The 72,089-nt window shown below is 35.3% G+C and overlaps 1 protein-coding gene across 3 annotated transcripts; it reads left to right on the top strand.

Annotated features, from left to right (window-relative positions):
• The first annotated feature begins 34,374 nt into the window (after nt 1–34,374).
• LOC149839560 (uncharacterized) lies at nt 34,375–71,785 on the top strand. 3 transcript variants are annotated; one of them, XR_016431333.1, is made up of 7 exons: nt 34,394–34,643; nt 46,870–47,121; nt 66,775–66,918; nt 67,008–67,694; nt 67,776–68,040; nt 68,271–68,326; nt 71,298–71,461. XR_016431333.1 is itself a non-coding variant. In XM_090002629.1 (6 exons), the coding sequence occupies exons 1-5, from the start codon at nt 34,545–34,547 to the stop codon at nt 68,022–68,024; spliced, it is 1,431 nt and encodes a 476-aa protein (XP_089858755.1). In that variant the 5' UTR covers nt 34,375–34,544; the 3' UTR covers nt 68,025–68,040; nt 71,298–71,461. The 3 variants fall into 3 exon arrangements, 2 of the variants coding, with proteins under 2 accessions (XP_089858755.1, XP_089858756.1); XM_090002629.1 differs by lacking the exon at nt 68,271–68,326 and having other exon boundaries at nt 34,375–34,643; XM_090002630.1 differs by lacking the exons at nt 68,271–68,326; nt 71,298–71,461 and adding an exon at nt 71,474–71,785.
• The last annotated feature ends 304 nt before the right edge of the window (nt 71,786–72,089 follow it).

The raw sequence follows: 72,089 nt of genomic DNA, 5'->3' as shown, positions 1-72,089 counted from the left end.
GTCGTGTTTTAAACGTGATATTTATGTTTTCATCAGCTATATATTGTGAATAAAACATATGTTTTTATTTTTGAATATTTTGTATTTATATTTCCTTTTAAAAAAATATTTTTTTATTTTTAATTTATTTTTTATTGCTGAGATTTTGATGAAAACATTTGATATTTAAAAAAAAAAATTCTTGCGAGTCTTTAGCTGCCTATATTTTGTCATTTTTAACTTTTGTCACTATACTTAGAACCACACCAATTTTGAATGTCAACAACGTCACAAAAAAAAAAACGAAAAAACGGAGAGGAAAGAAAAAGGGTACCATCCAAAAAAGCACTTTCTCATGATAAGGGCATTTACTATGTAAACCCACAAAAATTCTTCGATACAAACTGCTTTGATTAACCATGTGTTGAATAAGATCTTTTTAATGGCCCGCCTTCCTGCGAGGTAAAATTCCAGATTGAAGACGCAACCAACCAAACGGTAATAAAGCAACTGCAAATAAGATATATAATTACATCGATTCGCTCATACGGAAGAGGAGCAAAAACACAATGTACACAAAATCGTCCAATTAAATTATTGAACCCTTGTACAACTGAATAATAAACCAGCTTTCTTTATTAGGAAATGTTGAATACAATTAAAAATATTTGTCGAACATAAAAAAACAAAAAACAAAGAGAAGAGAATTAGACGATGGTGGAATGACCTTCATGTGTGGATGGATACAAATACATTCTATAAACTTCACTATTAACATCCACCTCACCGTAGTATGCCTCGGTGAATTGAAGCAACCAACACTTGGAAGTTCGGTAGAGAAGACTGATACACATAATTCACTATAACTATTAAAGTAACGGAATGTGCTGCTGGTTTGGTCTTTGTATGCCACCAACTCTCTTGCTTGGTTCGGCTTAGAATTTACACAATATACAGCAGGGTCGTTCGCCCAAAATTTTTATCGGAATCGAGAGAAATATACGACCCATGAGGCAGCTAGTGGCTACAAGCTCAATGGAAGACATGAGGGGATGCATAAAACTCACTCTCATTGAATACTGGTCTTAGATCTTCTTGACACATGAAATCCAAGGGATAACAAACAAGGAACCCTTTCACTGACTGTAGCCTCTCCATGGGTCTGTTGCTCCGACATCACCGTTTTGACAAGATTCCAGCCTCTCTAGAGCTATTCCCAATTTTCTCCTTCAAATAGGCCATGGCTTGCCTTAATGAAGTTCTGCACTCACATGCGCATCTCGAGGGGAATAGAGATCATGCATAGGAAAGAATCACTTCCATCATTTCAAGATTACCAGGTAAACTATAAATTTAGGGTTTACCATGCAGCAATTTAGGGTTTAGGTCCTAGGGTTTAGGATTTAGGGTTTAGGCTTTAGGGTTTAGATAACAATCGATTTGTAGTTATAATAATATTTTTGGTAAATGAATGTGGTTGCAAATAACGTCTATTTGTATTTAAGAAGCTACTGTGACAATGATATATCTTTGTTTGTCTTTGTAAACGATATCAATATATAATATCGTGATTGACGAGCTTTGTGTTTTAGGTTTATGGGTTTTTGGTTTAGGGATTGGGGTTTAGGGTGACTAACTTTGTCTATGTGAACGATATATCCTATTGCAATTTACACAATGGCCGATTAATAAAAGGCGAAAAAACTCAAACAATAAAAAATCGAGACGATGTTTAGAATAGATAAAATAAAAATCGAGGTTACTTCTTAAATACAAATCGATTTACAACTTGATACCGATTTAAGTCACAGTTATAGATCAATTTCGGTGCAATGATTTGTCCTATCGCGATTTTCTTTGATGAGCTTTGACTAAGTTAATGATTTTCCTATCCCGATTTACACAATGACTGCTAAAAGATGAAAAATAGGATGAAAAAATAAATCGACACGATACATGCTATCACGATTTGATTGATACATCCTATCACATTGACTAGTTTTGTAAAAGGCAGATGAAATAACATTTTTAATTTAATTAATGTGCAATGCAATTTATTTGCTCGCGCTTTTTAAAAACTGACGGGATTTTTTTAAAACTGACGGTATGTGAAACAACGTTTCCTTTATATATGAATGACACATCGCACAAGTTCAGGACGGTGTTGCTTCGCTTTGCTTCATGAACAAGGAACAAACAAACCGATAGTTTCTTTATAAATGACGTCTTCATGAATCAAACATATAACCTGCTTCATCGCAAAAGAGGTATCAATGTCGAGGAAGTTGACGAGAAAGGAGAAAATGATAGCTACACGACCAACGATGACGAATCAGATGTATATTGTTTAAACCTTGAGGTTAAATAGATCAGGGTTTTAGACCTGGACAACGAGTCAGGTAGGGTCGAGTAAGGTTTTATATATAGATCTATATTAGGGTTTTACATTTTGCAGGGTTTTATGCACGTGTGCACAAATTGACACAATGTTTAGACTTAGTAAAGTACAAATCGATTTAAGTAACAGTTGCAAAACATTATGAGTAAATCATGATATTACATATCGATATCGTTCACAAAGACAAACAAAGACATATCGTTGTTGTAGTTATTTCATAAATACAATTAGACGTCCCGATAATTACCTATTGGGGATGATATATGTTTTTTTTATTATGATGGTCATGTATTTTACCTAAACCAAACCATTGTGGTCAGGTAAAAAAGTCTAGTTTTTTCATAAATGATTGCGGTTGTAAATCATATTGATTTGTAGTTTTAAAGTTACCACGATAATGATATGTCTTTGTTAGTCTTTGTGAACGAAATCGATTTGTATTTATGAAGTTATTGCGACAATGATATGTCTTGGTTAGTCTTTGTAAACGAAATCGATTTGTATTTATAAAGTTACCTCGATTTATATCGTTGAATTATTCTTGATTTGTTCTTTACTAAATCTATACATCATGTGGCTTTGTTTATTGTTTTTCTTTTTGGCCATTTATTAATCAGTCATTTCGGCCATTGGTCATGATGTATTGTAAATAAATACTAGTATTTTTGGTAAATGAATATGTTCGTAAATAACGTCGATTTGTATTTAAGAAGCTACCACGATAACGATATATCTTTGTTTGTCTTTGTGAACGATATCGATATATAATATCGCGATTTAGTCATCAATTTATAACTGTTACTAAAATATTGTTTCTGTATAAAACGTAAATCAATATCATGCTGTAAATCACTTTGAATTTACCTTAATTTTTTTGTTGAATTTCAAATCGATTTGTAGATGAGACAACGATTTGTCTGTGCACTTTATCGCGATTTGTATTCATGCACATTGTGATTTCCATCCAGTTGTACAAATCAATATAACCATGGCAAAATATATTACAAATTGATACAGAAATGCAACATAATAACTTAAAAATCGATATTAGCAAACAAAAAAATATCTCACAAATCGGTATTATGTTACTACAACAATGATTTTCGATACATTGCATATACTGAGGGAATGGACAATACCGGATGAGGTAGAGGCCTTCCCATACAATATGAACGATACAATATATATATATATACAACGATTTATATATGTGAAGGCTAGATGAGAACGATTTTCACTAATTTTATAAGCACTAAGCAACGACGATTTACCTACGCTATCAAAATTGTAGCTCTGTAGGCTAGATGAGACAACGATTTATATATATGAATGATACGTATTACAATGATTTATATATGTGAAAGATACATTATTAATCAGAGTTGACAAGCGATTTCTTTGTTCCATAGTTTTTTGGATGAAGCCATTTTCATGAACGGTGATTCACAAAATATTAACAATTCTATTTTTGTGGCTCATGATTCATGAAAATGGCTTCATCCAAAAACTCTTTCTTAATAAGACCATTCAGTGTATAAGCATATTCACCTTCTGTTTTGTTAAACTCTTAACAAATCCGACAATGTGGAAATTGAGTCATGAAAAGAGGCATAACAACTAACTTTATGGTAAGACTTAAATAGAATTCACACGCAATTCCTGTGTTCCATAGCTCGCTTTCAAATTAATTTGAGTCTGTCATGAAAAAGAACAATATAAGATACTACATTAAGTTTCACAAGAAATGCAAACATCTTTCCAACATTGATTACATACCAAAAGACTTGTAAAACTGAAGCCATCATTCCAGAAAAACTGGTCGAAAGGATTGAAGGTTACAATATTGTAGTGCACGTTGATAGGGTATTGCTCCATGTTGAAAATTACACAAGTTAGATAATGATAAGCTGCACATAATGCAATTTATATGGGAAGCAATATAATGTATTACATAACTGTTCATGCGAATGACTGATTACTTTTGCTTAGAGGTTGGTTGTTTCTTAGACCTTTTCTTGCCAACCAATTCTAGTGCACCCTTTGTCCTCTGACGATTGCGATCAGAGACAAGTTTTTTTTTTGACACCCTTCACTAAGTGAATTTTTCCATCATAATCTACAACATTTACTCCTGACTTGTTGAAGATGATGTTTATATTTCAATGCAACTTCTCTTGAGTGTCAAGGGAAGCATGATTTTCACCTTTGCTGTTCACTCCCATTTTCTTGGACTAATCTTTATGACCTTCCTCATTATTAAAATGTGTTCCTTCTACAAGAACAGAGTCAAGTATACTATCTTGTTCATTCATAGTGCCTGCACCTTTATCAAGTGTATTGTCATGATCGTCTACCTCATTATCAAATTACATTTCTTCTGCTGGAACATTCAAGTCAAGAGTGAATCCAATGCCTGCACCCTTCTTATCATGTGTATCATTAGTGTACATGTTCACTTTTCCATAACTTTCCAATGATTGAGATAGATCATCTTCATTGCAACCAAATGATAAGATCACCGTTGTCATAAGCAAGATACCATTTTGCGTTAAATGGATACCGATAATGTTAAGTAAGTCAAAGAAACGATTGAATTAATTACAGTATAAAAGCAACATTAATTTCTTATTTGCTTATACTATGCATCGAGTTGTTACTTACCATGCCAATAAAAGAAACAATTTGTCGTATATGTGTGGACGATAGCGATTTAATTATATCTACGATGCTGTGAAGTGATTTGAATACGAAAATTGCCACCGCAAGCACGCAACAATGTATTTCTGCATGCACACGTTTTAAATTTTTTTCTATAAATATCTTACAAATCAATATTAAAAAACACATAATATCTTACAAATTGATATACATATCGCACAATATATTACAAATTGATACGACACTTCAACATAATAGCTTACAAATCGACACTATAAAACATATAATATCTTTCAAATCGAAATACATATCGCAAAAATATATTATAAATCGATACAAAAATTCAGCATAATAGCTTACAAATCGACACTACAAAACACATAATATCTTACAAATCGATATACATATCGCAAAATATATTTCAAACCGATACGAAAATTCAACATAATAGCTTACAAATCGATATTAACAAACAAAACAATATCTCACAAATCGGTAGTATGTTACTAAAATCGCGATTTACGATACATTGCATATACTGAGTGATTGGACGATACCGGATGGGGTAGAGGCCCTTCCTCGCATCTATAAACAAGCATTCTTGACAACAAGTCCCAGTGTCTTACAAATATCGTTAAGTTTCCAACCGTCGAAAGGACAAGATCCACCTGCAATAACGAAACAATGCTTTAATTGCACTCACGATGATATACGTTCTTTAACAATAGCATGATGACATGGAAAGGTACTCACGATGCCTTAATGACACTTGTTGGAATGTTTATGCGTCATTGCTTTCTTTCATACTGCCTAACGACAACAGAAAAGAAGAGAAGACTGCAAAAAGAGATGGCCGACAAATACCTCTATGATGCCCACCAATGATCGAACCAGTCGATCGCGAACCCGAGAATGTTTTGTAACACAAGGCAGAAATGAGAAAGCGGTAATGTGTTGTAACACAAGCTAAAAACCTAGACAGGAACCTGGATTCGAGACGACGACAAAGGCTGCTCTGGCGACAACAAACAACGGTAAAGGGTGCGTCGTCAAAGGGAGCTCCTGTTACAACAGATGGTGCAAAAGTTTGTTGCTTAGGGCAAAAATGAAACAGTTGGACTTTAAAGAGTTAACATCATCCTCGACTCTCTGGATGGAGGACATTTTTGTCCTTTTCTCGAGCTGTCGTTTCCCTTTTTTAGATGGAGGACATTTTTGTTATTTTCTTGAACCGTCATTTTATGGCAAAAATAGTAGGAAAGGGTACTTAAGTCTTTGCAACCACATCGGACTCTGATGCTAAGTGATGCCGACACACACGGGAATATGAGCCCCACGTGCTTATATATGTGGCGCTCATTCGGACCCCCGAACACACACTGTAGCAAACAATGCGTCTTCGGGGGAGAACACACTACACAGTCCCCCAACTTTTGAATCCGATCTATATTTTAGAATGTGTCAGTTTCGGTTTACTTCTTGGATCTGATTTAGGAGGAGCCAATTGCGCTTTTATTCCATTATCGAACCATTGAATTCATTAAATTTTCCTATTTTGCTTAACCATATTTGGATTAGATCATAAAAAACACTGACATATCGATAACGTAATTCCTTTTAGAACTATGAGCAGGTAGCCTGTGTGGCCAGTCGAGTCTATGTCAAGGTGCTGAGATGAAGGCACTGGATCAAATCATGCTGGTGCATGTGTGTTTTTAAGGGTGGTTGCAGGACATCACCTGATGTATTTCTCACTTAAGTGTTATAAAAAAATATAAAGAAGTATTTAAAAAAAACATTAAATGTTAATCAAACCAAACAAAATCTTCAGTAGTTACCATGACATACTTCTAAGGCATGTATAATCCTTTTTTTAATGACAAGGAGCCCTCGTTGAAGCAAGGAAAACCTAGGATGGTGCCCTACAACCACCGTGCCTTAAGTGGCCTACCTCTAAAAGTTATGGACACACCCATGCGCCACTAGGGTTTGGTCTGGTGCCTTCATCTCAGCACCATCATAACCACCTTGCTGGCCACCCGGGCAGCTAAGGCATGTACAATCGAGTTGCTTGACTTGTAAAATGGTACGTTTGCAAAACTTTCAGAGTATGGGATTTTGCATAAGTCTAGCTGGATTGTTAAGCTGGAGATTATGTGAAGGCCATAGGCTAAATCAACCACATAAAATCAAGTTGGGTTCTGGTCTAAATCAACTACATAAAATCAAGTTGGGTTCCAAGCACAACCCGCTTTCAACCTATTGAAGGTCGGACTTGTTAGCAAGCCCTTTTCTTGTGAAATAATTGTATTGTACTTATAATTAGACACATTTTCCGAAACACCCTATAATTTTTTATATTCTTAAGTAAAAAATAACCAATAACCAGTTTTAAAATTATCCTTTTTACCCTTCGCATGCACAAAACTCATGAAGTTTATGCAGAATATCGCTTCGTTAATCGGGTGTCTCATTCTTCCACTTAAAATGAGGTACATTTTTTTTCAGACTTCACAAAGTTCATGTAATAATATTTGTAAATATTCTATCAAACTCGAACATCGAATCTTTGCAAATGCCTGACTAAGTGTGCATATATATAGGAAGTGTGCATAAAAATATGTGTAAACATCCTGTTAAACTCAAACCTCGAAACTTCACAAATATAAGACTAAGTGTGCATATACCTCAGAAGTTTGCATAAAAATAAGTGTGAACATTATGTTAAATTGAGCCTCATAACCTTGCAAATTATAGGTGAGGATTAGGAAGTCCACTTAAGCTATTATCAAACTCTTTACCGGAAGACGTCCAATGTTGCCTATATTGTATGTGGACTTCTTCATCCTCACCTATATTATATGTGAACTTCCTCATTACATGCATGCATTCTCATCTTCACATATATTATATGCAGACTTCCTCACAATTTTATTTTTTAACTGTTGCAAACACAGAAAATTATCATTTACATAATCTATACAAAACATATCATTTACACGAACATCTCAACTCAAATTTATTCAAAGTTCAAATTCATACTAAACATCCAAAATTTAAATTCATATCATAATTTACAATGAATCTCATCCAACATTGAATTTATACAAATTTAGAATTACAGTTTTACATTGATAATTCAAACAAAACTCCCTAGAACTATCCACAGCTTAACAAACAAGAACTCGTTGTCTGATATCTCCTTAACCTTTGTCTTTTCAATGGCCTTCGTACCATCTGTGTTCTATTGTGGTTCATTTTTATTTTTTTTCCCTGTCAGCCTTCTTTTTGTCACCCTCCAAAGCATTTTTGTTTCTTCTTTATGTGTTCATATAATTTGATCATACACCTCTTATAATCTGTGACATATTTCTGAAAAAAGGGTTATTAGTAAACAACTAACTATAACTTATATCTCAAATGTCAGAACAAAATATGACATATAAACATATACCTATATAAAGTTCAAATCTCAATTTTTGTCCAAATATTGTATGTATGTAAAGACAAATATACCATAATCATGCATGTAACAATCATATACCAAGTCATCAGGAACATATACATCTACGAATTGAGTTAACATACATATGCAAAGAAATTACATATTTTCTTGTTAAAAAATATCATCTATGGTCTCAACTGACCAATCATTGTAATAGTTGTAGCCAAACTACACTGAAAAAAATGACTACAAAAAAATGAGTTAAAAATATATGAAAAATATGTAGTTAACAAACAAATGTAAAAAAGTGAGTACATTAAATTTGTGGACCCCACAGAATTGTACATCTTGAACACCTTCTTCTTCATGTCCATTTCTCAAAAAACTCAACAATAGTTGCACCGGTTGAGAAAAATTAAGAATTATACTATAAATCAAGTTTAAGGTCATTATGCACATAAAAATTTAAGTTTTGTAAGTATACAAAGTTGTTTAACAGATACCTTGTCAACTCTAAAGAATTGATACGACAACTCACTGCTCTTTAAGCACCTAGTTGTCACATCTCATTGTCCTTTAGTTGCGAGCATTCGCTGTGAACAAAAAAAGTTTACTATTTTGTTTTTATTAGCCAACAACAAAACAACAGAAACCTCGTAATTCAGATTCACAAAGAAATACAGGGTAAGGCAAAGAGTCTTTGGCAATTCTATTAATCTTTTCATGTCCTTGTTGTCGGTCATTTGGAGTCTTTCTATGCATCTTGTTAGATGCTACATAGTCAAAATATGTGATGCATTCATGTTACATTCAAATGAGTTTGCATACAAACGTAAAAAATAATAGTTATATAAATTAGCAAACCTAACACTTACGTAACTTGCCAATAGAGTTTCTTTACCAAATTTATAATCTTTCTGCTCTTTTGTCTTATGTTGCTCATCTTCTCCATCCTCAGGCACCATAATTGGATCTTTGCTTGAGGGTGGAGATGGAGGTTTGATTTTCTTTCTGCCATGTTTCTATTTATGTTTATACATAATACCTAACATATATATAGCAGACATGTGAAATTGGAGAAATTCATTTAAAAATACTAGATAAATACAAAAAATCAATTTATTAAATAATTATTAACAAATCCTATATTTTGCAAAGCATACATACTCTAAAAAACATTGGATAAATATAAATAATCAATTCATTAAACATTTCTTAACAAATCCTATATTTTATAAAACATATGTAATTTAACATACTAGATAAATATAAAAAAACAATTCATTTAACAACTTTTAACAAATCCTACATTCACTATAAGAAAAACCTCTTTAACTGGTGCATCCTCCTAGCGTGCCACTAAAAGTATCTTTTCATTGGTGCTATTTTGTTTAGTGCTAGTGAAAAACGAGTTATAATGGCACATGCTATTTGCACCAATATAATAAACTATTTTGGACACACATAAAAAGGGCACCACTATAAATGATTTTTTCTAGAGCAAAAAAGAAGTGCACCAATGAAAAAGGAATTTTTTTGGTGCAAAAAAATGTGCGCTAGTAAAAAAATATTTTTTTGATAGACATAACAAGTGCACCACTAAAAAGACCAGTCTTAAAAACAAAAAAAAAAGGTTTTCACTATGATGCAAGCTCTCTTTCTCTCTTTAAAAGAAAATCTCATCTCTCTTCTTTCTCTCTCTCCCTCCTTTTCTCTAATTTTTTAATAATTAAAGTTGATTTTTTATGTCTCAATTTGGGTTTAATTAGAATTAAATTTGAATTTTATTCTGGGATTTGATTTCAATTTGGAGTTAAATTTCATTTAATTCAAATTTGAATTTTAGTTTCAATTTGAATTGAATTACAATCTGTTTTTGATTTGGATTTGAGATTTAATTGAATTTGGATTTGAATTTTAATTTGAAATTTAATTTCATACATAGAGAATTTTTATTCGAATTTGGGTTGAATTCCAATTGGGATTTGATTTCAAAATTGAATTTTAATTTCAATTTCAATTTATAGTTAATTAAGGTAAATTGAACCATAGGGTGGGATTAGGGGTGGCAAAACCTGACACGACCCGCCTCTTAGGAGGGTTCGGGTTTGGCTTAAACTAACCCATTTAATAAACGGCTCGACCCGCCTAACCCGTTTATTAAACGGGTCGGGTTCATGTTAGGGGTATGCCAACCTGCCAACCCAGCTGACCCATTTAATAAATGGGTTAGGTAGGCGGGTAAACCCGGTTACCCGAACCCGACCCGCCAACCCGACCCGATTGCCACCCCTAGGTGGGATGTCCCTTAGGTGGGATCCACACTCAAACCAAGTTGGGATGCCCCTACCTTCCTTAATTCTTATTTGACCTAATTAAATTAGGTGTCCTAATTAGCTATGATTTTACCTAAATTAAGTTCAAATTAATTAGGAGTCTTACTTAAAAAGAGGTCTTTTTTAAGCAGATTTTATTGGTCTACAACTCTCTCTCTCCCTCTCATACGTTTTAGGGAGACCAACCTAAAGAAAGGAGTTGTAGCTAGGGAATAGTAAACTTCTAAAAGTTTTTTCCCCTGAATGTATAGGGTTATGACCTTATAAATAAAAACCCTCTCACATGCCCCCACCATAATCTCTCTCTAATTCTCTCTCTCTATTCTTCTAGTCCTTCTATCTCTCTATGTCTTTTCTTCCACACACCCCTCTCATTAGAAGAGAAAGTGGGTTTGGTGGTGGCGATGTGCTTATGTTAGAGAATTTGGTGGGTTATCTGAGATAAGTGAGTATTTGTGTTGTATTATTTTGTATTTTAGGATTCTACCTTAGTTTCAGATATGAGTTTGGGATCAGATCAAATATTTTACAGATTTGTAGCCTTTGTTTGATAGTGTGCGGTTTACGAGAGTTGTTTTGGATGTGCAAAGCTATAAAACTTGGATTTTTACAAAAAATATATGAAAAAATCTATATAGGTAGATTTAGATCTAGGATTGATTCATGTGAATCTAGATCTTAATTCAAGTCCATGGTTTAGAACCATGGATTGAATACATGTATGAGTTTTGCATCGGTTTTTATAAAACTATGCAAAATGACACTATATAGATATGCAGTTTGAGATTTTTGATTATTTGAAATCTGAATATTGTATTCTTTGGTGTGTTTAGAATGCTGAAAATATTTATTCTTTAATTTAGTATGGTTTTGATGGATTATAAATCTTGTTAAATGGTTTCCTAAATCTAAAATCTTTTTTGAAAATCATTTTTGAGAAAAACTTGTTTTCTTATGTAAAAACATTAGATAATGTATTTGATTCATGATATGTATGATGTTTTTGTGTTTATAACATATTTAGATTTTTATATGCATGAATATTATGTGTGCTTGATAAATAAAAATTGTTTGATGCCAAGTTACTCACAATAAAATATCAGAATTCATTTTATTATGTGTAATGCATGGTTGATATTTTTTTGGAAATACTAAACTAAAAAGAATTGTTCTATGAATAGAAATTATGTTGCACTTCATAATTTTTATTCTTTGATTTTGAATGAGTTTGAGACTAGGGTTTCGCCTGTAGACAACTAGTATGTATGTGCATCTACAGTAAAAAAAATTTATTTTAATTTATTTTATTTAAGTTATAGCAAAATTTCTACTAACTTAGAAATTATATCCATACCGTTCCATATTTGAAATTTGTGTTTTCTTTCATATCATGGTTTCGAAAGTGAAACATTTGGACATTATTTGGTTCCAGAGCTGAATTAGATAGAAACACGACTTATTAAAGTATATGGTGTGTACCAAATGAGACTGTGGTTGTGCCCTCACTTGATAATATATGTTTATTTTTATGTTGTAATTTTTTATTATGATGCTAAAATAGACTGCATGTTATGTTAATATGCTTGCATGATGTTATGATATGCATGCATAATGTTATGATAATATGCTTATGTTTACTGAATGAATGATTGAATGAATGTCGTAATGCATACATAGGGTGACTTATTTGTTGATGCTGAATTTGAATTATTGCATGTGTAAAAATTATGTGTTGGCATATCTGAGCATGAGAATTCATGTGTGAATTACATTTCTATGAATCTGGTTGGACTTGATTAAGTGTTGAATGAAGCATAATTGATTTTATGCATATTTGAGCCTAGAAGATGACTATGCCTATGGCTAAATTAATGGATATTAACCATGTCTGTGGTTAACTGTGATAAGACATGAATAACAAGAAATTTAACTAAATAAAAAGTAAATTGTGTATTAAATTCTCTTGTGGCTTACAAGGAGAGTGTAAGTGGTACTATATACTCCGTAAAATTTGTTATAGCATAAAAGGTTGCTTTCCCCAACCACGAAGTGAGGGGATTAGGCAACCACTACAGCTGCGAGGTAATTTATATGTACTTTAGCTGAACAAATACTGATATATTAGGTTGGAGGGTAGGGGACTCTCTTGACATTGAATCATCCTACCCTATGACCCGAAGAGATGTGCAAGGTCAGATTAATAATATACAAATTATTTGAATATACACAAAGGGTCATTGCTTTCTTCTTCTATAAAGACTATGTACTACCCACTTATGTTTGTGATAGAGAAACAATTTTGTATTGTGTATATAGATAGAGCATTGCATGCATCATCTAAATAAAAAAAGATAATAAAAATGAGAAGCTACTCATGAATTAAATAGATATTTGATTATTTTGGTAAGTTCATGCATTAATTAATCGTTCGTGTTACTCAATATAATTTTAATATTTTAGGTGATGAGACTTGATTTGATTGTTTTCTTTAAGACATGACAACTGGACTGGCAGGGCGTTGTTTTGAGTTGCTATGGGGGTTTTGTTATTGGACCTTAAGATTGACTTATTGGTTCTGAACTTGGGCTATTATTAATATTTTAATTTAATTTAGTGTGAATAGTGATTTTTAAATTTATTAAATTTATTGGATTACTTGATTATTTGATATTGTATATGTAGCATTCCCTATTTCATGTTTTTTGCATGCTTTCTATTTTCTTAATAACAGGTTTTTGTCTTTAGATGTTTTTTTCTCGAACTTGGTTATGGAGAGTTATTAAATGCTAGCTCTGACACATAAGCTGACTCCCTAAAGATTAGTTTGATTGGAGCAATGCCATAGATAAGGCCATGCATAAAAAAAAAATCTAAACATTGAGTTATAAATCGAGGGCATTACATTTGTTTTCTGATTCTTTTAAGTGGGATTGGTTTCATTGTTTTCTTGTGTATTGGAACCAAATTTTTTGTTGTTGTTGGACTTTAGTGCTCAAAATTTTTGGATGGTGTGTATCTATGAGGTGTGTTATGAGATTTTTTTGGTTTTGTTCTTTGATTTATTTGTGCAAGGTTGCTTTTGATTAATTATGGATTTACTGTTTTATTTTTTATGGTGTGGCATCTATGTTGTTCATCACTACATTTATTTCGTTCTTTGATGGCCTTTAAGCTCTTGTATTGTGGGTCAATTTTTGGGTGTTTACCCTCATGTTTAGGTATTTTTTCTAGTTTTTTTTAATCTGTGCATTTTCTTTTCTATTCTTTTGATCATGGTTTGTATTGCTTTGTTCATATTCCCCACAACCAAAATCTATTATTTTTTTAGTGAACTAACCTTTATGCTTTTGATTATTACTTGTATAATCATGTTTATGGTATGTAGGATTCTAAACGTCCTTAATTAACTTATATTCTCAGTTTCAGTTATATTATATGTTGCTATTCTTCATATACGTCGATAGATGTGTGTACTTTGGGTGTTCACTGTGTCAGATTCATGTTATTCCTTGTGTAGTTTGTCTTTTTTCTTGTCTAAAGATTTTTTATTCTGGTTTCTTGCTTGGTGTAGACTTCCTCTAGGTGGGTGCTCCACACGTCAAGAGAAGAGAAGAAACAAAGAAAATCGAAGAGAAAATGGGAGCTAAATTGGCATGGTTGTCTCTTCTTCACTTCACTGGAATGTCTGATGATGAGACGATGTTGTGTGTTCTTCTGGAACATAAATTGCGTGTTCAAGTGTGTATAGAGGAATATCTTGGGACCCACGATAATTCATATGCCAATGTTGCCCATGATGACTTTATAACAAAATAACATATAAAAAAGGTAGATATGCTTTTGACGGAAATGTCCTCTCATAAGATAGCTATGCATTGGACGAAAATGTCCTCCCGCTCCCCGTAAATAGATTTGCACGTTCCGCCTTTGTTTTTAGCTTGTGTTACAACACATGGCCACCTTCTCGTTCCTGCCTTGTGTTAGAAAGCATTCTCGGGTTTATTCCTACCTCATGGAGATAACTATAAATCGAACGACTGGTTCGATCATTGGTCAACGTCATAGGGGGATTTGTCAGCCATCTCTTTTTACAGTCTTCTCTTCTTCTTCATTTTCGTTAGGCAGTATGGAAAAAGGCAATGACGCACAAACATTCCAACAAGTGCCATTAAAGCGTGGTGAGTACCTTTTCATGTCATCATGCTATTATTGAAGAATGTATGTCGTCGTGAGTGTCGTTAAGGCATTGTTTTGTTATTGCAGGTAGATTTTGTCGTTTCAATAGTTGGAAATTTGAAGATATTTGTAAGACACTGGGAGCTGTTGACAAGAATGCTTGGTTACAGATGCGAGCAAGGGACTCTACCCCATCCGATATCGTCCATTCACTCAATATATGCAATGTAACAAAAATCATGGTTGTAGTAACACGTATATCAATTTGTGAGATTATTTTGTTTGTTAATATCGATTTGTAATATATTATGCTGAATTGCCGTATATCGATTTGTAAAATATTATGTGTTTTCTAGTGTCAATTTGTGAGATATTGTTTTGTTTGTTAATATCGATTTGTAATATATTATGTTGATTTGTTGTATATCAATTTGTAAGATATTATGTGTTTCTAGTGTCGATTTATGAGATATTGTTTTGTTTGTTAATATCGATTTGTAATATATTATGTTGAATTGTCGTATATCGATTTGTAAGATGTTATATGTTTTCTAGTGTTGATTTGTGAGATATTGTTTTGTTTGTTAATATTAATTTGTAATATATTATGTTGAATTGTCGTATATCGATTTGTAAGATATTATGTATTTTTTAGTGTTGATTTGTGAGATATTGTTTTGATCGTTAATATCGATTTGTAATATATTATGCTGAATTGTCGTGTATCGATTTGTGAGATATTATGGTGAATTGCCGTATATTGATTTATAATATATTATGCTGAATTGTCGTATATCAATTTGTCAGATATTATATGTTTTCTTGTGTCGATTTGTGAGATATGGTTTTGCTTGTTATTATCGATTTATAAGCTATTATGTTGTTAGTGTGATCCATTCAATCGTTTCTTTGCCTTGCTTAACTAATCTGTAGTCGTTGTTATATGCATCTTGAATAAATCATAGTAAATGTATGCGCTGGCTAATGCAAATTGATATTTTGCTCATGGCACTGTTGAGCTTATCAAATAGTTGTAGTGAAGATGATGTATCTCAATCATTGGAAAGTCATGGAGCAACGAACATCCGTACTGTTGATGCACCTAAAGAAGTGAATATGTGCACTAATGATGCACATGATAAGAAGGGTGTAGACATTGGATTCACTCTAGACTTGAATATTCTAGCAGACGAAATGCAATTCGATAATGAGGTAGACGATCATGACATTGCACTTGACAAAGGTGCAGGCACCTTAAGTCTACATGACAGTACACTTGACTCTGTTTCTATAGAGGAAATACAGTTTAATAATGAGGAAGCTGCATAAAAATTTTATAATGATTATGCCTTAAAACTTGGCTTCAGTGTTAGAAAGTATTCTTGGACAAAAAATGCACAGGATGTCGTGATGCGAAAGGCATATGTTTGTTCTAAGCAAGGTTGGAAGAAGTCAAGTGGAAATCCAAGACGGAGCAAGCCAGATTCAAGATGTGGTTGTCCAACGAGAATGGTGTTAAGAAGACTTTCGAATAAGAAATATTTATATGGAGACAAAGAAAAGTAAGCATTGGCATATGAAAGACAATACTTTTGCGCAGGTATGATAAGCACACAAAGAGCTGAATCTATGCATGCCATACTAAAAAAAAACCTTGTATTCATGTTTAATAATGTTTCGCTTCATGGAATAATATGAATTATTTGTAGACAATCTTAGACATAATGAGCTTGAATAAGATGTGAAATGCTTCAATACCCGCTCTGTAACTTTAGATAAGAAAATATTGATGCGACTTGTAGATCTGTATACACTGACTGTATTTGAATGAATTAAGAAGGGGGTTATATAGGTCATGAATTGCAACATAGAAGGATGTATGAAACTAGGAATATGCACAAATACCATGTTGTATGGGAGGGCGAAGAACATCCAAAAAGGAAAGAAGCACATATTACATACAATGTTGACAACGAAATAGTTGAATGTATATGCAAAATGTTTGAATTCAAAGGTATTTTATGTCGTCATGCATTAAAGGCACTTAATCAAGAGAAGATAAAAGAAATACCTGAATCATATTTAATGTGAAGATAGACGAGACAAGCAAAGATCGAACTGCTGGATACAAATAATGTCAGTCTATCTAGTGTTGATGAGAAGTACCACATAGCCTCCTGTTACCAACAACTATGTAGGTCACTTATGCATGTTGCAAATTTGACATCGAAAAGCGAAGAAGTCTTTGTATGTATGAGAAAAGTGTCAAGGGAATTACTTGAAAAAATACAGTTACTTCACTATGAGTCTGTTGCAGCTCATGAAAACTAATCTAAGAAAACATGATCGAACAACGTAGGTAAAAATTACGCTTTCCCTGACCCTTATGAGAAGTTGCGCCGAAGCGTCAACATCATCTTTGACAAGTCAGGAGTAAACCTTGTAGATTATGATGAAAATATTCACCTAACGAAGGGTATCAAAAGGAAACTTGCCTCTGATCACAGTCGTCGGAGGACAAAAGGTGCACTGAAATTGGTTTGCAAGAAAATGTCTCAGAAACAACCAACCCCTAAGCAACCAAGCCCTTCGCATGAACATGTATGTAATATAATATATTGCTTCTCATATAAGTTGTATTACGCGCAACTTATCAATATCTAACTTGTATAATTTTCAACAAGCAACAATACCCTACAGACGTGCACTACAACGTTGGAACCTGCAATCCTTCTCACCTGTTTGAGTGGAACGATGACATGAGTTTGACAAGTCTTTTAGTATGTAACAATTTTGGGAGGATGTTTGCATTTGTTGAACTTAATGTAGTGCCTAATATTGTTTTGTTTCATGACAGACACAGTTCAATTCAAAAGTGAGCAATGCAACACAAGAATCACGTGTGGATTCTTCAGCTATAAAATAGTTGTAGCATTTAACTTTCATTAGTTTAAATCATTATAAAGTTTAGCATTCTATAATTCTTTGTTGTAATTCTATAATTCTTTGTTGTAAATCAATAATTATTTATTGTAAATTGATAATTCTTTGTTGTAATTCTATAATTCTTTGTTGTAAATCCATAATTCTTTATTGTAATGTTATAATTCTTTGTTGTAATTCTGTAATAGAAATCATACTATAAATATCTCACAAATCGATACTAGAAAATACATAATATCTTACAAATTGATATACAACAATTGAGCATAATATATTACAAATCGATACACAATTCAACATAATAGCTTACAAATCGATAATAACAAACAAAATCATATCCCACAAATCGACACTAGAAAACACATAATATCTTGCAAATCGATATACGACAATTCAGCATAATATCCTTCAAATTGATATATAGCAATTCAGCATAATATATTACAAATCGATATTAATAAACAAAGCAATATCTCACAAATCGACACTAGAAAACACATAATATCTTACAAATTGATATTAACAAACAAAACAATATCTCACAAATCAACACTAGAAAACACAAAACATCTTACAAATCGATATACGACAATTCAACATAATATATTACAAATTGATATTAACAAACAAACAATATTTCATAAATCAACACTAGAAAACATGATCACGGTTTGGGCTTACAAATCGATATTAATCAGCATAATATATTACAAATCGATATTAACAACCAAAACATCATAAGATATTATGTGTTTTCTAGTATCGATTTATAAGATATTGTTTTGGTTTTGTTTGGGCTTTGATCGTGTCTAATCGTTGATCAGGAAGGAGGTGAAAAGGAGGACGACAATGACAATGCATGTGAGGTATAGTGAATTAGAACATAGTCTGCTCAATGCATTTGTTTGTCTGTGTGGTTTTTAGTTTGTAGTGTATCGTCAATCTTTTCTATCTTTTGCTTTAGTTAATGTTCAATTTGAGATAGAGGGAAGATGATGATTTTGAATACGAAGTGTCATTGACGCGATCGCGGGTAAGAATCAAAGAACCTTCTTCATGTAGCCAATGGTGGCAACAGTGCTTTGACTATGCTCCGACGGCAGTAGACGACGAAAAGGGGTGCTTCGACGGCAACAAACGACGATAAAGGAGTGCTTCAGCGACAACAGACGATGACAAAGGGGTGCTCCAACGACAGCAGACGATGACAAAGGGTGATCCCGCGACAGTATACAATGTCAAAGGCATCGTCGTCAAAGGGATCTCCTGTTACAACAGATGGTGCATCGTCAAAGGGTGATCTAGAGCATTTAGAGTGACATATTGCGAGGAGCTTCTGTTAAAGCAGAGAAGTTTACTCTTTAGGGCAAAAACGATAATGATTTTAACCCTTTCTGGCGGGAGGACATTTTTGTCCTTTACTCAAAACATCATTTCATGACACTAATGGCGGAAAAGGGTACTCAAATCTTTGCAAACAAACCTGACTCCGATGCTAAGTGATGCCGACACACACAGGGAAACTTGCCCCCACATGCTTACATACATGGCACTCATTCAGACCCGAGAACATGCACCTGCGTGTTCGGGGGGGGGGGGGCATATAACCTGCTTCGTCTGATGATGGTCAAGGTTTATTCTATTGAGGTTACTCTTGCTATTCCTTTCAACAAGATTGTGATGTTGAGGGGCAATGCATGTATAAGCATGACAAGTTACTGTTGGCAAACATGGGAAGTTACAGTTCACATGTTTCATCACATTGTGATGCATCAGGTATGGTGTCTCTTTTGATTTTGGTTATCAATTTTTCTCATGCTCAATTGAAGACAACTCAGTTGAAATTTAGATATGATACACATTGTTTTGCATCCTGAAATGGTGAGAAGCTTTTGCAAATCCAGAATTTCCGGCACAATTCAGCCATTGTCTTCATAGTTTATGCAAATTTGTTATGATCATGACAATAACTTGTCTTTAGTTTGGACGAAATTTATAATACTTTCTCAATTTCATGTTACTTTGATCTGATATCATTTTCAACATTAGGCGATACAACCGATTGACAAGGTATTTAAATTGATAATCAATTTTATTTAATTTAGTTCTATTTTAAGTTTATTTTTTCCTGCACATCTAATCTTTGGATTTCATTCGCATTTGTTTAAGGGGATTGCTTTTGTACTTGTATTTTAATTTATGTAAATTGTACGACCTTTCTTTTTGTCATGGAAAGGCTGAGCCAGCATGTCCAATGTAAAGTCTGAAAAACTCTTTGGGTTTTTCAGAAATGATACTGGATTATTTCCATTATTTTTTATTGACCATGGATAAATAGATGAACTTTTGGATGTTAAAAAGGTATAGCGTTTTCATACCCAGTATGGGTTTGGATCTCGATAAGGGGATTCATCGAGATCAAAAACCCCATGTAACCCAGTTTCAACTACATTAGAAATACAATGCATCCACTGAGTATTTTCTATCTAGTGTAAGATTCAAAATCTAAGAAACCGCTTAACAAGGGCTCGGATCCATTAGGTGGATCCAGTCCAGGTTCAAAACAATTTAGAGCCGGATCTCTAAAGAGATCCGGGACATGCAAAACCTTAATAGCATGAGATTGAATCCATTAAAGATAAGATCCAATCCCAAAAACAATTTGGATCCAAATAGAGGTCCATATCAATGAAGGTAATGAATCAAGAATTTGATTTAGAAAGATGGGTCTATTCTCAAAACATACAAAACTTATATATATATATATATATATATATATATATATATATATATATATATATATATATATATATATATATATATATATATATATATATATATATATATATATATATATATATATATATATATATATATATATATATATATATGTGTGTGTGTGTGTGTGTGTGTGTGTGTGTGTGTATGTGTGTGTGTGTGTGTGTGTGTGTGTCAAACAACATGAATGCTTATGTTCGGATACAAGATCCAAACGAGACAAGTAGGGGTCTCACATAAAATGATTGGGATTTAGGTCCTTTTGGACCCGAACCAACTAAGAACACGAGCACTGATACATGAGTTGGAATCAAAATCCGAATTAGAACCAATCCAAACTGCAATCCATTACTTAAGTCCTTGTTTTAAAGTTGTTTTTGATTTGGACCTTTATAAGATCCAAATCCAAAACAACTCTTACTAATATATATATATATATATATATATATATATATATATAGAGAGAGAGAGAGAGAGAGAGAGAGAGAGAGAGAGTTAAGGATTGAGTTGGGTCCAAATGGACCCAATCCAATATAATACAAACCAACACCCCCTTTTCTTTGGATGTTGGGTTTGGGATTGGATCCAATCGGATCCAACCCCAAAACCCAACCCAAGCCCTTGTTTTGGGTTGGATCCAACCCAGATCCAACCGACCCACCGACTCACTCCTCGGCTGCCCATCTAAACCCCCCCTTACAGGGTTCTCTCTCTCTCTCAGATCTCCCTCTGTTTTCTCTCTGACCTCTCTCTCTAACCATTGCTCCTCTCTCTTTCTGCCTCGGCTACCCACGATAATTGTGGCTGGCCACTGTCTCTGATATTGGCCAGGCTGCCGACCCCTCTCCCCTCCCATTTGCATCAATCGGGGAACCATGTTGTGCCTTCCCCACTTTGCCCTTCTCAAGGAGCAGCAACAGCAGCTGCTGCTGCCTTGAACTCGACCATGACCAAATTGAGCTCAGTCAAAGATGAGTTGAGCTCGATCAAAACCGAGCTCAGCTCGGTCCTTGGTTGTTAAGGGGACTGGGCCCAGCTCGGTTAGCAACAGAGCTCAGCTCAGTTCTTGGTTAGTAAGGTGGGACCGAGCCTTGCTTAGTCTTCATATTCTCCCTTGACTGAGTCAAGCTCGGTTGAAACTGAGCCTAACTCGGTTTCCCTAAACTGAGCCTGGCTCGGTATCGGTTCTTGACTAAGCCCAGCTCGATGAAGGATTCCCGGAGGCCCCCCCTTTGTCCTTTTAGGAACAGAGCCGGTTCAACCCTTAGCCCTGGCTTGATTTGTTAACCGATTCGGGTCGACTATCCAACTTGGCTAAGGGCCAGCCTTGGCTACCTCGTACTTGGGTCAGTCAAGCTGAGTTGGCTGAACTTAGCTTAGTCCCTTTTTTGAGGCATCGAGCCTGGCTTGATCAAATCTAGCCAGCTCGGTCAAACCGAGTCTGACTAAGTCCAAATGGCTCGAACTAGGTTTTGGTTCAACACTTGCGACACAATCGTTGCCTCTTCCGCAAAAAATGGAAATTTAACCTTGTTCTTTACATAGTATCATAAAAACCTTTTGAGCATTTCTAATATATGTATTTATATTTACATTATATATATAATGCATAGTTTTGCGTATTCTTGCTTTATTTATATTACGTGAGCATTTATTTAGGGCATGTGGTTTTGCGTACCTCTTCTTTATTTATGATGGCCTTTTTGGCAAACAATGCTTTCATATACGTATAAATATATATGTATATATTTATACAAAGTGCATAATTTTGCATACTCTTGCTCTATTTACATTACGTGAGCATTTATTTAAAGTACGCAGTTTCATGTAGCCTTACTTTATTTATGATGACCTTTTTGACAGACAATACTTTTATATACGTGTAAATATATATATATAGAGAGAGAGAAAGAGAGAGTACACAATTTTGCATACTCTTGCTATATTTACATTACACAAACATTTATTTAGAGTATGCAGTTTTGTGTACTCATGCTTTAATCCATTTTTCAAAGGCTTACATGCGAGACTTTAAGTTTGCATGCCCCCAACATTCTTGCAAATCAAACAAGAGATTTTTGTCTACTCTCATGCGAAACTCAAAGTCTACATGCGCTGTGGTTTTGCAAAATAAAACAAATGTTTTCACATGCATCAGATACCTGTCAAGTGATTTAAGTGTCCTTTGAGACACCAAAAATTAAAAAAGGTGAGACTATCATGATTCAGACATTCACGACTGAATTTTCCCTGTGGACTGATAAATGTGAGACTTTGACTGCATAGACTTGGTCGTACTTATGTTAGGTACTTCTGGTCGCATTTGAGGATGACCTGGATATGCCCTCGATCTGAGGTTTGAGAAGTCGTGAACTTTCAGATTGTTTGGTCGGTCTTCTTTTTAAAAAACTAATTTTATTCTCATCGCAGTAGTGCTATCAAACATGCATGACATGCTACACCGATAAATGATTAAAGGTTTGTGACAAACCTTGATGCATGTTAATGCACAATATTATGGAATAATTCCGTATAAATGCAAAGATCACCTTCAAAGATAGGATACTCATTTTGGTTTGAAAGAATACTTGACACATCCATTCATCCTTCAGTTCTATCAAAAGAGAGGATAAGAGACACAACCTCTAATGGACAAGTTGTTAACAATTATGTTCATCGATTGACAATGACTCGATGTCCCCGATCATCGGAGTTATAAGACAAGACTACCAAATATTATCCTAGGTGGTAGATCCTATAAACTTTTATAGAAGTTTAGATGCATCCCCTATTTATTTTTGCCTCTAGAAAATTCTCTCTCAGTCTCTGAAATCGTCTTTTTTGAAACAGACTCAACTAGTCGTTCGGGTTATCAATTTACATAAAATAATAAACCCTCGAACAATCTTAATTGTTTCTGTGTTTTATCCTATGAGTACCCAAAGCACATTTTTGGATATTTTGTATGATGGCTATTGCATACACTGTTTTTATATAAAACCTTATTTTAAATCTTCATAGTTTTAATAGATGTATGAAAATGCGAGCCCAATTCCAAGACATATGAGGACCCAATTTGTTTGTTGAAAATTTCACTTGTAATAGCCCAAGGTTCGCCGACTTTTTCTTTTCAAACTATTATTTCCGTTGAACTCTTAATTTAACTCTAAACTGGATTTACTATTAAAAATTCATTTTATTATAAATTTTAGAGGTTAGAAATTTTGGCACGTTACATCCAATGTTTTACACTTTGGTTTTTCCTATATCTAGCCCTTTTCTAGTTTGTTGTATGACTGGTAGTGTAGAAATTATTGGACGCATTTATTGTTGCTGTAAAAGTTTATGGTATCCCATGAAAAAGCACCGTGAGCATGTACCTTCAATGGGGGTGTGGCTGTGTCTTAAGAGATAAAAAATCCATGTACTTGTGCTCTAAAGGCCGTGTCTTAGCAGGTGCGCCTGTAGACCAGTCAAATTCTAAATAAAATATGCTTTCTTTTTGGGTCTTGGATTCAAGGCTTTTGCCTAATCCTGCTATGTCGTGTTTCTTGTGCCCTCTAATACTTTTTTGTCGTCTTTTCCATTCACATATGCAATCCTGTTTAATGCTATGGTCTCATCTATAATCATCTATTGCTCCACATATTTTGAACAAGAAAAATGGTTCCTTTCATGTTTTAGTGCTCCCTCTGTTAAAATGGTGGTACCTTCTTTATTCCTCATCATTACATGGTGGAGAATACCTCATCTATATTGTTGGTCCTCAAGTTAATATCTCACCTGGAAAAGTAGCAATGCTTTTGGAAGCACTGTGCACGTTCGTGCGAAGATTCTACTACAATTGAAAGGTGTTCGTGCTTACAGACATTTTTTGAGGCATCTTTGGCAGCGACCACACTATGTTGAAGCTAGACAATATTTGTGAGCATGGTATCTCCCTCTTGGCATGCATCTCATAGGTTATGAGGTGTATGCCTAAGGGCGAGGCATGCCTTAAGATAGGGCGTACGTCAGTAAAGCCATTTGCCCTAAGGCGTACGTCATGAGGCGCATGCCTCAGGGTGAGGCACGCCTCTAGTTGAGACATGCACTATATATATATATATATTATATTTATTTATTTGCCTCCTTTACTGGCACACTTGTGAAAACTTCTTTCAGTGGTGCAGAACTATGCCAATTTTCTGTCTTTCCCTGCATAATACTACGCAGGTGAAAATGTCTTTCACTGGGGCAAGCAAATAGCACCAGTGAAAGCTTTACCAACAAGGGCTATACTAGCGCTCGTTTTGTGTCAGTGTGTACCAGTAAAGACTTTTTCTGGCATAAAAGTTGCGTTAGTAAAACCCTGATTTTTTATAGTGATTTTGCAAAGCATACATACTCTAACATACTGTTATTCATTCTTTCTCTTGTTATGACTAACCTCACCACATACACTCTACTTGTATGACACATCTTTATGTTTTATTCTCTGTCTCTTCACCTTAGGTCACCATGCTTTACGAACCATTTTTGGTAGATATACAAGTATAAGAGTCGATGGAGAGATATGTGGGACATTATCTACCATAAAAAAGAATTAATATTATCTCATGATAATGCTGAAAATCATTAAACCTTTTGCCAACAATAATTTCTCAATCGTTTGAGCTATTATAAGCCACTGAAATTATTTACAATCATTAAGCATTTCGTTACACAATTGGTTATACAAATGAAATGTCTCTGCTTTAATGATTTTCAATGGCTCTTCATTATATGAGAATTCATTGAACGAGAACCTATGCAACCACATCTCATTTCTGTAAAAACATAAAACAATTCTTCTATCCAACAAATGTTCATATAACTTATACAACATACCAAGGGTCCGACTTCTCAAATGTCATTCATGCATCACTTTCATCTGCCATTATTTTTCCCATGTCATCAATGTTTTCATTATCTTATATTGACACAATATAGTCATTATCGTCGATAACATCTGATTCTCCACTACTACCACTAATTGATAGTTTGGTTGTACAAAGTAAATCAAGATTCATCGTATCTATTGCTTCCAACCCATCAATGCATTCAATATTCTTTCATTTTCAATATTTAAGATTAAGTATAAAAACTTTACATTCATTATTGCACCTATAAATTGGAACTTGTACCTAGCTTTGTCATCTACCCAAGAAGGCTGGATGCATTCAAATTACTGATACTGGTTTGCCCACGTGGCTCAACATCCTCTGTAGTGATTTTTTGATCATGTACAACATCAATTATTTGTTCTTCATTTTCTGCACGTTGAATATCTATATCCTTAATCAGTTTAGGAAATTGCATGCCCTCTATATGTTTGAGACAATTGGATGATCGCCAAATGATTTCCATCATTGGATTCATCAACTGCTTTTTGTTTAACTCCTAAAGTGATTACTTTTTTTTTAAACTTTAAGAGCAACTAAGTAAATGCCACCACTAAATAGCATAGACAATACATCATCATCGTCCAAAACATATATCAATATATCTTAACTACCTACTTTAGGAGAATAACTATACTGAAGGCTTAATAATTGTTTTGTATATTTAGTTTTATGAGACATCAAAGCTATAAATTACTTATAGCTATTGATTAATGAGACCACTATAGATCTCCAAGTAGGGTGATCAGTGGTATGATAGTGTACTTTAACTCTTCCAGAAGCTATCATTAACTCTAACATATTGTTTGAAACAAAAAAAATCAAAGAATGTTCTTTATCGTACAAGATACTCAATATATAAACAACCAAACTGAAGGATAGAGGCATACCAATCATTAAAAAAAATAAAAAAGAACATTGTTTAACAAATAATAATTGGTTCAACCGTTAAAGATGTGGTTACCGAAAAAAATCATCGTTAGTGATTCATGAATAATTGAAGATGAAGTATTGTTGAAAAAGTGGCCTGTGGGGAGTTGGTTGAGGACCACAAAAAATCCTAAAAGTGAGCAGAAAAAAGCTCTAAGGCGCAGAGAATCAATTTTTATACCAAATCATTAAGGAGTGTGAACTTTATGAGGTATATAAAAACTTTGTGAGGTATAAGTACACTTATTGTGATGCTTGACAGGTGGTGCGATGCGGGCTGATGCGTTTTGAGGACCGGATCCATACTTCTAAACATCTCATGTGATTCTGGATAGTCATTTTGGGGAAGGTTCCAAATGTGAATTTTTTTGTAAAAGAATATAAATCTAATTGTCTCAAATTTTGGTAATAGAAAAGTCATTTTGTAATTTTGCAAATGTCAAACACTATCTGTAACCCGCTCAAAGATTTTCAACTCATTTTTCCTTTTCGATTTTTTCGCTTTGCGCAATCTTATATAAAAAAGTTTTGTCTAAAAATATATGATTTTTTTTTAAGTTGGTATTTTTGGGGTGTTACACAAAATCTTGGCCACACATACCTGCAAAACCTGAATTTTCATTTAATAAATCTGTGAATCATTCTACTGATTTTAGTCCTTTTTCTGTTCTTTATGGTTTTAATCCTTTTCTCCTGTAGATTTAACTCTTAATTCTGTTGTTGAACCTGTTTTAAATTTTGTACAAGACCATGTTGCTTTTCTGCAAAATATTCATGAACAGGTATATCAGAAGCTTCAAGAGAGCATCAGTAAGTATAAATCTAGTTATGATAAGAAGGTACTTTTTAAAACTAGAGATCGGGTATGGGTTACTTTAACTAAAGAACATTTACCTCTAGATATGCATGGTAAGTTAGCGCCTAAGCGCATGGGTTCTTGCACAATTACTAATGTTATTAATTCTAATGCTTACAGGGTTTAATTGCCACCTCATTTCAAAACCCTGGATATATTAAGTCTAAAAAACTTGTGTGAGCACTCCTTGTTCATTTTTTGCATTCATGATTGATTGACCTTTTCTTGGTTTTTGGACCATATCTCGCTAGATACAAGTCTGATTTGGGCATTCTTTGGCTTGTTGGAAATCTAAGAACTTCTTCTACAACTTTTTCGTTTACCACTTTTCCAGAATTCATAGTATAGCATGGCTAAAATTCCTGGCAAAATTATGTTGTTTTAGTGGAATTTGCATGAATGTCTGCTATTTCTTTTCCTGACATAGTGTAGTATCTATTTTGTATCTCAGTCAATACTGCTCTGATTTCCATTTTTTTGATGTTCTAAAAATTAGACATCCACCACTACAACTTTCATGTTTTTAACATTTTAAGATTCAGAACTCTAAGCCTTCAAATCTGTGCATGTTACTAACCTGTTAAATTTCCAAACTGTTAGTTCGGTTAGACTAAAGCAGAAAATATCTTTAAATATTTTGGTCATAACTCACTATAATTTTGTCTAAAATTTGTAAATAATAGTTCATTGAAAAGTTAAAACAAAAATGACCAACTTTGATGTTCTGAGTTTTCCCAAACTCAGTTGTTTGAGGGTTCAAAATCTCCTCCGAAGTTGACTATCAGTTCAGTGGCTAGACTACAGTGACTGCCTGTCTTGTTTGTACAATTCCAGGCAAAATCTCTGCATTTGGCCAACTGTCCAGTGTGTTCTATCCATCTTAGGTCTGTTGGATATTGTCTCCAACTTCGGGAACTAAAAACCCACTTAGCTTTCAACAGAACCAAGTCATTATGTTCGAATCCCGCAAGTTAGACTCACTCGACACACATTCGCTTCTGCGCGTTGGGATCCATTTGGATCTCGAATCATGGATTGACTACTGCACCGACCCTGCCATCATTAAGGTTACCCAAAAGTGGTAGACCACAACTACTGCAGTAGTATGAATTGCAATTTGGTTACCCTTACAGATATTCTTTTGGTCACCGAGCGTACAGTTGGGTGAGTTTATCTGGTCTGTAGGTACTACGACAAAAATACACTAATAACATAATAAACACTGAAGTATACTCTAGCAAACACGATGACAACTACCTTCACGTACCCGAAGGTGTAATAAAAAGAAACAAAATTATTCTAACACTACTAACTATCTGACTTTAGTCATTGTCATATCCATATTAGATAATTTCAATGATTACGACATCGACTTGATTTCCATGTTGTGATATCCATTAGTAGTTGATCATATGTTGTAATATTTGTGAATAATTACCTTTCTTATACACCCAAACTGCTCACATGACTGTTAGACTGTGAAACTATGATAGCATGATATGACATCTATGATAAATGCTTTGGTACTATTCATTATATATATGAATGTGGATTTTCTTACCTGCTCGCAAGAGTTTGACCTTGTTTCATGGGGCACAAGTGATGATTGAGCAAGTAGTGCGAGGCGACAAAGCTGGGAACTATCTTTTCTAATTGTCTTGGTGGTTCTAGGAAAATTTTTGGGTGTTTCAAACTAATTGAGATGTTTTAATTAATTTTGCAAACTTGTATTTTTAGTTAAGAATTGATTATGTGAATTTTGGAATGAAATTGTTGTTCCTTATTATGTGAGTAGGGATGGATCCGGTTCGGACAAAAATTGAGTTTAGCCCCGTTCATTTATTTCATTTTTGTAGCGCACCAGAATTGTTCAACTTTTTAAACTCAACTATATATGTTGTGCTATCTTTATTTAAAAAAAACTGTTGAATTTTTCACACATCTTAAGTTAAAAATTTTGAAGTGTTACATTCTTGGTCTCCTAAAATGCTCCACGAATTGAGTGAAGTCACTTCTTGGGTTTTACTGAGTTATTGCTACCATTTGGGTCTGCTATGGATATACCCAAACTTATGTCTATAGTACGTGCAAGTAGAAATCCGACTTTATTGTTTCACCATCAATATACCAGACTTATGTGCTTGACATAACGGGAGGATACATAGATCTAAAAAATGAGACTTGGATAGGGTTTTCAAAAATCTACACAAAAAATGAGAGGCTCTGCAAAAAAGTCTTAAAAAATTTATGATAAATAAAAAAAGTGCACAAATGAAACAAACAAGGTCTCAATTTAAGTGTTAATTTGACTTGTTGTAAGTTGAACTTTTCCTAAATACTATGTGACATGCGAGATTTCCAACAAAGGTTTATAAATTCACAAGTGATTTTCCTAGGCAGTTTCTAACATGCATATAACCAGTTTCCTACCTAGGGTCTTCCTGAAAAGGCAAGTAAAACACCACAAGAAATTTTCTTTTTTTTGAAAACTAAAGGTTTTTAAAAAGAAAACCAGTTTTTGAACAAAAACATTTTTTTTCACGACTCAAATAAAGTTGTGGGACTAGAGTTGATCTTAAGAAAGTGGGCCCACCATGGGACTTTTCTAGATCAAAACATGTTTCCTGAATTCAAACAGATTTCACATCACAACAAGAAGGAATCACAGAAATTGCTAAAAAACAAATGACAAGCACCGAATCAACTTTCGTACCCAATTAGAACCACCAGATTTTGATGGACAGTCGCTGGATTCCGATACCAAAAAGAGGACTATTGTAGAAATTTTTTTGCAGTCTAGAAACAATTACTGATATGTTTGCAGCTATCTCATGCCAAACAAAGAGAATCTGATGAAACTCACAAAAGAACTTAGAAAACCAACTCTCTGGTCATTCCAATAACACTTGGCTTATCATCGGAGGACAAACGGTGACAGATATATGCCCCTGTTTGCACGTTTAAAAGTAGAAAAATATAGGCAACCAGATGCATGGCGACAGTAGATATATGCTCATCTTTGAATGGAGCTCCGCTCTTTCCCTCGCTAGCCCTTCGTGTATGAGCAACCTCTTGGAGGCCGACGTTTAATATGTGGCAAAAGGCCAGAGAAAAACGTAGAGTTACCTAAGAGTCACCTGAGATTTAGCTATTAAGAGGGGACGGAAAAATAAAAATGTACAGAAGAGTTAGTGTGTCTGGTGCAATTTAATCCACCCAATGGCTTTTGTTAAATCTGCATACAAGTTCCTGTTGGGGTACACCAGATAGACCTAGCTCGTTTCGAGCAGAACCTATGCTTTTTCTTTTTTCATTTTTCTCAAATGTAAAGCCAAAAACCAACATGTTTCCAACCTTTTATGAATCCATATTATTGCAGTTAGATTCATAAAACATGACCCTTCTTGGATCAAGATTCAACTTGTAACCAAAATGGATATACTTGTATATAGATCTGGTTGCATGAAATCCATGATCCAAATTCGTCTCAAAAGAAATCCACGATCCAAGACCACTCTCACCCTTTATCTTAAAGCGGCCATTTGTTACACATCCACGAGCGAGAAGGCGGTTTCCCATGAAAACAAGTTTTTTGGCATTTAACAAGTGGACCTTGCCACCTCTTTCTCGGGATATGTTTGATTCACCTCACGTGAGAAAACACCTTTGTTTCTTAAGAAAAAAGGCCTTTTTCACAAGAAGCTGAAATAAATGCACCAAGAAAAGTTGTCTCATAGAGGAGGGCCTGGCCGGCCAGCGCTGCCCAGTTTTTGGAGGGATAGACTGACCCGCCATTGCCAACAAGCGGCAGCATGGTCAAACTCCCAAACAGATGGGTCAAGCCAAAGCCCTGAAATCTAGCCAGGTTCGGCCCTTGTGGCTGCTATCCAAGCCAAGCCAATGGGTAGGAGCAGATCATGCTAAGCTGGCTTGGCACAATGATTTGCTTTTTAACAGGTTACGAGCTGGTTAAGGACAGCCTAGGAGCCGGGTTGAGATCCTTAATAATTAATACAAATAACCATGCACACTCTTACCAGCAGGGATGACAGTGGAAACGGGACCCTGCCCCGTCTCGCCCCGTTTGAACCGGGGATGAAGGTTAAAATCCATTACCGTGTGGGGATGGATTTGCGCTTTCCCCCGCCCCACCCCATCCCCAATCCTTTTAAGGGATAACAATAGATTGAGAGAAAACAGGGCCTCACCTCACCCCCATTTGGACCGAGGATGGAAGACATGAAACGTTAAAATCCATCCCCATGCGGGAATGGAGGTCCATTGTCATCCCTACTTACCAGATTGGGGTATAACCGTATAAGCAATCCATGCCTCTCATAATCCCGGTTTAGACCCAGTAATAATTCGGGCGCATTTGCGTTTGAATTAGCATCCTTATTTCCCAATGTCATTTATTTAGGCTTGGATGTTCCTGTTGCCTCTTCGCTTGAAGCTTAATGTCATTTATATAGGCTTGGATGTTCCTGTTGCCTCTTCGCTTGAAGCTTTCAAATATGCCCATAGCAAATCGGATCCTGACCTTTTTTTTCTTAAGGCAAGCTGGGGTTATGCAGACCCCCACCAGTTATTATTAAACATACCACCGGGGGTTTGAACCTGCAACGTCTCACCACAAGGAGACGTGCACTGACTGCTCCTACCAACCACGCCGAGACCTTCTAAACAAGCCAGATTTGGTTTCAGATATGTTCAACTAGTTCTAGCTTTACTGGGTGCGATCATGGAGTTGCGATTCCCGTTCAATCATGAGACTCAGAATTAAATCCAATTGAATTGGTACTCATTATCTCCGCACATTTAGGAAAAACCCATAAGCCCATTTTAACATAACCCAATCATCACGATGTTAATCCATCTATAGACAGACAAGAAAAACATAAAATCAAGTTGGATCTTATCAGCTCCTAGCTCCTGACTCGGAACTCAACTGAAAAACAATGGCAAAGAATCAAATCACGATCAGGAGCGAGCACGAACCTTGCTTTGATCCATAGTTGAAACATGGTTCGGATCTGGATCAAACCCAACCCACTTTCATCTTGGCCTTGGGCATAACGGCCAAGGTGGGGACTGGAATCATGGAAACAAAGTGGGTCCCAGGTGTTGCCATTAGTTGGCTATCTGGCTTTGCTCTATGAGAGAGAGGGGAGGGTGGTGTGTGTTCTCCTAAAAACACAAATTGCGTGTTCCTGTGTGTACGAAGGAATATCTTGGGACTCGTGATAATTCATATGTCAATGTTGCCCACGATGACTTTATAATAAAATAACATATAAAAAAGGTAGATATGCTTTTGACAGAAATGTCCTTCGATAAGATAGATACGCGTTGGATGAAAATGTCCTCCTGCTCCCTGTAAATAGATTTGCACGTTTCGCCTTTATTTTTAGCTTGTGTTACAACACATGGTCGCCTTCTCGTTTTTGCCTGATGAGTTGTGGAGCCTGATTCATAGTTTTTTTCCTTACAGAAAGAGAGGTCTAGGTGTTCCTCCGGCGTAGGTCTCACTGCACGGTCAACGGGCGAGGGTCCAGGGAGGGTCGCTCTTGGCGGGGGGGGGGGGTGTGGTGGGGGCCAGCGCCCTCCGAAAGAAAAATTTTTTGGGCTTATATTTGAGACTCTGTTTCTTATGGACCAGACCCAACTTGTTTAAGTTTAGGGCTGTCGCCTTTGACTTGTATAAATTCTTTCTTTTTTTCTCTCTTGTAACTGTTGAAAAGAGCAATAAGATTTCTCTTTGAGCGATCATGGTTTTTTTTATTCTCTCTCTGTTGAAAAGAGCGATTTACAGTAGAAATCAGATAAGAGAGTAGTGATTTACAATAGAAATTAAATAAGAGAGTAGCGTTTTACAGTAAAAATCAGATAAGAGAGTAGCGATTTACAATAGAAATCAAATCAAAGAGTAGCGATTTACAGTAGAAATCAGCTAAGAGAGTAGCGATTTACAGTAAAAATCAGATCAGAGAGTAGCGATTTACAATAAAAATCAGATTAGAGAGTAGCGCTACTTTCTGATTTGATTTCTACTTTAAATCGCTACTCTCTGATTTGATTTCTACTGTAAATCGCTACTCTTTGATCTGATTTTTACTGTAAATCGCTACTCTTTGATTTGATTTCTACTGTAAATCGCTACTCTCTTATCTGATTTTTACTGTAAATCGTTACTTTCTGATTTAATTTTTACGGTAAATTGCTACTCCTTGATCTGATTTTTACTATAAATCGCTACTATTTGATTTGATTTCTACTATAAATTGCTACTCTCTTATACGATTTTTACTGTAAATCGCTATTCTCTGATTTGATTTCTACTGTAAATCGCTACTCTCTGATTTGATTTCTACTGTAAATCGCTATTCTCTGATTTGATTTTTATTGTAAATCGTTACTCTTTTATCAGATTTTTATTATAAATAGTTATTCTCTGATTTGATTTCTAGTGTAAATCGCTATTCTTTTATCTGATTTTTATTGTAAATCGTTACTCTACTCAGTTTGATGTTGTCATCATTATTTCTGCTGTAATTTGCTATTTTCTGTCTACTCAGTTCAACGTTTGCATCATCGTATCATGATAAACATAGATAAAATACTGATTTTTCTTGTAGTTCAACTATTTTTCACGAACAAACGACGACAAAAGGTGCTTTAGCGATAATAGATGATGACGGTGACAAATGGTGCTTTGATGACAACAAATGATGATAAAATATGCTCGGACAATAAAAAATGGCAACAAAGAGTCCGACGGCAACAAACTACAAAAAAAGATGCATTGTCAATAGGAGCCCTGATTACAGCGGAGGAGTTTACTCCTTATAGTAAAAACGATGGTGATTTTAACTCTGTTTGAACGGAAACACGCACGAGAAAATGAGCCCCACCTACTTACTCTTACGTACTTGGCGCTCATTCAGACCCGAGAAGGGGAACAGATCACCTGCTTCGGAGAGAGAGAGATTTCCTCTTATGAGTGGTTTCTGACATGGTTCCGACGGTTTCCTATCCTCTTCACACTGCCTCTCCGAGAGTGGTTTTAAGCCAATTCCAGCAGAAAACGGTACAATAGATCAGCGGAGAAGAATTGAGGGGGGAGATGGAGGGTCGATCGATAAAGATGGATTTTGAGCTCCGGCGCAGGGAAATTGGGTTCTCGCAGCCCAGACGCTTCGCTCACGCCGTCGGCGGTTTGGAGGTCATCAAGACCCTTAATTTATCTGTCTCCCCTTCCAATGGCTTCTTTCTCTTGTATTTCTGTGAATTTTTTATTTTGCTTGTAGCTTCCTTTTTAATGTATTACAGTGTCCGGCTCTTGTTCGGAATTGTGTGCTTACTGTTTATATCTTGTTCTTTGATTTTTCGTTTCCTTTTCTTATTTGAGATTGTAGTTTTGTTGGTTGGGTCGTTGGTTCTGCATGATTTTATGTTTTGAACTTTGCTCGTGCATTTGGATGCCTTCTTTGTTTTCTTTTTTGGTGTAACCATACGGACATACAATTTTTGTTGGCAATTTGATTAGAGAGGTTTTTGGTTTCTGGTGGTATGATATCCTAGGAAAGAAAAAATTTACAATAGGAAGCATATCAGGAAAATGTTAAATGAGTCTGATTTTCAGTGATCAGTGTTTTTTTTCTTGGGGAGATTTGCTGTATGTATCTCAGCAGCTCAACCTAGGCATGACGGTTGGTGGATGTTTAAGTGCGTGAATTGGTGAAGCCTTATTCTATAGCTTCGTTGGCTACTTCCAATTGTAGGGTACCATGGTCAACAGTAGCTTATGTGTTCACATTTGTGGTTTATATCTTTTTTCATTAGATCATAGAAAATGCATGAGCTCAGAATCATGGGCGTTTGCATGCCATTATCATGAGAATGCCATGATAACTATACTTACTGTTGAGCTTTCTGAACCATGATCTAGATTATCCTCATCAGCATACATCTTACTTTCTTTCTTCATTCATTGTCACTTATTGAATGTAGCACTGAGGCACGGATCAGCGCTGCTTGCCTATTCAGAAAAGAGTAATGGAAAGAAAAAAAAGAAAAAGGGAAATAATAAGAAAAATCTGGCAAAAAAATTGTGTTCTTTCTTGCGAGATTGTTGGAGTGTTTTTGTATGTCGGTGAGATGATTCCTGAGGAACACTTGCTGCCATGCAGTTTTTGTACAAATTGTGAAGGCCATGATAGTTTTATAGTTAGGAAATGAAGTGGTCCAGTCTTGGGACATGTGTATTGTTGAGTGTAGTAGGCAAGGCGCTGATAAACATTGCTTGCCTATTGAAAAAACAGTAATGGAAAGAAAATAAAGAAGGAAAAATAATAAGAAAAATCTTGCAATAAAATCATGATCTTTTCGTGAGATTTTGTATACGAGCAAGACTTGATTCCTGAGGAAGAGTCCCTGCGGTCCGGTTCTTGTGCAAATTGTTAAGGCCATGATAGTTTTATATGAACAAAATTACATGGTCTAGTGTTGGCATATTCATATCTAAAATTAGTTACTAAAACAAAATATTGGATTTAAAAAGTAACAGAAAGAATTCCCATCTATAAAAACCATAAACCAATTTTGTGGTATTACAAAATTCTCGACATCATCCGTTTTAATATTCCAAAAATGGAATTAAAACAGAATAATGAATAAAACATTTCAGCATTTTAGAAAGGATATATCCAACTTTTTCCCAAAAGAGATCTTGCTGAATATGAAAAATTTGGAAGAAATATAAGGGTTTCTGACCACAAGCAGTAGAAATTAGGAAATGTAGGTGATCACGAGATTTTGTTTCAAACCAGAAAGAGGAAGCTGGCTGGTAGAAGGAAGCTCACTGCTGGGCTTATGGCGATCTTGGGTAGTTGTGAAGAAGAGAGGGATGGAGAACTTGGTTGCTGGATGGAGATCTCAATGTGGTTGAGAGAACTAAGGTCTCAAATGAATAATTTGTATGTTTTCTGTGGGTATTGAGAAGTTGGGGACAGCTTCAGTGGATGATAGTCTCATAAGTAACTTATCATTTGGATTTATTCTCCTTGTTCGTGTTAATCACTGCCACGGGCCACCGGGATTGCAGGTTATTGGGTGACAATTAATGGTTTGCAGGTCACACATAGCTTGATGCCTAATAATTTCGATTTGCTTGTGCAGATTTATTCATTATATATGTATTTATTTTAAACGTATTAATATGTATTATGTTGTGTCATATTGTCTAGCAAGCACCATTGAGTTTTTCAATTATTATATCTCATGCTTTTTGGCTTGTACTCGGCAGGTTTTTAAGAAAAAATAAAAATTGATGGCCTATATTGCACCTTAACTTTACAAGTTTACATTAAATAAGATCAGGTTTTTACATTGAAACAATTTGATCCAAAGCATGATTTTGAGTAAACAAGCAATGATAATTACATTTGCAGCATCTGAATAAGTTAATAACACTTGTAACTATGACATTCTACTAGATAGTACGGTACAATCACTTGCCAAATATAAATCCATCTATATATGTGCACACATAGAGATGCCTACCTATGTGAATTGTGTTAACTTAGGTTGCATGATGCTGTAGCTTCTTTAGCACTTTTCCTTTATGGATTATGATGTGCAGCATTGTAAGTCTTTGTACTTGAGGGGCATATTTCTTTCATGGACCATATATAATGCATGTAATCTGGATTTCTGTACATGATATTACCATGATGCAAAAATGAGTTAACTTGTGATTGTGTAACGACCCCAACTCATACCCCTTGAAAATGTGAATTTTTTTTTTTCAAGTGCGGAAACATCCTACAGAAACCCGGGGCCTTTATAGTTCCACTCCCAATTGGATAAAACAACCAACCGCAATAGAGCTTACACTTATCATCCCGATCCATAGCAACTCATTATCTATTAATCATGATTCATGAAAGAAAGAGTATCTAACAATAATTGCAAAAAACATATCAGAGTTATTTTAATGATATAAAAGTAAATAAAGAAAAAGACTGAGCCATGTTGTTCCTCTGTAAGCTGTCCAATAAAAGTGTGACACTCATAGCTCTACCAGAAGCTAGTCATTTCACTGATCTTTTGCTGCTGTGAAAAACTATAAAAAGTGGGTGTTAGAAATTTGAAGAATTCTGCGTACGAATCCCTCTAATAAAATAAATGAGCATAAAGAATACAGATAAGATTCCATGCAATAATTTAGAGGAATTACAATTATGACAATTATCTAATTCAATTAAGCATTCATGCAACATGGAGCATTTATTAAGCATGAAAGAACATTAATCAATAACAAGGATCACAATTTAAGTAAAAAAAATATTTAACATGCATTAAAAATTAAACATCATGCATCCACCAACATGTAATAATTAAAGAAACATGTAAAATATACATGATCTAATGATAACAGTATTATGCATGATTTACGAGCAATGCATGAACACTTTATTATCTTTTCTTAAAGTTTTCCTTTCCATATGCATGCCCTATTAAATGCACACCATTTAAGTTCCTCATTTTAATTACAGTTGCCCGCGGATACACCAAATGAGTAAAATTTTCTTAGGTCAAGTTAGGTTCCTAGGATAGCTTAGCACACAATTTGTATTTTATTACTGGGTTCCAAACTTAGCCTTCGACCGAAACAACCTCCAGAACATTATACCACCCATCTAATGTCGGGGACACCAGGAATCACCCATCCACAAGTGTCACTTTTCTTGGTATACCAAAACAACAACTATGTCTACATACCATCCCAGACAAAGTGACAGATTCTTCCTAAAACCGTGGAAAGGAGAAAGGACCTCAATATCGGGTTCAGGGGCAACAACAATGCACACAGAGTTTTTGTATCCTTTCGGTTTTCCCAAAACCACAACTCAAAGAGTCCCGTACTCCCTACAAGACATCTTAGAAAATACTTTACACTATTTTTTTATTAGTTTATTATTATCCCATTTCTTTAATTTGCAAATTCAGCATGCAAACAAAGGCATAACTCGCATCTACCCCTGCGAGAGCCATCACGAGACTCCTTTTCGTGGAAACACATAGAACAGTGCAATGCAATGCAAAATATTAGTGTAATTTTTGTGATGCATTTAAAATAAATAAAGGAGCAAACCACAGCTCGAGGCCCACCCGGCCCACGATGATTCATTTCGATCATCGATGCACCATATGCAAAAACCATAACAGTGTGCAATATACGCAATGATATTAACATGGTTCCAAATGCACCATCATTCATACAAATTTATTCATACAAATTTAATAATGTGCATGAGCCACCATACTGATATGCATATACTAAAGCAGTACCATACCATTACGACTAATGCATAATGATATAACCCATACTATTATGGCACCACTATGGTTAATCCGAATTATAGGCTCCGATATGAACCCACTTTTGCTTACCTTGTTATTCTTGATCCTAAAGAGCAATATTTTCGATTCTCATAAACAAATCAAGCATATGATAATTAAACTTTAAATTCAATAAGTTTGACACATCATGTCAAATGCAATACAGATGATTCCACTGGGATTTCACAAGATTGAAATAGTGGTCAGCAGACCCACTAGTGTCATTGCTTAGCGGGACGACAAACATAACCAACCACTAGATGAGGTTTGATAATAAATCAACAATTAGAACATTAACGCAGGAGTCTGATAATAGATTTAAAGGATTCAATGGTATTTATAGAATAGTGCTTGCGAACAACGCATACACAACATTCATTCAAGACATGTAACCAATGACTAATTTTGCAACATTGATGACAAGAAACAAAACAAAATTTTCTTTTTAGTCCAAACAGAGGAAACACTGATAACATTTGATTGCTAAATAGATTTTTCCATTGATCGATAATCTAAACTTATTTATATACTAATCAAATTCAGTCACTTAGAGAAAACACCAAAAATAAGAGGTGAATAATAGAAATTCATCACCAAGAAATTACACCAATCTACAATGCAATATCAGCAAGCATGAGCTTGCTTACAAGGTAGCTATCTAGGCTACTTAAAATGAAATTCTACCTTCCTGATGTTGCTTACTCTTCTTTCACTCAATTTCATATAATTCAATATTTTCAAAGACCCAAACACCTACGAAACATCTCTTCTCAATAGCATCCATAAATAGGCACACTAACTCTCACGACTAAATCCAAATAATACCAAATTTTCCTTTCCCAAGGATTATAACCTGATAAAACAATTTGCAGTTTTTTTTTCATAGCTTTATAAAGGAAAGCTAAAATCAAAAGTAGAAAAATTTTCATGTGAATAATCGGTGTGGATTAGATAGGTCTATTATCAACCTAATCTCTGTTGTCAAGCACATACATACATGCAAATAACTTGCTAAATCATATAAAGGAACAAATAAATTTCACATATTAAATCTGAGATAGAGGTAAAGCCGAAAGAATCAGTCTCAGAATACCTGAGTAAGGAACCACCACATCTACTAAAATTCAAATAAGTAGATGTTTTTTTATAGTTACCTCTGATTGTGTTTTTTTTTTACTCTTCAGTTGCTTCTATTCTCAAACAGAAATTTAAGCCAGAGTATTACTGATTTAAGGAATATCTTTCTTTTCATAGTGACAATGATAAACTAGAACCCAAACGCAGGAAGGAATGTCTTTCTGATATTCTTTCAAGTGCAGTAAAAACAAAGATTTTTAAACCCATGTCTTCTTTTTTCAATTAACCCTCTTACAATCGGAATCCCCAAATCTGCGATTTGGGGTTTCCAACAGCCCTCGCCGTATACCCCTTACTGCTCAGCAACCCGAAACTCCCCATATCGGCGATCCGAAGTTTCTGTCGATTTGGGGTTTCCGACACCTCAAGCCCCCAAATCTCCCTCTCACTAAGGATTTCTGGCAACCACACGGCTGAAATCGAAAACCCTCAAAACAAACATTTGTTTTGCCATTCACCGAAACCCACACACATCGCTCGACATATGGGGACCCTAAAGAACAAAAACAGGAAATCCTACTATCTCAATCCTTTCATATATCCTAGAGTAGATCTAGAGATCTACTCCTTTTCCAATGGATTTCCATCTAAAACATACATGGAAAGCCCACCTATACTCGATTTCTCGGTTGAAGTCAAGAGAGGAGACCTGTACCTCAGAAATCGGCGCTTTGGAGGTGGTTGCTGCGAGAGTCGAGTCCTTTGTCTTCGATTGCTCTGTTGCCGAGCAAGGATTCGAGAGGGAGACAGAGAGGGAGGAAGAGATGAGAGCGAGAAGAAGAGGAGAGTGGGAGGAAGGGGTTCGGGGGACCCCCTTTTGTAGGAGGGTGCCCGAAAAGGGAGGAGTCTTCTCCCGGCGGCTGTGCACTCCCTCCTCATCCCCAACTCCATCACACCCTAACGGGTTTTATCGAGGTAGCACAACGTTACGCTGTGTTTTAAAAAAAAAAGAGAACCCCATTTTTTTTTCAACAGAGCACAACCCGTATCCGGACCTGAGACCCAGGATCCAGACACGATCTGGATCCGTGGCACCCCTTTGCGGTGTGGATCCGCAGGTTGGATCCAAATGGATCCAATTGCGGGTTCGCGTATTAACAAGATATTTATATATGTATATATTATATTTAATATTATTCTTTTATATATATATATATATATATATATATATATATATATATATATATATATATATATATATATATATATATATATATATATATATATATATATATATATAGAGAGAGAGAGAGAGAGAGAGAGAGAGAGAGAGAGAGAGAGACCCTTTTATGGGTCCTGGATCCAGACCCAATTCAAACAAATTACGCATTATATATAAAAAAAATTCAAATAATTATTGAAAAAAATAAGGTTATTTCAGATTGAGTTTGTGTACAATGGTTAACATTGATCCAGGTTCTTCTTGTCATGATTTTGTTCAATTTCTTTTGTTTATTAACACTTACTGAAATGGGAGAGGCATAACTTATCATGCTTGTCCATTGAGAAAGAGAACAACAACAACAACAACAACAACAACTATGCCTTCATCCCAAAACAATTGGGGTCAGCGATATGAACCAAAAAAGAAATTCATTTTGGGTCTTCCACATGAATCCTTTTCCTCCAATCATTTCTATCCAACGCCATGTCCTCGGTGAGGTTCAAAGCATTCATATCCTTTCCTATCATCTCCATCCAAGTCTTCCTAGGCCTACCCCGACCTCTTTTAACTAATATATTTTCCCATTTCTCCAACCTTCTAACTGGAGCATCATTAGGCCTTCGCCGAATATGTCCAAACCACCGTAAACGATTCTCTCGCATCTTATTTTCAATGGGTGCAACACCTACCTTCTTACGTATCTCTTCGTTCCGAATCTTATCTTTTATTGTATTTCCACACATCCATCTAAGCATCCGCATCTCAGCTACACTCATTTTTTGAATATGATGTCTCTTGGCAGCCCAACATTCCGTACCATATAGTAAAGCGGGTCTAATAGTCGTCCTATAAAACTTTCCCTTCAACCGCAATGGCATTCTACGATCGCACAGCACTCCAGTAGCACTTTTCCATTTCATCCACCCAACCTTTATCCTATTATTTACATCTCCATCAATTTCTCCATACTTTTGAATGATGGATCCCAAATATTTGAAATAATCATTCACCGGTATATCTTGCTCACCAAGCTTCACTACACTCCCATCCCTACTTCGTTGCTTACTAAACCGACATTCCATATATTCAGTCTTACTCTTACTCAACTTAAAACCTCTAGCTTCCAATGTCTGTCTCCATAATTCTAACTTAGCATTAACCCCAGCTCTAGACTCATCAATCAAAACAATATCATCAGCAAACAACATACACCACGGTACATTTTCTTGAATTGATCTCGTAAGCTCATCCATCACTATCGCAAATAGGAAAGGGCTTAAAGCAGATCCTTGATGTAACCCAACCGTTATCGGAAAATTGGTTGTCACCCCTCCACAAGTGCGGACATTGGTTACTACTCCTTCATACATATCTTTAATTATACTAATGTACTTTAGAGAAACACCTTTCTTCATCATTGTCCACCAGAGAACGTCCCTAGGTACTCTATCGTATGCCTTCTCTAAATCAATAAAAACCATATGCAAATCTTTGTTCCTCTCTCTATATCTTTCAATAAGTTGTCTAAGAAGATGTATAGCTTCCATAGTTGATCTTCCAGGCATAAAACCAAATTGATTCTCCGATATCATGACAACCTTCCTCAACCTAGACTCAATCACCCTCTCCCAAAGTTTCATAGTATGACTCATGAGTTTTATACCACGATAGTTTGTGCAATCTTGTATATCACCCTTATTCTTATATAAAGGCACCAAAGTACTCTTCCTCCACTCATTAGGCATCTTATTTGTTCGCCAAATCAAGTTAAAAAGATTTGTCAACCATTCTAAACCTTTCTCTCCCAAGCATTTCCAAGCCTCGATAGGTATACCATCTGGGCCAACTGCCCTTCTTGATTTCATTTTCTTCAAAGCCTCTGCAATTTCTTTCTTTTGAATCTTGCGCATGAAGTCACGATTTATCTCATGAAAAGGAATGGAGAAGTCTCCAAGATCTTGAGCATGACTATCATTAAATAGCTTATCAAAATAATCTTTCCATCTCTCCTTAATCTCCTCATCTTTGACTAAAACCCTTTGCGTTTCATCTTTGATACATCTAACCATACCCAACTCCTTCGATTTCCTATCTCTCATCTTTGCAAGCCTATAAATATCCTTCTCGCCTTCTTTGGTATCCAACTTGTCATAAACCTCCTTATATACCTTAGCCCTCGCGTTTCGAACAACTTTTTTAGCTTCCTTCTTTACTATCATATACTTCTCCAAATTCTCATTATCACGACTCTTACTTAGATTTCTATAACACTCTCTTTTAACCTTAATAGCTAATTTGACATCCTCGTTCCACCATGATGTATCCTTACCTAGTGGTGCACCGCCTTTAGACTCACCCAATACCTCCTTAGCTACTTTTCTCATACCACCCGCTATCTTATTCCACATTGATTCTGAATCCTCCTCGAGACACCAATCAACTTCCTTAACTACCTGCTCTACAAACATTCCTTGTTTAGCTCCTTTCAGTGCCCACCACTTAATTCTAGGATCTATCCTATGTCTATCCCTTTTGCGGCATTGTCTAATTCTAAGATCTAAAATTAAGACTCTATGTTGTGTAGCTACACTTTCTCCTGGTATAACCTTACAATTGATGCAACAACCCCTATCTCTCTTTCTAAGTAGGAAAAAATCTATCTGACTCGTATTAACCCCACTTTTAAATGTTACTAGGTGAGACTCCCTCTTCCTAAACCAAGTGTTTGCTAAGATCATATCATAGGACAAACAAAAATCTAAAATCCTTTCTCCACTTTCATTTCTTTCTCCTATACCATAGCCTCCATGGATATTCTCAAATCCATCCCTACTAATGCCTACATGTCCATTAAGGTCACCGCCGATGAAAAGCTTTTCTCCATAGGATGTCTCTTGTACTACTCCATCTAAATCTTCCCAAAATTGATGCTTAATGGAATCATCTAAACCTACTTGAGGTGCATAAACACTAATAATATTAATAATATCCGTACCTAATACTAATTTAATAAGTAAAATTCTATCACCCTTCCTACGGACCTCAACTACATTATCTATAAACTGACGACTCATAACAATCCCTACTCCATTCCTATTCCTATTTATTCCTGTATACCAAATCTTATATCCCCAAGGTTCTATCACTTTAGCTTTCTCACCTACCCATTTGGTCTCTTGAAGACATAAAATATCAATCTTTCTCCTACACATAACATCTACTAACTCTACCAACTTACCAGTTAAAGACCCTATGTTCCAAGTGGCTAACCTAATTTTATGGTCTTGGACTAACTTCTTTACCCCCACCCGTCCAACAAAGTGAGGGAACCCTTGCCTATTTGACACCACACCCGGGCGCCGGTGTGACGCGTCGCTTCTGGGCGACGACCTAGCAACCCTTGCACATTTATCACTGCCTCCGGGCCTAGAGAGTACAGCGCGTCGCTCAGTAGGGAACGCCCCAACGAAATTCTCATATTGGTTCACTTTCATAGGATATGACAAAGTTTTTATGCTGGCTGTCACAGGCCTACCGCAACCCTCCTCCTTTATCCGGGCTTGGGACCGGCAGTGTATAACTACACAGGCGGAGTTATCCATTGAGAAAGAGAAACAAATAGAAAATTAAGAAAAAAAAAACTCATTACTAAACTTATTTGCGAGAGACTTGACACCTTTTTGCAAGATTATTAGAGTGCTTTTGCATGTCTTGGAAACTTGATTCCATAGGAATCCTCTTCCTGCCATTTGGCTTTTGTACAAATTGTACAGACCATGTTATAGTTTAGTGCTTGCTAATGCATATTTAAAATTAACATGTTTATAAAGCAAACTATTATATTTAAAAGGTAAAAATAAAGGATTCCCATGTATTATAAAAGCCTCAAAACCAGGGTTACCGAAAACGCTATAGGACTCGAGGAATTTCACTTCCCCGAAACGCGTTTTGGAAGAGCAAAACGCGTCACTTCCAAAACGTGCGGGGAAGAGACCCTTTTAAATGGGAAGCACACTTCCCATTTATGGGGAAGCTCTCTTCCCGCTCGCTTTTCATTCGCTTCCCGCTCGCTTCCCAATATCAAGAAGTGAGTTTTCTTTTTTTTGGTGGGTTTGGAGCCTTTAACATTTTTTTTCCTAATATCGGAAAAACTCAATTCCTATTCGCTTTTCACTCGAATCCTAGATCGCTTCCTTCTTCATTTTCTCTTTGCTTCCAGTTTGCTTCTTAGGTCGCTTCTCTTCTCACTTTCGAGACGATTCCCGGTTTGCTTCTAAGTCATACCACACTTCCCGCTTCCTAAAATTTTGGAAGTGACTCGCTTCTCGCTTCCGCTTCCTGCTCCCACTTCCTCGACTGAAAACTCTGCTCAAAACCCTCAACCGGTTTTTGGGTGGTTTCAGAAAATTTCAGCATCATCTGCTTTTACATTTCAGAAATAAATTGTAACACAACAATAAAAAAACAAATGAAGAGTACTTTTAGAAGCAAAATTATAATAGAACAATAAACAAAAAAATGAGGCATAGAAAAGGTTTAGATATTTGCCAAATATGCAAACATCTAGACAAATGTAAGGGCTGCCAGAATGAGACGGAAGGATTTGAAAAACTTTAGTTGATTTTTCCTCCACAGAGTTAAAGTTGATATGAGAATGTAAAAGATGGTCTACTTAGTGGAGTTCTTGCCATTTGTGACTTCTTGTATAAAAAATTAGAAATCATGGTTCTTGTGTAAATTGTTTCTTAGGTGTTACATTGAAATAGCAAGTTTTGGGTGTTTAATAATTGGGTTTAATACAATTGTGTTTGTCGGAAGTAGATCATGGTAAAAAATTCATGGTTGTAAATAGCTGGTGGGTCCTGTGATCAAGAGACCTCCTCCTTACCAATGTACTCAATTGTGCTTGCCTCATGTTTGAGACCCTCCTAGTAGTTTGATGTATCTTTTATTGTGAATTTATGTGTTTTTTCCTCCTCAAAATTCCAGTTAGCGGTTCATTTCTAAATTCTGACAAAATATGTAAGGTTGAGTCCAATCTGATGATTGGGATTGGTTCACATGAAATTTACATGGGATAGAGCATGTTTACTCATTGACTAGTACTTTTCATTTTTTAGCATGATGATCATGTAAATGGGCCTCCATTATGAACATAGCCTTGTTTATGATGAATTCTGATTGTTTCATCCTTGGGCAGTTGTTAAATGGTGTGCTCCGCACCTGCTATTTAGATGATGTATTTTCATCTGGACATTATTTGGTTCTGGTGCTTCTCTAAGTTCAGTGTTTCATTCCCAGTTATGGTAAGACGGATATGTAGGAGGAACATGCTTGGAGGCTTCATAAACTAGAGGGTTTTGTATTGTGCCTAGATGCTTTGGATGAATTCTAAGGAATGCCTCATTTAGCTGAATCTATGCCTTTTTTAAGACTTTCATAACTCTCTGACTTTTGGCCTGATTTTTTGAATTTTAAATTAAGAATCCAATAGTTTACATCGTGTACATAAATAGAAAAGTTCATTCTTGAGATTGTACTTTATTTTGTCCATTTCTCATCAGGCAGCAGTTTGACTTTTCCTTGCCAGTTATTATATATGTAGAACAATCTTGTATTTTGGGGCCTTTACAATTCTTGTTTCAAATTGAAGCTACAAATTTCATTCTACTATGTCAGGATTTTTTTCATCTTTTGTATCATATTGGTAGTTGCTGATTTTTTATCTCATCATTTATTTCAGGCCCTTGTTAAACGGATTGATCGATATGGAAAGCTTTCTGCTCATGAGGGTTGTGTAAATACTGTACATTTCAATCCTACTGGAGATCTTCTTGTTTCGGCTTCTGATGACAAACAGATTATATTATGGAACTGGGCACAAAAGATTAAAAAATTTTCATATGATTCTGGCCATGAAGATAATGTCTTTCAGGCCCGGGTCATGCCTTTCACCAATGATAGTAGCATAATAACTTCTGCGGCTGACGGGCAGGTCATTAAAGAGCTGAGTTCTCATTCTTCTGTTCTTTGTTTCTTTTTATTTTCTCCCTTTTTCTGGTTTGAGAAGAATATTGTATCTTGCATTATGCATATGAAAAATATTTTGTTTATTAAATACTTCTGATTGCATGCTTTGCATATAAGTTCTTTCGATTAATGTTTTATTGTATTTGCCATTTGTTGTACTGATGTTTGAATGTTCAGCCAAGGCTATTGGTCAAATCTCACTGAGTGTCTTTGCACTTTTAAGACCTACCATTCTGTTATTTCTCTTGTTTTTAACTTGTTCCTTTGAAGAAAAGAATCCTCCGACTTTGATGGATTGTGTTCCTCTTTAGGAATAATAAAAGACAAGTTAGGAAGGTGAGATAGCTCCAAAAGTACGAAGTAGGTGCACCAGGAGCATCCTATCATTACTATAATATATATATATATATATATATATATATATATTTACATTTATATATGTAGTATATAAGTTAAAAACAAGAAAAATATGTATATCATGACTATACATCCTATCATGGCTATAAAAAAGGATAAAGAAGAACAAAGCACTTGGGCCAGACAATATACCTATTGAATTTTGGATGTCAATGGGCAATATTGGAATAACATGGTTAGCTAAATTGTTTAATAATATTTTGTCTATAGGAAAAATGGCAAAAGAGTGGAGATGAAGTATGTTGATTCCTATATTTAAAATTAAAGGTGATTCAAAATTGTTCTCACTATAGGGGTCCACACTATGAAACTGTGAGAGAGGATAATAGAGCAACGTTTGCGAAGAGAATTAAGTGTATCAGATAATCAAGTTGGCTTTATGCTATGTAGGTCAACGATAGAAGCTATTTTCTTATTAAGACAACTTATAAAAAAAAATTAGGGAGAATGGTAGAAAATTGCACATGGTTTTCATAGATTTGGAGAAAGCTTATGATACAATTCCAAGGAATTTAATCTGGTCCGTGTTAAGGAATCCCTTATAGATATATTAAAATAATTCATGATATGTATGCAAGGGCAGTTATGATTGTTAGAACTACATGTGGCAAGACAAGGTTGTTTCCAATAAGGGTTGGGTTACATCAAGGGTCTGTGTTAAGCCCATACCTTTTTGCTTTAGTTATGGATGAAATAACGTTTTATATTTGGGTAGAATTCCCTTGGTGTATGCTGTTTGCAGATGATATAATACTGGTTAGTCAAGATAGAAACACTATATAGAAGCAACTAGAACTTTGGAGGAGTATGTTGGAGAAAAATGGTTTACGAATTCGTAGAACAAAAACTGAATATATGGAGTGTAAGTTTAGTACAGAAGCTAATAATAGTAATCATTAGAATACAAGGAATGCCTATTCAACAATGCCATAGGTTTCAATATTTAGGGTTTATGTTATAATAGAATGGGGGATTTGAAAAAGATATCACTGATAGGATCAATGCTGGTTGGATTAGGTGAAGGCAGGCTAGTGGTGTGCTATGTTATAAAAGAGTATCTCTATGACTAAAAGGACGTTTCTACAATACTCCTATAAGAGCAACACTATTATGTGGAACTGAATGTTGACTGACACTATTATATGGAGCTAAATGTTGGATGACTAAAAAACGACAAGAAGACAAAGTCCATGTTGCAGAGATGTGTATGTTAAGATGGATGTCTGAGGTTACAAGAAAGACTAAAATTAGAAATGAATATATTAAAATGCACCTAGGAGTAAGACCAGTAAAAAATAAAATAAGTGAATGTCATTTAAGATGGTTTGGACATGTTGCATGAAGACCTCTCATGGCGCCTGTGAGAAAGGTTCACATGGTACAAGTAGAAGGCAGAAAAAGAGGAAGACCAATGAAGACTTAGAAGGAGGCGGTTAGAGTTGACATGAAAGATTGTAAAAATAACCAAAGTTTTAGCTCTAGATAAACAGGATGGGAGAAACAAGACTCGTAAAGCCAACCCCATGTAGTTGGGATAAGGCTTGATGATGATGATGATGTAGTATGTAAATAAATAAATTATATATATATGGGTAAATATCTAGTACTAATGAAGGTATGAAACTATTGAGTAGAAATCACATATGATATGATCTACAAAAATAAGTTTTGAGTCACATGATTGTGACATGGAAGTAGGTTTTTGAAGGGATTAAAAAATCACAGCCCACTGTGTACCAAAACTTCATAACTCGAAATGTTCTTATGCCAGAAAAATACGATCAAGGTTCTATCCTTAGCAAACAAACCATGCTGAACACATCTATGTGGTTAGATTGAGTTGACACAGCTTGCACCTATGATTTTTAGATCAATAGTTCTGTAATATTTTCCCTATCTATCTATCTATCTATCTATCTATCTATACACACACATATGTATGTATGTATTTGATCAATTCCCTCAAAGAAAATTTGCTACAATTGATTGTAGGTAAATGATTCATTTTTTTTTGGGTGCAAATCCAATGATACAGATGTGATCTACATTGTCTATTAGTGGGGATCGACATCTGGATCGCCGGATTCCAGCTTGTGAGCAGCTTTTTCTGGTGACTGAAAAATCGATAGCCTTAAACACACTAAAGTTTCTTGATTTAGAAAAACATATTCATCGAGAAAGCACAATCTAAGGGTTGATTCCTAGTAAATCAACCATGCTGAACACATCTACAATGTTATGAGATAAACAACTTGCACTTGTTGGATTCTAGATTGATTGTCCCTGTAATTTGCTGTATATGTGTGTGTGTGTGGGTTAATATTTGGTGCTATTGGAAGCACAGAACTATTGAGCTGGAAATCATAAGTTCAAGCTTTACTGACTTGATTTGACCATATAGATGTCTTCAGCTTGGTTTGTTTGCTAAGGATCAGACCTTGGATCATGTTATTTGGGACTAAAAGTATGATTTTTGAGTCGTAAAATTTTAGTGCATTATGGGCTGTTGATTTTTGAAGCCCTTGAAAAACATGCATACATGTCACGATCACTTTATTTCAAAACTCATTAGCTACTAAACAAACCTTGTAGATGACATCCATAAGGTCTAATCTACAATAAAAAATCTAAAAATTATGAAAATAAAGTGATTTATACTCAATAGTTCCATGCCTTAAATAGCACCAAATATTAACTTGATATATATATATATATATATATATATATATATATATATATATATATATTGAGAGAGAGAGAGCGAGTGTACACCTTTTGTTATTGTTTAAGAATGTGTTTGCCTTTTTATTCCCCTGCAAGGCAAAAGACACTCTGTACCCCTAAAAGCAACTACATATTTTAAAAACTGCCATCACTAGAAAAAAAATAGGTTAGTCGGTGATGTATAGGGTTCAATTAACTTTAAATCCTTTATATTATATTAATTTTGGTATTGTTTAACTGATTGAAAATTTGAAATGACCAAAACACCTATAAAAGTGTTAGCATCTTTTAAAACACATGGTTACTTTTTTACAATATCTCCTTTATTACCTTTTGAAAATTATATTCTACTTTATCTTTTTTTCTCTAAACACGATGTAGTATACTGTATAATTTAAAAAATGCCATTGTTGTTTACAGTGTTTTGGCCATTTCAATCAGTTGAATGCTGCTAAATATATATAGGGGCGGAACAAAGGGGGTACGGGCAGGGGCCCTGACCCCCCAAGATTAAACACAAATTTTTTTTTGTGAGTGACACTAAGAAAAGGTGAGTCATGGTGCAAAACCACAATGACTAAAATACCTTGACCAAAAATCTACAGTAGCAACACAATCCCTCGTCATATGTCAATCTTTCTACATTTCCAAACTAAAACCTCTCTAAATCCCAAAATGCCAAATGAATCCACTCAAGCCATTTTAATGACTAGAAAAATAGTCTTTTTTGCGAAACCACGGGAAATATAAACAATGTGAATGCCTAGAAAAGTATGAAGGGCATGTTTGTTTTGGTCACAGGTAAATTAGCTATGAAAGTTTTGTCCTGGAGAATGTGTTTCACATGATTAACATTCTTAGGTGCAACTTTCTCATGTTTTTTGGTTGTGATTTTTGGATTGTAATTCTCATTCACTTGTGATTCACATTATCATGTTTGTGAAAGGTTGAGGTAAGCAAAAACTTTCTCATGCCTTTAAAATGGATCAAGTTTGGATTTACACATTCAGATATTTTTCGAATCAGGATTAGTTTTGTAACAACATTTCAAAGTGAATCTTGGATTGGATTTGGATTTATATTTGATTTGTTTCATTTTCATAGCAGATCTTTGTTTGGATTCGGATCTGATCCAAAACCTGTTTGCATTTTAAAACCCCATACATGATTATTGATTAGGAAAAAAAATAAAAAATTCAGGCGAGAAGTGCTCACCGGCCCCTCTCCTGTCAAACATCCAATATGAGAGAAGGTGCTCACCAGCCCCTTCTAATGTGCTTGCGAGAGGAAAAACAGAGGGGCTCACCGATGAACCCTCTCACCATGAGAGTGGGGAGGGCTCACCAGCAAATCCCTTTCGCCAGAGGTGAGAAGAAAAGACAGAGGGGCTCACTAGGCTCTTTAGTGAGCCCCTCTCACCATCAGAATGGAGGGTCACCACACCAGCAATCCCCTCTCACCAGCAGGCAAGAGGGGCTGGCCAGCATGCCCCTTTCGGCATTAAAAAAGAAAAATAAAAAATTGAAAGAAAACAGGTGGGAGGGGCTCACAGGCAAGCCCCTCTCACTACCAACGCACATGGGCTCGCCGACAAGCCTGTTTTGGGATAAAAGAAAAAGGTGAGTGGGGCTCACTGGCGAGCCCCTCAATACGACCTCTCTTGCCTATTGGTGGGAGAAAAAGCCAGAAGGCTCCCTGGCGATTCACTCTTGCATGCTGGTGAGAGGAAAGGCAAAAGGTGTTCATCAGAAATGTGCTGGAGCATCATCCAGGCATGGCTTCTTGCAAGGTGGGTGAGAAGCCCTTCTATTCTGCCATTTACGAGAAGACCCAAGCACAAGACCCAACGACTATAATGAGGGTCTTGTCAAACTTTATGAGATTCTCAGCTGAGAATCAATGCCTTGTGAAAGCTGGTCACAGGGTCAGACCTGTGACCAACATTCACAGGTTAGAAGGCTTCAAACATTCTCAGCTGGAACCAAAATCATGGGGTGTATTTTTTCTTGTTTGCAATGCCCTGTGCAAGTTGTGTGATTTTGATTCAAAACCACAAAAATCTATGAAAGTTTCAAAATCACAGGGCGTTGCAAACATGACCGTAAAATATAAGGCATAAGCAGTTTGCAGAAGTGTTAAAATCCTGGAAAATCATGATATTTTCTAAATATTAGAAAATATCAGATTTTATCATGATATTGTCAGCTGTTAAAAGTATTACAATAAAATCATGTTATTTTCAAATTATAACCAATGTTTGTTGCACACCAGGTTTCAAGCTTAAGTAAACTTTACCAACTACAAGCATTATTTAAAAAATTAACACCTCAAGAAGCATCATTTTTATCCTAGAAACATGACTTTCATCCTCAAACCTCAAAATTTCAGGATATTTTATCTTTAAGTTAAAGTTTCCAGCTTTAACTGAAAGTGATTAATTGAGACAAAAGCTAACCAGATATGGATCCGGTAAGTGCTCTTTCTCTCTCATATATGTACACACACACACACACACACACACACACACACACACACACACACACACACACATATATATATATTGATGGGAACCTACAAAGTGAAATATGTACAATGGATTTCTTTTTAATTATAACCGTGCATATGTGATATACGTGCTTGATTTCATAGGGATTGGCTCTTGAATCATTGGATCCCAATATGTGGGTAAGCTTTTATAGGGTTTGTGGAATTAACAGTCCAAAATCTTCATAAAATTTAAGGCTCCGGCAATTATTTTTTTCCATCAAAATAACACAATGCAGGTGGCGATTCCTAGCAAATCCATGATGCCGAACACATCTAAGGGGTCAGAATTGCGAAATAAGTGCCAGAAAAACCATTTCGACCCAGTTTGCATGTTCCCATCACTCTCTCTTTATATATAATATATATTATATATAATATATAATACATATATAATGAAACTGCCATTTGATCTATTATGCTTCTTTGGAATTTAGTGCATTCTTTCGAGTCATTCATATCCAACATAGAAAATGCCCAAGCTGCATTTGGAAGAGTAATCCTTAAGAAGTAGTGATTTTTTTTTCTAAACGAGAGAAGGATCAAACTGTTAAAATATATGTACTCACATATATATACTTATAAAATGTATATATATGTGAAATATCCGATAGGGATATTTTTGTCATTTTACATAGTTGTTTTTTTAGAAACAACTATTTTATTTAAATAGTTTCTTTTAGTTTTATTTTTTTGTTTTTTCTTTTTTATATTGTATATGGATTCATGCAAAAGGGGCCCCACATAGAGTCGTTGGGGCCCCAACGGTCACAAATGTGACCGTTGGGGGCTCCCAACGTCTCTGTGGGGAGCCCCCAATGGCTCTCCTTTTCAGCCCTCATTTCTTGTATAAATAGGGGTCTCTACCCCATGTATTCTCAAGGCTTTTCAAGCCCTCATTCAATAAAGTTCATATATTTTTTATGTGTTGCCTCTTTGAAGGCTTCTTGTATTGTCCCTTAGCGGACTATTTCTATATTCCCCATTATGGGTTTGTGCTTGTCCATTCATTAGACCATGTGAATGCATTAAGCATTCTTGTTATACCTTTCCGCACACTTTCTTACATGGTATCAGCGCCACAAAATTTTTTAGATTTTGAAAAGCTTCCGCCTCGATTTTCGTGCTTCATTTGCAAAGGTGTGTTATCACCTTGTTCTTGCAAGGAGTGTTTCTTTACTTGGCTAGGAGTGTTTCATCACTTGCCAAAAGAGTGTTTTATCACTTCTTTATCGGCTACAAGAGGATTCGGTTGGAAAGAAGGACTTGAGCAACATCGTTGTATTGTATTCTCTCTCTTCTCCTTGGAGTTACTTGGCATGTATTTTTACATTTTTCAAGTATTTATCCCATGCATTACGCATGAGAAAAACACTTGTTTTTCTTTATCATTGTATATATATACATATATTTTGTATGATTAAAATAAAAACAAAATATATGTTTTTTGAATTTTTTTAGTATTTTAATCATCGTTGAACTTGTTTTAAGGAAACTAGATATATGTATCATGTTTGAATCTTGAAGTTTTTTCGAAAATAACTCTAATATATATATATATATATATATATGTATATATATATGTATATATACATATATGTGTATATATAATCATGAATTATTGATTCTAGATGGTTCGTCAATCATATTCTTATCTTAAAATAATTTGATAATGATGTCTTATTTTACAAAATATATTCTTGCTTGAACTTGCATTTCAAACACACACACACACACACACACACACACACACACACACACACACATATATATATATATATATATATATATATGATAATCATCAATTATAATTTGTATTTCATCCTTGATAGACATGTGTGTTCATGTTTAAACCCCTTGACTCATTAAATACTTAAACTTGATTGGAAGCATGTCTTTTGTACGAGACATGTGGCTTTAATTATTGCATGGGTGCTTTTGATCTCTCTATGAGAATGTATGCATTTGGCCTCTCATATGGTTTCTTTTATCTATACATATGCTTTGGTTAAACTCTCTTGTGTTATCTTTTGTAATGTGTATTTTTGTATATTTCATTACAATTGATAACTTTAAGATGTTTTTTTTCATAATACAAAACTAATTCTTTAAAAAACATTCTCGATTGATAATGCTTGAGAATGATCCTAGATTCTTGTTCATCTATAGTTTGATTTTTGGATGTCTTGAATGCATTTTGTAATGTTAACTCAATTTTCTCTAAAAATGTGTCATAATCACACAAAATAGATTGCATTATGATTGGCATAATTTCATAGCCTCTATATAAATTGTTGGATTATCTTTCAAGTATTCATGATTAGTAATAATTGTGTTATAAGAGGTCCTTCTAAAAACTTTATATGCATTATTTGCTTAATATTTCTTGTTGTGTTTGTCTTATAATATACTTTTTTATGTAAATAACTTCATTTTTAAGAATTGATTATGCTAAGCATGATCTGTGTTTATGCAAAGTTGTTATCATAAGGCATATTGTTGTGCTTTTTCTAAGATTGATTATCTACCATTATTGGATCTTTGATTTGACTTTTTAAATCGGCTCTCTTTATAAAATCGCCTATTTGGAAAATGATTTTCGTAAGCATTTATTGTCTTTTTATGACATTTGTATTGTCCATCACAAATTTTTATATGATGCATCAATCTTCTTGGCCTTATTATTGTTGAATCAGAGAAGTTGTTGGGGTGAGTTGTGTGCATCTCGTTTTATGTCTTTTTTAGATTGTTAACTTGTAGTTTGACTCTAAAAGACATGTTATATGATCTCTGATTGTGAGTGTGTGGTATCACTCATTTGTTCTTTGACCATTGATTTTATTATGGATGCTCTTAATTATGTTTACCTGTGATGGATGTCTAACTTTTGAGACCATAGTGTTTCTAGATATATTGAAAAATTGATATTTTTTAATTGTATTTCCATTACAAGCTTTCTTGCCTCAAGTGTCTTCTTCTTTTATTCCTCTTATCTAAGTGTCATCATATGTAGACAAGAATTTTTTGTTCACACCTTTGTGCGTGCTTTTAGCCTATTGTTGGCTGTTTGCTCTTGATCTAGTAGTTGATACACTTGTTTTAAGTGTCATTATATGTAGACAAAAGATGTTTAGTCACACTTTCGTGTGTGCTTTTAGCCCATTGTTGGCTTTGTACTCTTGTTCTAGTAGCTGAACATACTTGATTTTGAGTGTCATTATACGTAGATAAGAGATATTTATTCACACTTTTATGTGTGATTTTTAGCTCATGGTTGACTTTTGTACTTTTGTTCTAGTCGCTGATACACTCATTTCAAGTATCATTATATGTAGACAAAATGTGTTTATGCACACCTTCGTGTGTGTCTTTGGCCTTTTAGTGACATCATATCTATGTTCTTGATCTAATCGCTTATACACTTGATTTGTGGGTTTTGGAGGTCTAATGAGGTGATTGCTTGTAGTAGATGAACTATTGTTGCGACTTGCAAAATTACATATTTATGAAAATTCTTGATTTGGTTTTGAGTTAGATATATTCTTCCATTTATCATGTGCGATTTCTTTCTAATTCCGTAATGAATCTTTTAAATCCTTGCTACTTGTTTCTTCCTTGCATAAACAAATACTTATCGATATAAGTTCATGTCATTGATCATATATATATATGCATAATTGGATCTGTATAATTAAAAATCAAAATGTTCTCTCACGTTCTCTTTAATTATATTCAGTTTTTGCCTTTTGGCATTCACCCCGTAGTGGGTTTGTGTATTTTGCACATTAAGTGCTTATGGTTTCTCGACTTTCTATTGGGCTTTTGTATTTCCCAATATTTCTAAGATGTGTGAGTCACGTGCCCACATTGTGGTACACATAAATCTAATTAACTCATCTTTTATTGATAAAATTAATTGTCTCTTCATTATCGATTTATGTGTATTGAACATGCTTTAACTATATAATGCATGTATTAGCATGAAGTTAAGTAGCTCTTTCTAATGCATGAAGCTTTTGTTCTTTTTAATAAAGATTCATTGTTTTATGCCTTTGTGCACATATCCCTTTGTGGAAGTTGATGCTCTTCGTATGCATTGTCTCTTTGTAGACATCATGCATTGTTTTTTTTAAGACTTTTTCACATAGTGCTTGATTGAAATGCTTAAATAGTTTTTGATAAATAAAGCTTCATTATCCTATTATGATTTTAACTCCGCCTATGTATAACTGTTTAGTTATACATTGTCGGTCCCAAGCCCGGATAAAGGAGGAGGGTTGCGGTAGGCCAGTGACAGCCAACATAAAAACTTAGTCATACCCTATGAATATGAACCAATATGAGAATTTCGTTGGGGCGTTCCCTACTGAGCGACGCACTGTACTCTATAGGCCCGGAGGCAGTGATAAATAGGCAAGGGTTCCCTCACTTTGTTGGACGGGTGGGGATAAAGAAGTTAGTCCAAGACCATAAAATTAGGTTAGCCACTTGGAACATAAGGTCTTTAACTGGTAAGTTGGTAGAGTTAGTAGATGTTATCTGTAGGAGAAAGATTGATATTTTATGTCTACAAGAGACCAAATGGGTAGGTGAGAAGGCAAAAATGATAGAACCTTGGGGATATAAGATTTGTTATACAGGAATAAATAGAAATAAGAATGGAGTAGGGATTGTTATGAGTCGTGAGTTTATAGATAATGTAGTTGAGGTCCGTAGGAAGGGTGATAGGATTTTACTTATTAAATTAGTATTAGGTACGGATATTATTAATATTATTAGTGTTTATGCACCTCAAGTAGGTTTAGATGATTCCATTAAGCATCAATTTTGGGAAGATTTAGATGGAGTAGTACAAGGGATATCTTATGGAGAAAAGTTTTTCATCAGCGGTGACCTTAATGGACATGTAGGCATTAGTAGGGATGGATTTGAGAGTATCCATTGGAGGCTATGGTATAGGAGAAAGAAACGAAAGTGGAGAAAGGATTTTAGATTTTGGTTTGTCCTATGATATGATCTTAGCAAACACTTGGTTTAGGAAGAGGGAGTCTCACCTAGTAACATTTAAAAGTGGGGTTAATACGAGTCAGATAGATCTTTTTCTACTTAGAAAGAGAGATAGGGGTTGTTGCATCGATTGTAAGGTTATACCGGGAGAAGTGTAGCTACACAACATAGAGTCTTAATTTTAGATCTTAGAATTAGACAATGCCGCAAAAGGGATAGACATAGGATAGATCCTAGAATTAAGTGGTGGGCACTGAAAGGAGCTAAACAAGGAATGTTTGTAGAGCAGGTAGTTAAGGAAGCTAATTGGTGTCTCGAGGAGGATTCAGAATCAATGTGGAATAAGATAGCGGGTGGCATGAGAAAGGTGGCTAAGGAGGTATTGGGTGAGTCTAAAGGCGGTGCACCGCTAGGTAAGGATACATCATGGTGGAACGAGGATGTCAAATTAGCTATTAAGGTTAAAAGAGAGTGTTATAGAAATTTAAGTAAGAGTCGTGATAATGAGAATTTGGAGAAGTATATGATAGCAAAGAAGGAAGCTAAAAAAGTAGTTTGAAACGCGAGGGATAAGGTATATAAGGAGGTTTATGACAAGTTGGATACCAAATAGGGCGAGAAGGATATTTATAGGCTTGCGAAGATGAGAGATAGGAAATCGAGGGATCTGGGTATGGTTAGATGTATCAAAGATGAAACACAAAGGGTTTTAGTCAAAGATGAGGAGATTAAGGAGAGATGGAAAGATTATTTTGATAAGCTATTTAATGGAAGTCATGCTCAGGATCTTGGAGACTTGTCCATTCCTTTTTATGAGATGAATCGTGACTTCATGCGCAAGATTCAAAAGAAAGAAATTGCAGAGGTTTTGAAGAAAATGAAATCAAGAAGAGCAGTTGGCCCAGATGGTATACCTATCGAGACTTGGAAATGCTTGGGAGAGAAAGATTTAGAATGATTGACAAATCTTTTTAACAAGATTTGGCGGACAAATAAGATGCCTAATGAGTGGAGGAAGAATACTTTGGTGCCTCTATATAAGAATAAGGGTGATATACAAGATTGCATAAACTATCATGGTATAAAACTCATGAGTCATACTATGAAACTTTGGGAGAGGGTGATTGAGTCTAGATTGAGGAAGGTTGTCATGATATCAGAGAATCAATTTGGTTTTATGCCTGGAAGATCAACTATAGAAGTTATACATCTTCTTAGACAACTTATTGAGAGAAATAGGGAGAGGAACAAAGATTTGCATATGGTTTTTATTGATTTGGAGAAGGCATACGATAGAGTACCTAGGGACGTTCTCTGTTGGACAATGATGAAGAAAGGTGTTTCTCTCAAGTACATTAGTATAATTAAGGATATGTATGTTAAAATGTGTCTCCTAAAAATCATTATTGTAAATATAAATATATATATTTATATACATAGAGATACATTTACATATAATATATTATATGTACATATATCTCTCTATATATAAATATATATATTTATATATTTTTACCCGAAAAGGGTATTCTTGTAATTTCACTGTTTTGCGCATATTCCATTTGGAATATGTTGTAATTTTTCTTTTTTATTTTCTTGTAATTCTTTTTACTTTTTCTTTTTTCTTTTTTCTTTTTTATTCTTTATTAAAGTGCATTGGGGGTCCCCCAATAGAGTCATTGGGGGCCCCCAACGACTCCTTTGGGAGCCCCCCCTTTTGCACCTTTTGGCATTTGTATAAATAGGGGTGTTCCCCCTTGTAATCCCCAAGCTTGAGAGTCTCAAGCATTTTTTTCTTTCTATAAAATACATGCCATAGTGCATGTTTATTATTTTTACGCTTTTGCGTACTTTGTTCAAGTGTTGTGAGAGTGCCTTCGTGCACATCTTTTCTAAAGTATTTGTGCTTGTATGTGTATTGTCTTGTCATAGACAATTTTACATGGTATCAAAGCAAGGTTGATTATTGAAGATCGTGGGATTCTCTTTTTTTCAAGTGCCTCAAAAAACGTGCCTTCCGATCTTTGAAGTTTGAAGTGGTGGATCTTTCTTCTCAAATATTTTAGAAGAATCTTGTGCAAAGTTGGTGTTGGAAATATTGTGTTGGTACGCCTTTCTCCCTCCCTCTTTATTCTCTAATGGGCGAAAAAGAGTCTTATTTTGCTCTTGGGTTCAAATTAAATGGGTCCAACTATCATGTTTGGGCCGGAAATATGGAGGCTCATATAAAAGGGAAGGGCCTATGGGGATATGTACTTGGCACAATTCCGGAACCGGAACCGGAACCCAAGATTACCGTGGTAAATGGAAGCGAAATCAAGATTCTTGAGGGAGAAGAAAGAACCAAAGCCCTTGAAGAATACTCCAAGAAGCACGATGAATGGGAAATGAAGAATTTTAAGATTCTGTCATGGTTTTTCTCATCCGTGGAAACCAAGATTGATGCCAACATTATTAAGTTCAAAAAGGCATCAGAAGCTTGGCATTATGTTGAAAAAATGTACACATCAAGGGATCTATCTCATAAGTATTATCTTCAAAAGAAGGCTATCTCCCTTACTCAAGGTGAAATGACGATTAGGGAATACTTTGTCGATCTTTCCTCTATTTGGGATGAGCTTGCCATGCTTGAACCAAAATGGAGTGGAGAGGCAATTGAGCTCCGTCACAAGCAACTTGAAGAAGATCGGTTCTTCAACTTTTTGAATGGGCTAAGGCTCGAATTTGAGCAAATAAGGTCATCTCTTCTTTCCTCTTTTTCTCCCCCTTCTCTTGAAGATGTTCTCACCAAATTAAGTGGTGAAGAGACTCGTATGAATTTATGTAAACAAGGACCAAATGTTCTTGCGGTCCCTTGTAATATTGAAGAAAATAGTGAGGTCAATGCCGTATCAAGAGCCGGAAACAATGTAAGAACCTATCGTCCCCCTCACTTTAAATATCAAAATCAAGATGAAAATGGTGGTCAAAGAGGAAAAAGGGACTATAGCAAAACTATTTGTCATTTTTGTAAAGAATCGGGGCATATCAAACCCGTATGTCCCAAATGGAAGAAGCTCCTAGCCATGGCTACCACTGGTGTACCCAAAAGGAGGAGGCATCTTCGAGTGGGACCCTCTCTATAAATCAAATAGTGGAAGCTCTTCAACCTCTTCTCAAGGGATCTACCTCCGGTGCGGCTGTATCCACTTCTTCCTCTCCAGGTAAAATCTCTTGGCTTTTGGACTCCGGTGCATCCTTTCATATGTCTCCAAACATTTTCTCACTTTTCGATTACTCAAAAAATGGTTCCCCATCTTATGTCTCCACTGCGGATGGAACCTCTCTTGAAATTAAAGGAATAGGTGATTTTGAAACTCAAAAGTTTTTTATTCCAAAAATCAGATTTATACCTAAGCTAAACTTAAATCTCCTCTCTGTTTCTCAACTCACGGACCATGACTGCGATATTAAATTCTCTTGTGATAAATGTTTAATACAGGATCACCAGTCCGGGAAATTGATTGGGGAAGACTTTAGATGAGGAGATTTATACTATATGGAATCTCTTCAAGTTCCAAAAGTTTTGTGTAATGTTGCCCGACATAAAGATATAAATGTGTGGCATAAAAGACTTGGTCATCCTAATATCACCAAGTTATCATATTTACATTTTGCAAAAGACCTATGTAAAAGCTTTTTTTCTTGTAATGACTGTATTCTCGGAAAAATGCGAAGTTTACCTTTTGAGCAAAGAACTATGTTCTCTTCTAAAACTTTCGAAATTGTTCATTCAGATGTTTGGGGACCTGCACCTGTTGTTTCAAAAGGAGGTTTTTCTTATTACGTAATATTTGTGGATGATTTTTTCAGATATTCGTGGATATATTTTCTTAAGTTTAAACATAAAGTGTTTTCGTGTTTTAAAAATTTTCATTCAATGATTAAAAATCAATTCAACAATAACATAAAGATTTTTAGAAGTGACTCTGGGGGAGAATATCTCTCCAATCAATTTAAGGTATATTTTGAGGATCATGGTATTGTTCACCAAAGGTCTTGTCCTAAAACGCCTTAACAGAATGAGTTGGCTGAAAGAAAACATAGGCACATTATTGAGACCACTAGGACCCTTCTTATATCTCAAAATATTCCTAAAAACTTTTGGGCTGAAGCAACTCTTGCTTCTGTCTATTTGATAAATCGCTTACCATCTAGGATATTAGGAAAAATATCTCCCTTTGAGGTATTACATAAGCGTGAACTTGATTATAATAGGTTAAGAGTCTTTGGATGTAAGTGTTTCATACTTACGGATAAGAATGACAAGCTCTCTCCCAAGGCTATTCCTTGTGCCTTTCTTGGTTATTCCGAAACTCAAAAAGGTTTTCGTTGTTATGACCTTCGAGATGATAAGCTATATGTCTCTAGAAATGTAACTTTTTTAGAAAATGAGAGTGGTTTTGAAAAAAATGTTTCTCAACAAGAAAATTTTGATTACTCTTTCTTATTCGACTTATTGTCTAGTAATGATGATATATCTAGTGATGATGATGTATCATTAAACCATGATGAGGAAAACGATGGAGATATTGGTGAACATAACTCACTCAATGAACAAGAAAGTAGAGTTCCAAGTGAGCCAATAACCTACTCTCGTAGAAACCAAGACACCTTTAGAAGTGCTATTGATCAATATAGTGAGCTTACTCCTATTCTTGACCATAGAAGATCTGAATGGAATAGAAGACCTCCAACTCGTTTTGTCTCTTTTGATTCTTTTTCACCCCGATATAGGGCTTGCCTTAGTGCCATTCACTCTTATTTTGAACCAAGAAATTTTGAAGAAGCTAAAAAATGTATAGAATGGCAAGAAGCCATGCAAAGTGAACTTAATGCCCTTAAAAGGGCAGAAACTTGGGATTTCCAAACTTTACCTATAGAAAAGAAAACTATAGGTTGTCGATGGGTCTTTAAAGTAAAAACTAAATGCGACGGTTCTCTAGAAAGGTATAAAGCTCGTTTAGTTGCAAAAGGGTATGGGCAAGAGTATGAAATTAATTACGAAGAAACCTTTGCCCCTGTAGCCCGAATGGTTACAGTTAGGTGTCTTATTACTATTGCATCCATTAAAAATTAGAACATTTTTCAAATGGATGTTAAAAATGCCTTCTTAAATGGTGATCTTAATGAAGAAGTGTATATGGATGCCCCACCAGGCATGATAATTCCTAAAGATAAAGTTCTTCGTCTTCGAAAGGCCCTCTATGGTTTAAAGCAGGCCCCCAAAGCCTGGTATGATAGAGATGAACTGTCATTATGTCAGAGAAGAATACTTGAAGAAGGTCATTGATCTACCATATGTGACATCTGAGTATCAACTTGCCGACTTCTTCACAAAAGCTCTATGTTTGCCCAGATTTCATTTCCTTCTTGACAAACTTGCGGTTATCACACCGTAAGTTTGAGGGGGGGTGTTAAAATGTGTCTCCTAAAAATCATTATTGTAAATATAAATATATATATTTATATACATAGAGATACATTTACATATAATATATTATATGTACATATATCTCTATATATATAAATATATATATTTATATATTTTTACCCGAAAAGGGTATTCTTGTAATTTCACTGTTTTGCGCATATTCCATTTGGAATATGTTGTAATTTTTCTTTTTTATTTTCTTGTAATTCTTTTTACTTTTTTCTTTTTTCTTTTTTGTTCTTTATTAAAGTGCATTGGGCCCCCAATAGAGTCGTTGGGGGCCCCCAACGGTCACAAATGTGACCGCTGGGGGCTCCCAACGACTCCTTTGGGAGCCCCCCCTTTTGCACCTTTTGGCATTTGTATAAATAGGGGTGTTCCCCCTTGTAATCCCCAAGCTTGAGAGTCTCAAGCATTTTTTTTCTTTCTATAAAATACATGCCATAGTGCATGTTTATTATTTTTACGCTTTTGCGTACTTTGTTCAAGTGTTCTGAGAGTGCCTTCGTGCACATCTTTTCTAAAGTATTTGTGCTCGTATGCGTATTGTCTTGTCATAGACAATTTTACAATGTATGAAGGAGTAGTAACCAATGTCCGCACTTGTGGAGGGGTGACAACCAATTTTCCTATAACGGTTGGGTTATATCAAGGATCTGCTTTAAGCCCTTTCCTATTTGCTATAGTGATGGATGAGCTTACGAGATCAATTCAAGAAAATATGCCGTGGTGTATGTTGTTTGATGATGATATTGTTTTGATTGATGAGTCTAGAGCTGGGGTTAATGCTAAGTTAGAATTATGGAGACAGACATTGGAAGCAAGAGGTTTTAAGTTGAGTAAGAGTAAGACAAAATATAAGGAATGTCGGTTTAGTAAGCAACGAAGTAGTGATGGGAGTGTAGTGAAGCTTGGTAAGCAAGAAATACCGGTGAATGATTGTTTCAAATATTTGGGATCTATCATTCAAAAGTATGGAGAAATTGATAGCTATGTAAATCATAGGATAAAGGTTGGGTGAATGAAATGGAAAAGTGCAACTGGAGTGTTGTGCGATCGTAGAATGCCATTGTGGTTGAAGGGACAGTTTTATAAGACGACTATTAGGCCCGCTTTACTACATGGTATGGAATGTTGGGCTGCCAAGAGGCATCATATTCAAAAAATGAGTGTAGCTGAGATGCGTATGCTTAGATGGATGTATGAAAATACAATAAAAGATAAGATTCAGAACGAGGAGATACGTAAGAAAGTAGGCGTTGCACCCATTGAAAATAAGATGAAAGAGAATCGTTTACGGTGGTTTGGACATATTCGGCGAAGGCCTAATGATGCTCCAGTTAGAAGGATGGAGAAATGGGAAAATATATTAGTTAAAAGAGGTCGGGGTAGGCCTAGGAAGACTTGGAGGGAAATGATAGGAAAGGATATGAATGCTTTGAACCTCACCGAGGACATCGCATTGGATAGAAATGATTGGAGGAGAAGGATTCATGTGGAAGACCCAAAATGATTTTCTTTGTTGGTTCATATCGCCGACCCCAATTGTTTTGGGATGAAGGCGTAGTTGTTGTTGTCGTTGTTGTATCCTATTATGATTTTTCATTTGTATATCCTTTTATGGGATTTGTTTGAAATAGACATTCTTTTGAGAGATTCGTATGTCTTTTGGAAAACCATCATTTCATTTAAGATAATTTTTATGTATAATTGTGCATATTTTCTTAATAAATCATGTCCTTTAAATAATCAAATCTTCTTATAATCAATGTTATGGGTTCTTGAAAAATAAGTTGATTATGATTTAATCTCATCTTCGAGAGATGCTCCTTTTGTCTTTCGTAATATCTAATGATTAAAAAAGTTATTACTATTTTGTTTAAACCATGTTATTCTTACTTTACAATATATTGTTGTTAAAATTTTTTTGCAACTCTTTGGCTAAAATATTTTTCTTGTGTACTTGGAGTCTTCTTTTGGTTTATTTTTTCTATACAAGATTGTTAAGATGTGGTGCCTTCAATACATCATGGAGACAACCAGTGAAGGTGCTTGGGGATGATCACCATTAAAGGCAGTTAAAGGCTGATATTTTCAAAATTCTCTCATGTGCTATAAAGATGATGACCTCCATTGAAGACTCTTGAAGACTTGAAATCCTTCATTTGTATCTTCAAACTTTCTGTCCTCCCCACGTAAAGTTTGAGGGGGAGTGTTAAAATATATGTACTCACATATATATACTTATAAAATGTATATATGTGAAATACCCGATAGGGATATTTTTGTCATTTTACATAATTGTTTTTTAGAAACAACTATTTTATTTAAATAGTTTCTTTTAGTTCTTTATTTTTTTATTTTTTCTTTTTTATATTGCATATGGATTCACGCAAAAGGGCCCCCACATAGTGTCGTTGGGGCCCCAACGGTCACAAATGTGACCGTTGGGGGCTCCCAACGTCTCTATGGGAAGCCCCCAATGGCTCTCCTTTTCAGCCCTCATTTCTTGTATAAATAGGGGTCTCTACCCCATGTATTCCCAAGGCTTTTCAAGCCCTCATTCAATAAAGTTCATGTGTTGCCTCTCTGGAGGCTTCTTGTGTTGTCCCTTAGGAGACTATTTCTATATTCTCCATTGTGGGTTTGTGCTTGTCCATTCATTGGACCATGTGAATGCATTAAGCATTCTTGTTATACCTTTCCACACACTTTCTTACACAAACTACTACAGTCAATGGAGGCTGATGGTTTATATTTGTGGATTTGCATCCATTCCATTTGTTTGTGTAAGTTTACTTAAACTTTAACAAGCTATTGCTATATATATGAGGGTGTTAGGGGAAGTGCAGTGTCTATATGTTAAACATGTTACACTATGACTACATGTTAAGCAAATTATATATATAGCAAATTGGATATGGAGCTTATCTTACAATATAATATGTTGCAGCTCTAAGTTCCTACTCTTAATTTCTCTTCTTCAGCTACTTGTCTTACTATACAATTGTAAAATTGATGGCGTGTTTACAATGCCTGTATTCTTGGATTTTATCAGCTTCCCAATCACAATTCTTTCTCAAGTTTAGTGAAACATGAGAAAGTGCAAGCTGTGATTGTGATTCTCACTTGAGAATGCTCCTTCCTTGAATCCTGTAAAAGTTGGTCATAAGACTGACCTTGTTACCAACAATCACAGCTTTTGAATTCTCAGCTGTGATTTCTCATCCACTTGGGAGCAAAGCAAACATTCCCTGAACTTCACCTGATTTCAAGTCTTTGTCAAGCCATGAATAACTTTTTAATTAATTATAGCCATTAGCTCATGGTTTATCTTCAATCTGGGTTGCAATAGTTCTTTTAGCAGTATCTCAGTATCTATTCCTCTCAAGCAGGTGAAGGAAATTGCATCTGAAAATGGTACAACTAAGGAGGTTTCCCTTCTATTTTCAGGTTAGGCTTGGGAAGATAATGCAGCATGGGAAAGTTGAGACAAAAAGGCTAGGTGAGCATGATGGCCGTGTACACAAGCTTGCTATAGAACCGGGAAGCCCTTACATATTTTACAGCTGTGGAGAAGATGGTGTAGTACAACGTGTAAGTTTCAAGCTGCTGTGTGTTGATTTTGGTCCTTGTTTATGGATATTTTTACTTATTTTTCAGTTTTGAAAACCATTTTTTGGCAGTTTGACCTGCGATGTCCTCCTGCTACCAAGCTTTTTACTTGCTCTTCATTAACAGAGAAGAGGCTATCTGATAGGAGTACACGGTTAAATGCAATTGTTATAGACCCACATAATCCAAATTATTTTGCAGTAGGTGGCTTTGATGAATATGCCCGTGTTTATGATATACGGAATTATCAGTGTGATGCATCAAGCAATAGAGATCAGCGCTTAGACACATTCTCCCCAAATCACCTGATTGGTATTGATAATGTCCACATCACAGGTCTGGCATATTCTAACATAAGTGAGTTGCTTGTCTCCTACAATGACGAGCTTATGTACCTATTCCAGAAGGACATAGGAATGGGGCCAAACCCAATGCCCATCTCAGCTGAGAAGTTGCAGAAATTGGATCAGCCACAGGTTTACACAGGTCATCGAAATTCACAAACTGTTAAAGGTGTGAGCTTCTTTGGCCCTAATGATGAGTATGTTGTCAGTGGTTCAGATTGTGGTCATATATTCATCTGGAAGAAGAAAGGAGGTGAACTACTTCGTGTAATGCTTGGTGACAAACATATTGTAAACTGCCTTGAACCTCATCCTTACGTGACTGTTCTTGCTACCAGTGGAATAGAAAAAAATGTGAAGGTCTGGGCTCCAATTGCTGGAAGTGTGATTCCATTGCCTGATAATGTGAAAGAGGTATTCTAACCTGCTTTTGCATACAGTACAATCTATAGCTATTCTTTCTTTGCAGTATTTTCCATAATCTGGTTTCTGCAGATTATGGAATCAAACAGACAAGGCAGAGAAGAGCACTCACGCATAACACTTGCTCCTGATGTGATTATGCGTGTCTTAAGGCTTCAGAGAAGGCAGACATTTGCATATATAGAAAGGAGATATTCAAGAGAGGAGTTTAATTTTGAGGAAGACGATGAAGGCGAGGCTTACATTTTAGGAATTCCTAATAGTGACACATCATCTGATGAAGGTTTTTCTACAAATCCTAGAGAGTGCAACATTACCTAGAGTTATGAAGAAACAGGTATTTTTGCAATTGCACTTTAGTTCTTTTCCAGCTCTTATTAAAATAACACAAGCCGGTTTGATGCTTGACATATTAGTCTTCAAAGATGATAAGTATAGCTTCATCATATTGAATCTCTCTGTTGTTAAATGTAAATATTGTTTTGCCACTTCTATGCACGATCAGTTCAAGCAAAACCCATCAAATGTTTAATTCTAAACAACTCCTAATGCCTTATTTCCTGTCAGGTTGAAAGAGCTTGTGGAATTAGTCATGGAGGGAAATCTTCTTAAAAACAATCTAGGTTGGTGCTTTTGCAATATAATGTCTGATTGGTTTCTTGCACATATGTTAACAAGAATACAAGCTGAGGCTGTGTTTTCTCTATTTCTTTGAGTCCGTTTTGTTCATGGAACGCATGGGCGCAACATATATGTATAGCAGTTAACCAGTGGTTCTGGACTTTAAGGATGGTTAGTTAGATGGATGAGTTTTTAAGTATACTTGTCACTTAGAGAGAGTTGTCTAGTAGCATGTGAATTGGTTATTGTATGTTATTGTGTATAATATTCTTTTCCAATTCATGAACTCCCCACTCAAACCAACCTAGGCTGAGTTCTTGAAGCACACAGCATACAAACCAAGCGGTTAGGCCATGAGTCCACTGAGCACCTAAAACAAGCGGCTGTGGAAGTTCTGGAATTAAGCTGGCTTAGTAGGCATCAAATGGAGCGCCATCACCGAGAACCTGTACCTCAGACCAGAGTTACCGGAAGCTTCTTAGATAGTTGGGAAGCTCGATTCCTGGAAACTCACTTCATAAGCGCGATATTCCTCACTTCCGAAACTTGATGAGAACCTTGATTCCCCCACACTTCTCCTATGCTTTTCACACACTTTCATCTGTTCTTATATGTTCTCTTACTCAACTTTTCATGTTTGTTGCCTCTCCCAAGAGGGTTACCTATTCACCTTTATAATAGGTTAATGCTAGGTCATTTAAGCTCCCCAAAAAGTATAAAAAGCAGCCCTATTTATGCTGAAAAAAAGTAAATGGCCAAAATGATATAAATGCTATATTTTGGCCATTATTTATACACTAAAGATTGCCTAAAAGATATAGGAAAGCAGAAAAGAACTCCATGGTTCATATTACCATAAAAGAAGATGAAAAAGATCAAAGGATAATTTTCATAAAACATTAACTGAAGGTGATTTTTTTTATTCAACTTTTTATTTATGTTTATTTTGATAAAATATTTCTTTGTTTGATCTATTCATTTTTGTTGTCCACAAACTAGAAACTTGTTGGATTAGGTCATGCACTTTGACTCCACCAAGTTTTGAGATGTGTAGATGCACATTGAAGCGCACGTGACCACTCCAATATGGATATGATTTTCTTTTTAAAAAAAGGGTTGTTTTGGAGGTTTTTGTGCATGTTTAAAAATAATTAAATATTCTCCAACTTCTGAATGCGGATACTGGTATATTGATGAAAGTCTCGTAGAAAGATATGTTGTTGCTTCCATCATTTTGCTTCCTATCCTTTTTTACTGTTTTAGAAAAACAGATAATCAGTAAATTAATTAAGTGCAAACAGATGCAAAATTAATTAATTAGTTGCACATTTTTTTTTATATTTTTTAAACTTCAGCCTGCAAAAATATTGAGGCTCATGCCTCTCTACACCTCATTCACATTTTTGAAAACAGCCTCATTACGCTTCACACCTTTAAAAACCATGATCAATTAGATGACAAGGTGAATACCCTTTTCTCAAGAAGCCATACCATAACTTGTGGTTTAAGGATTTTCTGCTGCTAGCTTCATGGATTTGATTCAAATCTTTGTTACCTTGATCACTGGAGTTTCTTCTGTTCCTAACAATGCATGTCACTGGAAATGAGAATTCCTATAGTCTCTCATAATCGGTCATTTTTTCTTGCACTGTGTATACCTCCCATTGTATCTCAATTACAGCACACTCATAGTTTGTAGAACGAGTGTCATGGGGTATGTGATCCATCTATAAGATGCTCTCTCCAATAATATAAATCAATGAAAATGAAACAATCCCATCTGCTTTTAAAAATTTATCGTTTCTGCTCAATGTGTATCCAATGTCTTGCTACATATTAATTCAGTTTTAGAATAAACACCATCTCCAGACATGTGGTCCATTTACGGTATACTCCATCCGTTCTGGAAAATGTATGGCCCTGCATCATACTAATGGGCATTCAACATTATACTAAACCATGTTCATGGATTGTTACATGGATGCCAAGCCCTGCCTATATATCTAGAGAAATTGTCCAGTTAAACCATGTACATGTATTAGTACATGGTTGCCAAGTTATGCCTATATCTCTAGAAAAATGTCCATTTCTTTTGGACAGTTGGATGTTTGCCTAATTGCTTTTGATGGTTAGCCTGTTGACTAATATAAGGTACTATTATAGAATTTCAAAATCTGTTAGGATAAGAGGTTGGTAAACTTGTTACGCTACAAGCTGTTTGATGTTCTTCCATACATATCTACTGTTATAGAATTTCAAAATCTGTTAGGACAAGAGGTTGGTCTCTCTCTCTCTCTCTCTCTCTATATATATATATATATATATATATATATATATATATATATATGCATGCCTGTGTGTGCAATGTGTATATTGTGGTACTGAACCAATGCCACCATAACTTATTGAAGTAGACTCTTGATTAATTACATGAATCTAATCTCCAAAAGCGAAAACTAACCTTTGAATCATATTTATTACCTTATTTCATTTAGCATGCTCTATTTACTATTTTCATGTGTATTAAATGAGAGAAAGAGAGGGACCACGATACTGTCTCGTGGTACACCCTCTTTTTTTGTATGGATCTAGCCACCAAATGTTGGATCTAACCACACAATTTGTTTACCATGATTTTTTACAATGTTAGCAGGCTTAATCATATCCGGTATATCATGGGATTCAATTTTCAAGATAGTGAAAAATCAAAGGCTCTCAGTTGTTAATGATGAGGATGACTTAAAAATGGCATGAATGATGGAATACAACCTGAAAACATGAAAATAGTAAACATATCATGCTAAACATGTTTCCAAGGACAGTTGCTCTAGGAGACTAGGTCTATGTAAATAAAAAATATACCACCATAAATTAATGGTGGCTCGATACCATCATACACACACACACATTTGTAACATGTATTATGGAACTCCATATATCCAATGTCTAACTCAACATGTTTCTCTTTCGCAGGGTTCTAAATTGGAGTAGAATATTCAGCTGTATAAAGCGTGTGTGTGTTTGAAGCGTTAAACTGTGGTATAATTATATTTAGGTTCTGTGGATCTTGTTCCATCCATGAGTTATGCTCTTGATAAGCCACCTGCCATTATAATTTTTAAGGCAATTAATTTACTTGCAACATCCAGATGCGCAGGTGTGGTTGCTAGTCTTAACGTTCAATCAGGACGGTCGGCACATTTGTTTGGCCTGTTGTGTTCACTGTCTTTGTGAAACTGTGCAGTGTTCACTCGAGTGGCAGAGGCACTACTCTTGAGCGTTAGATGCTTTTTATTCAAACCAACTTGATCAGATCCGCAGCATCTCTCTCTCTCTGTGGATTTGAGTAGATGTTGAGGCTGGTCATAATGTTATCGATCATTCTGTGGTGAGGAAAAAATTATGTCTCTTCAGTGTGTAAATTGCAAAATCTAATGTTTATATCTTTTATTTTCTCCGTACATTTGTTAAGTCTCTTAGCACTGAGACATCTCCTAGTGAACAATCAAAGGCAGCGTTACTGATTAAAATACTTGGCGAGCAATGATCACGCTTGGCAGCAATGTCCATCATCTTTCTTTTTTTTTCTTTTTTGGGAATGTCATAAATTGATAAATGCGATGGCCAAACAATATAAAAGGCTGCCCTCGGAGTTTGGACAGACGGCCATCAATTTTTATGTTTCCAAAAAGAAGATAAAACTGCTAATTTGGTGTATTTTGTGAAACTGATTAAAGGCCTTAATTAGGGGTATATTTTTCTTAA

Source organism: Nuphar pumila, chromosome 4 (genome assembly GCF_984573655.1).
Source record: "Nuphar pumila chromosome 4, dmNupPumi1.hap1.1, whole genome shotgun sequence".
NCBI classification, from domain to species: domain Eukaryota; kingdom Viridiplantae; phylum Streptophyta; class Magnoliopsida; order Nymphaeales; family Nymphaeaceae; genus Nuphar; species Nuphar pumila.
Note: the sequence above shows the minus strand (reverse complement) of the source record. Positions and strands in the feature narration are given on the sequence as shown.

Bases quoted from the DNA above. Each gene is read 5' to 3' on its own strand.
- LOC149839560 (XM_090002630.1), top strand. From the start codon at position 34,545: ATGGAGGGTCGATCGATAAAGATGGATTTTGAGCTCCGGCGCAGGGAA. The intron at 34,644-46,869 runs GTCATCAAGACC...CATTTATTTCAG, and splicing joins ACGCCGTCGGCGGTTTGGAG to GCCCTTGTTAAACGGATTGA. The intron at 66,919-67,007 runs GTAAGTTTCAAG...ATTTTTTGGCAG, and splicing joins AAGATGGTGTAGTACAACGT to TTTGACCTGCGATGTCCTCC.